This window comes from Oncorhynchus clarkii, chromosome 8, assembly GCF_045791955.1.
Source record: "Oncorhynchus clarkii lewisi isolate Uvic-CL-2024 chromosome 8, UVic_Ocla_1.0, whole genome shotgun sequence".
Taxonomy (NCBI): Eukaryota; Metazoa; Chordata; class Actinopteri; order Salmoniformes; family Salmonidae; genus Oncorhynchus; species Oncorhynchus clarkii.
Genome location: NC_092154.1, coordinates 41,894,399 through 41,966,487, shown reverse-complemented (window position 1 = coordinate 41,966,487; position 72,089 = coordinate 41,894,399). Strand labels below are relative to the sequence as shown.

Below are 72,089 nucleotides of genomic sequence, written 5' to 3'. Positions count from 1 at the left end.
TTGATGATGATGATGTGTGTGTGTGTGTGTGTGTGTGTGTGTGTGTGTGTGTGTGTGTGTGTGTGTGTGTGTGTGTGTGTGTGTGTGTGTGTGTGTGTGTGTGTGTGAAGGTTGAAATACAGAATGTGTGTGCAAATAACTGGAATAATGAGACAACAATTAGCCATATATTATATATTCTGTACTAGCTTGCATGTATTTGTATTCTTACATAAAGTGTTGCTAAACTGAAAGCACGTCCAAACGAAATATGCCTAAAACGCATAGGTTATTTATTATTCGTTTCACCAATGCCTGGTTGGTTGCTATTTAGGCCTTGGAAAATCTCAGGCAGTAGCCTAATCTACAATTATTTACTTTCATATAGCTTTTAATTAGAATAATTTACATCAACATCACAATCATTATTATAGCCTATTGCTTTCCTCCAAGTTCATTGCACACATTGTGGCTGGTCACAAAAACCTTTCGCTCAGTCAGGTTTTGGGACTGATGGTAATCAGTAATGGAATATGCCATATATTTTTAAGCAATTACGGCACACAATGGCAACGACTGGGACCCCCATGGAGAGAAGTTAAGACGTGTTCCCACTCACACCAAAATCAAGCTCATTTTATTTTCCTCCAACAGCATTATATTAATTCTGCCCTTTATTGGTGCGTAGGCCTAATTATAATTGTTCAGTGAGGAAAACATTTGTTATATTGGATTCATTCGTTATATAGGCCTACTTCTATGCCCATAATAGTTTCAGATGCGCAATTAGGCTATTGTCAACTTGTATTAATTGTTTATGGTTATACAGTCATTATTTTTTAACGAATAGTTTGAGTCACTTCGTTTACGCCTATTTTATTTGTTTTTGTAGCCATGGCATCAAATATTTTTTCTAAATAATTTAGATGTATGCTGGATTTTTTTTAGCCTAATACAACCCCATAAGAGACACTTTGTATAGACACTTTGTATAATTGGTGTGTTGAAGTCCCAACTCCTCGCCGAAGTCGATTGTTTTTGCTGCTCTGTCGTTATAGGGTTGTATTCAAATTCCCATGCTACCCTTTATTGATGGGTCACTGGTGAATCAATGAGCAGGTGCCAAAACGTCAGTGTAATTACATAGCCGGCGTATCCCGCCATAAAAATACTCCCTCATATACATACAAATATAATTCTTTCAAATGGATTTGAATACAAATCTTTATAGAAATCAATGTTGTTTCATTTACTCCCGGGTCAATTTACATACACTTCATTTGAGTTGGTGAAACGAGTTGGTGCGCATTATTCTCTGTGCGGTGTCACTCCCTAATCCGCAGGCCTATAGACCTGCGGGATAAAGCAGCTGTCGATTCCCATTATGAGGGGGAGTTGGCAGCTTTTCGAGATCGGGGCAGTCAGACGAGGTTCAATGGGGAAAATCATTAAGTTAACACTTTCCCTAATGTCTCCATTGTGTGCCCCCGGGCATTGTCTTTAGAGACATCAGATATGACGCTTCCCACGAACTCACAAGATACGCGCGCGTGTACATGCCCATGGCCGGGCGACCTATTTAAGGCACGGGACGCTGCCCATTGTCACGTTGTGTATTTTGTTTTGTCGTCCCTCATTAAAAGGGAAGGGGGTGATGAGGTGGAGGGAGTACAGTGCATGAGTTTGAATAAAGAATTTATTCTGATGGGTGCTCTTCCAAGCCTTTGATGACGCGTAAAACACCTTTCTGATTCTTGATTTTGAGGCACAAAGTACATTAACTATCAAAAGTAATAAAGATGAATTAATGAATGTGTATTTATTTTTATCCAGGTCGTATCTTGGATATCCCGTGTAAAGTGTGTGGGGACCGGAGCTCTGGGAAACACTATGGCGTGTATGCGTGTGACGGCTGCTCTGGCTTCTTCAAGAGGAGCATCCGTAGAAACAGAACATACGTCTGTAAATCAGGCTGTCAGGTAGTGGGCAGTGTTTCTGAATTTCATGGTCATCTATTTTCAATTCAGGGGGTCCTAAATGTATGCAAATATGACCTGCAGTTTTGGCGCACACACAGCACATTTTTACGCGTCGTACGTTATTGGTCAGCCTTGAGTCTGCAGGGTTGAATCTCCCCTGAGATGTGTCTCTGAGAGGGCCCAGCGATGCAGGGCACGGCAAAGGCCTAATTGCATCACCTACCAGGGTCATTGACTGGCGTTAAACACAGTCCTGCATTAATTTATCAGGTGTAATCCAATCGAATGTAATGACACTAACCCGAGGATTTAGCCAGCAGTGGGCGGGATAGCCCTACTTATCCTCGGGGATAAGACTGCTGCTGAGCCGAGTCAATAGCTATGATAATAACACATCCTTCACCTGTAGATTTTCGCTTCCCTCAAACGTGTTAATTTTCTTGTGATTTCCTCTCTCCTCTCTCTCTCTCTCTCGCTCCCCCCATCTCGCTCTCTGTCTCTCTCTCTCTCTCTCTCTCGCTTCCTTCCACCATCTCTCTCTCTCTCTCTCTCTCTCTCTCTCTCTCTCTCTCTCTCTCTCTCTCTCTCTCGCTCCCCCCATCTCGATCTCTGTCTCTCTCTCTCTCTCTCTCGCTTCCTTCCCCCCTCTCGCTCTCTGTCTCTCTCTCCCTCTCTCTCTTTTCCATCATAGGGAGGATGCCCCGTGGACAAAACGCACAGAAACCAATGCCGAGCGTGCCGCTTGAAAAAGTGTCTCGAAGTGAACATGAATAAAGATGGTAAACGGGCTTAATTAAATTATTATTCTGGCTATACGCCCGCTATGACATTTCGGTTTAAGGTGGCCAAATCGGATGGAAAAACCGTATTTAACGGAATCAGCTGAGAGCTGGGTAAACAGTGGACGTATTCATAAAGTTATCATGAGAGGCTAAGCCTTTTACCTTACCAATCTTCGAACAAAATAAAAACATTTTTAAATAAGGCATTCACAGACCATTATTTTACTAAAGAGTCTTGTCCCTGCTCTCCATTCCTCAGCCGTTCAGCACGAGAGGGGTCCCAGGACGTCCACCATACGCAAGCAGGTCGCCCTATATTTCCGGGGGCACAAAGAGGTGAACGGTTCATCGACCCACTTCCCGTGCTCGAGCCTACCGGGGCCGCCTTTGTTCACTACGGTCACACAACTGGAGCCACATAACTTGGAGATGAGCACAGTAGCCTGCACGCCGGAGAGGCAGGCCATCGTGGGACTGGCCCAGCCCACCCCGAAGGTAAGCCTCTGTCCTCCGTTCGCACTTCACTCACGGAGCAGCGCTATGTGGGCAATGAGTCAACGAGGCCTGCACGTTGCAAAGTTATTTATTTTCTCCACTTTTAAGCGGTTTAGAAGTTGATATTCCCGTCCTGATTCAACAGCTTCGAGGGACACAATATGTCATTCATGTGTTCACCTAAATCCAACGCAGGCAACATGAGTTTATAGCCTACATCTTAGTTTTTTTATGAGATACACACACAGGCCCATTTGTCACCATGTTATTTATTAGTCCTATAACACAATATTTATGTTTTATTCAAATAGCACCCACAGGCGCCATTTGTTTATTGACCTCTTGCATTGCAGTACCCTCACGAGGTCGGCGGCACACCCATGTATCTATATGAGGTTGCTACTGAGTCGGTGTGTGAGTCAGCCGCGCGCCTGCTGTTCATGAGCATCAAGTGGGCCAAGAGCGTGCCCGCCTTCTCCACGCTCCCCTTACCTGACCAGGTAAGCCACTATATTCAGCATATGGATATTATAGGCTAGATATCAGCCAATTAGCTACTTTATTAAGCTATCCCTTTCCAAAAAGAAAAGTTGCAATTCCATAGGCCTAAATCCATCATTCGAATAATATGACAAATGTGTGCAAAGCATACATCCCTATCTATATTTTCTCAAAAGTATATTAGCCATGCTCATGGGGGCTGACTGAGGTTTGTAATCCGTTTTGCAGCTGATCCTCCTGGAGGAAGCCTGGAGAGAACTGTTTGTTCTGGGCATAGCGCAGTGGGCCATTCCGGTGGACTCCAACACCCTGCTCGCTGTTTCCGGTATGTAACCTATATGATCAACAGGTTAACTCTACTTATTGTACTTAGGCTACTTACTATCGTTAGGTTTCGTTTAGATTATTTTCGTTTCAATTTTCAGAACGAAAGTGGAGACATATTTTGCATTCCTTTTCTGTTTTTCGAAATATTCACATTATCCTCAATTACAATGTAACAAAACTTTGTAAATGTTTCTGTATATGTTTCGTAGCTAATATCGTTATTGCCCCCCCCCCCCTCCCCCCCCACCAATGAAGGTATGAATACAGACAACACAGAGTCCCAGCGGATGAATAAAATAATCTCCGAAATACAAACCCTGCAAGAGGTCGTTACCTGGTTCAGACAGCTGCGCCTGGACGCAACTGAGTTCGCCTGTTTGAAGTGCATCGTCACGTTTAAAGCTGGTGAGTTGAAGAGGGGGTACTCAACATTTATTTTAAATGAAATTATCCTCACTAAAGTAATAAGAAGGCAGCATTGGGGTCAATGTAATTACATTTCAGTAAAATAGTCAGACATTCGTTAGTGGGGGGACAGGAATTCTACACATTTAGCCATGGGGGAAGTACACAAATGTGCAGCTTTACAGCTAATCTCATGCTATTGCACACATTTTGCCATTAGGCTGAGATACATTTTTGCATCTTTAAAGCTAAAATATAGTTGTGTTGACTGTGATAAAGAAACTGGATTATGAACTGTTGTTGTACATAGTCCCACTATTTTATGGGACCAAAAGTATTGGAACAAATTCACATATGTGTTTTAAAGTAGTAAAAAGTTAAGTATTTGGTCCCATATTCATAGCACACAATGACTACATCAAGCTTGTGACTCTACCAATTTGTTGGATGCATTTGCTGTTTGTTTTGGTTGCTTTTCAGATTATTTTGGGCCAATATAAATGAATGGTAAATAATATGTTGTGTCATTTTGGAGTCACATTTATTGTAAATAAGAAAATAATGTTTCTAAACACGTCTACATTAATGTGTGATTACGGATAAACCTGCGTCGTGAATAATGATGATAATAATTATATTTGATGATGTTTGCATGTTTAGGTAAAAAGGTAAATATAATGTCCCGTTTGGAACTCTGGCAAGTAGAGAGCATTTAAAAAACGTGTTTTTATTTTTATTCTGATTCGCTGGGCCTGGCTCCCCACTGGGTTGGCCCGTCCATGCCCACCCGTGCCTACACGACTTTTTGAATTCCAATCAATTCAGGAAGTACACTGAAATTCCAATTCTCTTCAATGCTTTTCAATTATGAACATTTGGAATTGGAATTTGGTGTACATTCTGAATTGATTGGAATTTAAATGGAATTGACCCCAACCCTGCGAGGTCACCAATACTTCAGAAAAAAAGGTGAAAAGGGTAGAATAGTCAAGGACATAAAAGCCAAATAACATGTTTTTTTAACATTACAATTGCACATTTTTGAAGACTTTTTTCGTGTATGAACATGTCCATTGAAAACAATATATTTGTCAGGTGCAGCTTGAACATAATGGCAGTCAGTAACCATGCTGTTTATTCCTTTTCCCTTCAAGCAGTGCCAACGCATGACGGGTCGGAGTTGAGGAGTTTCCGCAACGCCAGTGCCATTGCTGCACTCCAGGATGAGGCACAGCTCACCCTAAACAGTTACATACACACCAGGTGAGACATTTGATAAAAACAAACATTTATTTTTGTCTAAACAGATATGCTCTTGTTTAATTCAGCTATGTGTTCCATTTACCAAAATACTTGGCACACAGGTGGCCAATATAGCCATACTTACTGTATCTACAATAGGCTATTATGCAGCAAGATGGGTTACCCTGTAAACAAAATTAGTCGTTAGGCCATCCCCAGAACGTCACGAAATGGTTGCCTAAAGTAATCTGGACGTTGTGTCATTGTGCTGTGGAGGTTTGTGGATATATATGCTATTTTTGGGGGGGTTGTAAAACCACTATTTGGTCAACAGTAATGTGCATTATTCAAATCTATGCAATGAAAGTATATGCCCTGTCCCTGTTTCGCTGCCAGCTTTCACTTCCTTTCCCACCTGTGCGCACAAAGTAGAGGGAAAGATTAATTCTGATAAACGCAAGCGTACGATGATTGCGCAACATTTCAACGTTGCAATTGTGGGGAAAACACAGTTTGTAAAGCAACTTTGATAAAGAGAGGAGAGCCTAAGCTTTATGTGACTATTATTTCTCAACTCTCAATATTGAACAAATGGCAGCACGTTACATCCCAGTATGTAGGCTAATATGGTTTCGAAATAATGCGCCCGCAGAGAGTAGCTCACCTTTTGCATTGAACACATCAAGTAGCCTAGTACCCCCTGTATACAGTCTTGTTATTGTTATGTAATTTTCTTGTGTAACTTTAAGATATATATATATTTTTTAACTTTAGTTTATTTAGTAAATATTTTCTCAATTCTATTTCTTGAACTGCATTGTTGGTTAAAGGGTTTGTAAGTAAGCATTTCACGGTAAGGGCTACACCTGTTGAATCACGTGACAAACAACATATTCTATTTGATTATAGAGTTCTATATAGAACTTTTAGAGGTTCCTTATGTGAAGAAAGCGATATAACACTTTTTTTAGTGTGTGCAAGATTGCTACCTCTAAATATGATTTTGTTGCTAGATAGCCATCTATGTTTTCGCATATTGGCCTAATCTATAGGCCTATGCGACACCCCCTGAGGATGTGGGACCTCACAACAAATTAGCTAGATTGCTATCTCTAAATATGATATAGTTGCTAAATAGCCATGTAGTTGATGAATCTATCAGTACATTTAATGTCCTACACAATTGTTTAGTCTGTAGCCCTACGGTACAGAGTCAATCTGTGTGGGTACATGTTAGTCGAGGTAATTTGTAAAGTGACCATGCATAGATAATAAACAGCAAGTAGCAGCAGTGTAAAAACAAGGGGGGGTCAATGTAAATACTACGGGTGGCCATTTGAGAACAGTCTATGACGTGGTGACTGGAGTTTGCTATGCAGACATATAATTATTATGACGTAGAAGGACAACTTACATGAAGTTGTTGTCAGCAGCAGCCGGAAGGGAGATCATCTGCCTCTTATAGTTGGGTTACTGCCATACTTTGCAAGTAATAAATATTGTGTTAAAGTCCCAGTGCAGTCAAAAACGTGATTTACCTGTGTTTAATATATATTTCCACACTATGAGGTTGGAATAATACTGTGAAATTGTAAAATGATGATGATGCCCTTTAAGTGTAAGAATGGTTTGAAAAGAACGTCTGAAATTTCAGCCTGTTTTGGTGGAATGGAGTTTAGGCCTGCTTGGCGACATAAATTTAGTTAATAAACCAATAACAGCTAGTATTCAGTTTTCCGCTCCCCAATCAGACCACTCCCAGACAGTCCTAGCAAAGTTATTGCTTGAGTCATTTCTCTTTGCTTCTTTTTAACAATTTTAATTGAAAACAATCCAAGTCAGTACTTAATTGTTACCCAGAAATGATTTGATATTGAGATAGAAACGCCTGCGTTAGACCTTAGGCTTGTGTGAGGCTGCTCGAACATGGGAACCATTTCATGAAGCTCCCGACAAACAGTTATTGTGCTGACGTTGCTACCACAGGCAGTTTGGAACTTAGTAGTGAGTGCTACAAGTGATGACAGATGTTTTTTTTTTACACGTATCACTCAGTGGTCCCGTTCTGTGAGCTTGTGTCCTACCACTTCGCGGCTGAGCCACTGTTGCTCCTAGATGTTTCCATTTCACAATAACAGCACTTACAGTTGACCGGGGCAGCTCTAGCAGGGCAGAAAGGTGGCATCCTATGACAGCACCACATTGAAAGTCACTGACCTCTTCAGTAAAGCCATTCTACTGCCAATGTTTGTCTTTGGAGATTGCATGGCTGTGTGCTCAATTTTTTCTTTTTTACACCTGTCAGCAACAGGTGTAGCTGAAATAGCCAAATCCACTCATTTGTAGGGGTGTCCACATAGTTTGTATACATAATGTGTTACTTTTTGTCCATATCGCCAGCTCTATGAGAACGTCTTAAAAACGTCCTTGATGACATCCCCGGAACGTACTGGGAACTAGATAGAGCCCTCTTGGACCATGACAACGTCCTAACGTGAGAAAACAAGGGCCTGTATAAAACATCCCTTTGTGGTCGTCATAAGGAGAACGTCCTGTCAGAGCCAAAAGGGACATTCCCTAATGGTCATGAAAATACTTTATCGTAACATTCTGTCGGTAGCAAACCAGGACCTGTCTGAAATGTCCCATTGCGGTCATTACATGTCCCGAGCATAACGTAATGTCATAATCTAATAGGAACCTATTTGTAATGGTCGCTAGTGGACATCAAAATACCTTATTATAACGTTATACTGCGACAAAACCGGGACATGTAATGAATATCCTTTTATGGTCCCAGTCATGTCTTAATGTTCCCGAATGATCTAAGAACGTCAGTGGGATAACGTTTCGCCGAAACCCTAAAAGGGAGCTAATGGGAACGTCGCCTAATGTCCTTAGGACGTCCCCTGTTTGCTGGGTACTTGTTCAATTCATATAAACAGTTACAAGCACAAAATGTTGAGGGAGTCACTGTGCAATTACTCAAAAGTCTCAAATGAAATTTAAAGGTGATGAAAGAATTCAGAGTGTCTAATCAAAAAGCATATTTTGTCCAACGGGTAAAATAATGTGTTAATTGTGTAGATAATCTTCTAAGAAAACCCATGGTCCACTTGTAGGAAGGCCAGAATTAGGGTGACTAAATCAATGGCCAGAGAAAAAAAGTTGTAAAAAAACAGGAAAATTGCATCATGTCACCTAGGCTTGATTCTGTGTTCTCGTCATCTTTCTTCTCGAATCCGCAGGACATAAAACAATATAGAGGTAAGACAGATATCGATTTTGAGACATGACATATAGTATTTTAACATTTTAGGATGCACTTTTCATATTTTTTTTCGAAATACCTGTTCTTATTCGAAGATTTCTCAAGGAGCACTATACCAAGCTTTTTATTTTCAAAGCCTTTTACATTTAATTCAGCTCGTGGCATACTAATTTAGCTTTTTGCAACCTGTGGAAACAACTTTGAAGATGACCACCACAAAATATAAATCCTCAAAAGCATTTAGAGAAATCTGCAGCTCTGTCAACAGAGCTTGGTGCTAATTATCAGATGTATTACATTACCAAATCTGACTTTTTGGATATAATGTTAATGTTATGTTAGAGAAAGAACACACTGAACAATTCAGAACAAGAATAATCATAGTTTGATTGCATTTTGAAAAATAGGGATGTGAAATTTTATCACCAAAGCACGTTTTTGGCCACTCTGGGCAGAGTGGGTTGACAACCTAAATCTCTGCATCTTTCTTGTTATTTGCAGATATCCAACTCAGCCCTGCCGCTTTGGGAAGCTGCTCCTACTTTTACCAGCTTTGCGGTCAGTCAGCCCATCCACCATAGAAGAAGTATTTTTCAAGAAGACCATCGGGAACGTGCCCATCACAAGGCTCCTCTCTGACATGTACAAATCAAGCGATATATGAGTTTATTTCCGCCATATCAACATTACGCTCACTAGCCAAGAGTGTCTGTTAAGGCTCATAGACACAAACATTCTAATGAGCACGTGACAAATTGAACTTGAAGAACATAAAAACCTTGATTTTACCAATCTTTGGGTTAGGCTTACGTTTTGAGGATGTATACTGAACAGAAATATAAACAGAACATGTAAAGCATTGGTCCCATGTTTCATGAGCTGAAATAAAAGACCCCAGATTTTTTCCTTACGCTCAAAAAGCTTATTTCTCTCAAATTTGGTGCACAAATTTGTTTACATCCCTGTCTGAGCATTTCTCCTTTGCCAAATTAATCCACCCACATGAATGGTGTGGCATATCAAGAAGCTGATTAAACAGCATGTTCATTACGCAGCTGCACCTTGTGTTGGGGACAACAACAAAAAAACACTCTAAAATGTGCAGTTTTGTCACATAACACAATGCCACAGATGTCTCAAGTTTTGATGGAGCCTGCAATTGGCATGCTGACTGCAGGAATGTCCAGCAGAGCTGTTGCCAGACAATTTAGTGTTCATTTCTCTACCATACCAACGTCGTTTTAGAGAATTTGGCAGTACATCCAAACGGCTTCACAACTCCATATCCGGCTTCATTACCTGCGGGATCGTCTAAGACCAGCCACTCAGACAGCTGATGAAACTGAGGAGTATTTCTGTCTGTAATAAAGCCCTTTTGTGGGGAAAAACTCATTCTGATTGGCTGTGGTCCTGCACAGTCATGTGAAATTGATTTAAAATGACTGATTTCTGTATATGAGCTATAACACATTAACATCATTGAATTATTGCATGTTGCATTTATTTTTTTGTTCAGTATAATAATAGAATTGTCTAGCCAATTTAAGATTGCTACAATTTCGCTAAATACTGCAATCTCTGGTTTACACAAAATGTGCGCAATTGGTGAACCTTTAAAACGTAGAGATGTTTTTGAGTGTCTCTAAGACCAATAAGCTTTACGACCAATGCCCTTTCAATCTTTTATTGCCATGTTCAATCTGATCGACTGGAAGAAACCAAAAAAGATGATTTACAGCATGATCCACGGTCAGATGTGCTATAGGGTCGTTGCCCCCTTGCCCAATACTGAAACCAAAGGGTGTGAAGCGTCACAACTGCCTGCATGAAGTGGAGGGGCCACCTCCTCAAGGTAGGAGAATGCTGTGATTGTCCTCCAGGAGCTCGTGTGATGATCCCATACAAGCGATGAATGACAGGCAGAAGGAATTGAGAAGTAAAACGACTTTTGGTATGTGCAGGTTTCAGTGTTCAAGGCTGAGTGAAATAAATGTTGCCTGTTTGCGTTTGTGTGTCAGTATGTGTGGGGAAGTATTAAGTAGGAAGTTAGACACTAACACTGGAAAAAAATATTCAGCACTTGGATTTGTGGATTTTGTTGTTGGCTGTAAATATTTTTCTCTGTTGTACAAAGTGGGAGTTTTATTCTTGTGAGAGTTGTACTGAAATATATTAGAAGAATAAATGATATTGAAATATGTGTGTCCCAAATTGTAATTTAGTTACCTTATACCACATTGTTTGGGAAATTGATTTACATTTCCTTTTTGACTAAATATGCTATCCAGCTCTCTCAGGTACAGTGCCTTCAGAAAGTATTCATAACCCTAGACTTATTCCACATTTTGTTGTGCTACAAAAAAAATCCCTAGTCCTTTGCTGGTGACAAGCACACCCATGATGCAGCCTCCTCTATGCTGGAAAATATTAAGAGTGGTACTCTGTGATTGAATTTGCCCCAGACATAATGCTATGTATTCAAGAACAAATTTCTTTGCCATATCTTTTGCAGTATTACTTAAGTGCCTTGCTGTAAACAGGATGCATGTTTTGGAATATTTTTTAAAATTATGTACAGGTTTCCTTCTTTTCACTCTGTCATTGAGGTTAGTATTGTGGAGTAACTACAATGTTGATCCATTCTCAGTTTTCTTTTATCACAGCCATTAAATTCTTAACTATTTAAAATCACCATTGGCACATTGTGAAATCCCTGAGTAGTTTCCTTCCTCTCCGGCAACCGAGTTAGGAAGGATGCCTGTATCTTTGTAGTGGCTGGGTGCATTATTACATCATCCAAAACCTAAATAATAACTTCAAAGACAAATTCAGATGCTGATCCATTAATTATGATTATTTTTTGACATATCTACCAATCGGTGTCCTTTTCGAGGCATTGAAAAACCTCTGATCTTTGTGGTTGAATCTGTGCTTGAAATTCAAAACTCGATTGAGGGACCTTACAGATAGTTGTATGTGTGGGGTACAGAGATGGTGTATTAATTTAAAAAAAATCAGGTTAACCACTATTGAACACAGAATGAATCCATGCAACTTATGCTCTTTGTTACACACATTTTTACTCCAGAACTTTAGGCTTGCCATAACAAAATGGTTGAATACTACTCAAGACATTTCAGCTTTTAATTTTGTATTAATTTCTCACATTTTCTACCAACAAAATTTCACTTTGACATTATGGAGTATATTGTGTAGATCAGTGACACAATCTCAATTTAAAATTCATGTCGTCAAAATAACAATGTGGAAAAAGTAGCACTGTACAAGGCAGTTTTGGAATCTAAAATCACTTGAGCGTGACCCAGAGTGAAGGGTACGTTACCCTGAAATTGCAGTGAGAACAAATGCCATGGGTTTTAAAGCTAGGCTGCAGTAAAGTACACATTGAGCCATGGCCAATGCAATACATTTTCACAGGGGTTTCAAGTATTTTCTGATGAATCAACCTTTAATTGCGTTTCATATTTAGTATAATGATTTAAAAAAACTCACGCACAATTAACATTAATGTGGTTGCCATTGACAGGTGGTTCTAACTGCTGTATATCAGAAGCAGCATGGACCAAAGTGTGTGTCTATTCACTGAAATCTTTACTCAGGAAAAACATGACATCACCTCATGCATATGAGTGCGTTTGACCTATTTTATTGGAAAATTTTCAAAATAACACAGCAGTATACACATTTCATAAACACATGGTCAGTTGGTAGAAATGCTGTGGGGTTCCCCTCTCTGGTGCATTTTTTCTCATTATAAAATAATTTACAGGCTAACGAACAGTGGAAGTGCTGGCTGGTAGTACACAGACACACACATGCTTCAGTTCATGGTAGTGATGGACCGTCCACAAAGGGTGATTTTCAGAGTCAGGGACAAAGAGTGCCAAGGACAATCATTCCAATTGGACATTGAGTAAAAACAACACTGTGTAATGTATGGGGTTTTAACATGAGGTTTGCATACATGGAAAGGTATTTTTTATATTTCTTTAAAAATGAATATCCAAGACATACCTCACTGATAAATATAGATAACATACTGTAAAATACACAAGGTAGTGGCATTGAGACAACAAAAACAATGATATATTATTTTCAACCACAGTTTTTACATGTAGACCATTTCCTAGTTTGATCCAATCGAGAGTTGAAAACGAGCACTACATGAGATCACTAATCAACACGGAGATAAAAGACAAAGAAAGAAAGAAAGTGATTGCAAACAAAAGAAGAATGAAGATTATACAAGTGTTTGTGGTCGGAGCAGAGCAGGACCGTTAGCAGAACAGAGAGCTTTGGGTTGTGGAGTGGGGCCTGGCCGAGTATAGACCGGGGCTGGGCCGCGTGGTGGCCCGCTTCTCTTAGGCTTGTCGTATTTTGGAGGGGGTATAGGTCTTGTCCACAGACTCGTCCTGTAGAAACATGTGCAGACAGCGCTCGTTCTGGGCCAAGGGGTGACCAGCCACTCTGAAACAGAAAACAGGGAGAGACAAAGGTTGCAAGTGGTTATGAATATATGTTGTTGTTACAATCTGTCTGACATGGCCACAAAATACATGGTACATATTTTTCTTCCTGGAAAGAAATCTCAAAATATTTTTTTTACAATAACGACACCCTTACTTTGGTTTGATAGGAAGGAAGAGGATTAAGTATTTATAAAGCCCTTATTACATCAGCTGATATCTCAAAGTGCTGTACAGAAACCCAGCCTAAAACCCCAAACAGCAAGCTATGCACAGTGACTAGAAAAAACTCCCTAGAAAGGCCAGAACCTAGGAAGAAACCTAGAGAGGAACCAGGCTAAGAGGGGTGGCCCGTTCTCTTCTGGCTGTGCCGGGTGGAGATTATAACAGAATATGGCCAAGATGTTCAAATGTTCATAAATGACCAGCAGGGTCAAATAATAATCACAGTGGATGTCGAGGGTGCAACAGGTCAGCACCTCAGGAGTAAATGTCAGTTAGCTTTTCATAGCCGATCATTGAGTATCTCTACGGCTCCTGCTGTCTCTAGAGAGTTGAAAACAACAGGTCTGGGACAGGTAGCATGCCCGGTGAACAGGTCAGGGTTCCATAGCTGTAGGCAGAACAGTTGAAACTGGAGCAACCAGCACCGCCAGGCCCGCTATGTGGAACATAAGGCTTCCATGAGAGTGCCACGAGAAAGATTGACCATAATTGGACAGCATTAAAGTACTGTGAATAGTGTTGTCAAAAGTTAGGCAAAATATGCCCACATTTTCATCAGGTTTGTTTTCAATTTTTTCAGTGTCCAAATGATCAGGTCAGATGCAATTTAGAAGACCACTGACCTGTCTTTAAATTCATAAAGTCCCCATGTTACATCTGAAGCAGGAGGCAGAGAATTTGATGAAGAGGAAAGGATTCTGGAAACCTGCTCATAATTACCATCAATGTCAGGGAGAGGGATGGGGAGATTGAAGCAAAAGAGAAGAAAGAAAGAGAAGAGAAAGATGGAGGGGGAAAGAAGAGGAGAAAGAGCAAAAAAGTGAAAGGGCACCTGAGACCAAAAATAATATACTTACTCTTAACAGACCAATTTCCAATGACAGACGTACTCTCATCATCCTATGTACTCAGCTACATTCTTAAAAGGGTAATATTTATGAAGGGCAAGCATGACCAAGGGTTCATGTACAACAGAAACATTGTGGAGGATTTGAGGAGGCTTCCATTTGCCATTAGATGAGCAAGTTGAGCCCCCCTCCTGACACTCCATGACTCAATCAAAACTGACATTTATATTTTTTTATGGAGTTGAATTAAAACCGTAAATAAGCTGGCCCCTGATCGCATCTAACCCTGTACCCACTCCTCCATCCTAACTCCGACTATATTCTCGCCTTTTGTTTTTGAACAATATCGCCTGCAAACTTCCCTTTAAACTTCACTGTGCTGTTCTCTCCTCCTCTGCTGGGTTGTTTAGAAATGATAACCATGTTTACCTCTAGGTAAATGGTTTTCCTCTCCACAATACACTCAATCACAGTTCATAACAGCAGAGCGAACCAACTCCACTCCGCTGTGCAGCTATTAAGTCTGAACAATGCCATGATCAACAGTAGCGTTTAATTTGAGGAAAAAAAATCTTAATTACCAACACATTCTTCGCTCTTTCGAAAAAAACTATTTTTTTCTCTTCTCGCTAGTCTTTAGGCATACTTAATATTCTAACAGGTATAATTTGCACATGAAACAAAGATAATAGCCAAGTCTGCAATCAAAGCAAATAATAACAGGCCCACTGTAACTTTTATTGTTCTCCACGTGGGAGTGCGAACACCTTGGGTAAAAAAATAAGCAGGGGTGCACACACCACCCATCGAGGAACCGTTCGCTGTAACTTGAGACTCAATTATCATAAATTACACATATAGAAAAAAAACAAGTACTAAGGGACGCACTTGCGGCCTCTTTGGCTGTTCTTGTTCCTTTACTAGGCAATTATGAAGGAGAACGAAGGAGTAGACGTCCTGCTGTATGTGTTCAGTCTGTTAACGACACCAAGAAAGACGAGAGAAAATCTGATTTATGTTAAGTGTTTCATAGGCTCTTAAGGTTAAGATTGAGCTAAGAGTGGCTACAAATGAAATGTTTAACAAACACACACGCCTGACATCAAAAAGTAGTAATATCGCAACCAAACACAACATCCTGGCTCTAGGAAGCAGAGGATCTTGTCTGTGTCGACTCACTTGTTGAGGAACTGCTCCAGCCCAGCTCTCCGCTCCTCGATGAAAGAATCGTCAAATATCCCATCGTCCCCTCGGAACGGCAGCTGTCTGGAAAGAGCCTTCCCTGGGAGAGGGGGTACCACCACCTGAGAGGGACACACATGTTAACAAGTTAACATCTAGTTAGTTATATTGTTGTCTTTATCTCTCAGGTTGGATTCAATTATTCTTGTGTAATGTGTATTGAGACTTGTAAAGCCCCAGAGGGCTCACCTTGCTGTCTCTCTCTAGCTCCCCTCTGAGCCACTGAAAGTCGCTGTACCGTCTCCGCACACGAGACTCCTTCAACTTGAAGATGGGCAAGTTGGTCTGAAACAGAGAGAAATCAAACTTAGGGGAACCAGAGCTAACATACTGTATAAGGGTAGTATAAATTGTAGGGTAAAATAAAGACAGAGTTAGAGTATAAAGAACACTTGAACAAAACCATGATCTTATTGAGTGGAAAGTTGCCTACATTGTAGATTGAGTCAAGTATAAGTCAGTGACAAATTATATTGATACTAAACATTTATAAAGCTTTTTCACTAGGTCTCACAGTACACTGTATGGTACCATCTATCAATCCACAACCAATGAGTAGTTCAGTCAGAAAAACACCACGTATTACTTTCAACCATTTATTAGAAAGAAAATGACAATACATTAGGTCTTGGCGGTTGGCTCTGCTGCTTCAGGCTCGCTCACTGCCATAGCAAAGCTCATTACCATAATAACAAACTACAGGCAGTGAGCGCGGTATAGCTATACCAATCGCCCGACTGAAACAAAAGCTGGCAGGTGGAGGCTTGGGGTGGCGGGAGGCGAGCAGAAAACAGACATGCATAGTGAGTAACACGTTACAGCAACAGCATGTCAAAGAAACACAAGCACATAGCTTACACGTGGCAAACAGAGGATGTGTGTGCAGAAACTGGCCAACTAAATACACCGCCATATTAAAGTAGAGTGAGGAATCGAATTGTTGCAATATCAGCTAATTCAATCACTCAGGTTTCCTGTCTGAAATGGCTTTATTAACCTGAGTGAATCACAGCTGCCATTTTGTGCCAGAGACACTCACCATACACTAGCTATGAGAGTGGAGAGTAGATGCAGAGTGAATGACCCATGCTTGCCATTGTGGCGTTTGGGCCTAGCCTTGTGTGAATCCCTCTGTGGAAAATTACTGTTAAGAGCCATACAAATAGAAATTTAATTGGAAATACTGTATTTAAAAAAAAAACACATATATATATACACATATATATATATATACATATATATATATATATATATATATATATATATACACATATATATATATACATATACATATATATATATTTAACCTTTACTTAACTAGGCAAGTCAGTTAAGAACAAATTTACAATGACTGCCTACCAAAAGGCAAAAGACCTGTGGGGACAGGGCTGGGATTTAAAAAAAAACATAAATATAGGACAAAACACACATCACGACAAGCGAGACAACACAATACTACATAAAGAGAGACCTAAGACAACAGCACAGCATGGAAGCAACACAACATGGTAGCAGCACAAAACATGGTACACACATTATTGGGCACAGCACAACAGCAAAGTGCAAGAAGGTGGAGACAACAAAGCAGCCACAACTCAGTAAGAGTGTCCATGAGTGTCTTTGAATGAAGATTGAGATTGAGATAAAACTGTCCAGTTTGAGTGTTTGTTGCAGCTTGTTCCAGTCGCTAGCTGCAGCGAACTGAAAAGACGAGCGACGATGGGATGTGTGTGCTTTGGGGACCTTTAACAGAATGTGACTGGCAGAAGAGGTGTTGTATGTGGAGAATGAGGGCTGCAGTAGATATCTCAGATAGGGGGAGTGAGGCCTAAGAGGGTTTTATAAATAAGCATCAACCAGTGGGTCTTGCGACAGGTATACAGAGATGACCAGTTTTTTAGGGTCAAGTTTCAGGAGCTCCTCAGACTCAGTGACTGCATGTAGGGATAAACTTTGTAGCGGGGCAGGGGAAAAAGAGGGAGAAGCATTGGAGATAGTCACATTAAAAGGGGTGTGAGAGGAGGAAATGTTGGACGGGCATTGCTGAGTCAAATAGGAATCCTGACTTAAGGAAGTGGTGATTAAAGAGCTCAGCCAGGTGCTTCTTGTCAGTAACCACCACATCATCAACTTTAAGGGACATGGGCAGCTGTGAAGGAGGTTTTATTCTTCAGGTCTTTAACCGTTTTCCAGAACTTCTTGGGGTTAGACCCACAGAGAGAGAACTGCTCCTTAAAGTAACTAACTTTGGCCTTCCGGATAGCTCGAGTGTACTTATTTCTCATTTGCCTGAACGAGTATGCGTGTGCCGAGTCATTACAGAAAACACCAGACTGATCCCTATCAGGATTATTTGTGAGGATAACATCAAGAAGAGTAGCCTTTTCTGGGTATTTGGAGTCATACCTTGCGGAATTAGTAATAATCTGGGAAAGATTTAGGGAGTCCCATTGATTTAGGAATTGGGATAGGGGGCAGTATTTTGACATCCGGATGAAAAGCGTGCCCAAAGTAAACTGCCTGTTACTCAGGCGAAGTCCTCCCAGATTGCAGTTCCTAGGGCTTCCACTGGATATTACGTTTTTAGAAAGAGTTTCAGGCTGTTTTTTTTTATTTAAATGAACCAGAAATTGTCGTTTTTCTAGGTGGCTCCCATTTTGGCTGTAGTTTTTCCAAGCGAGTGAATGAGTACATTCTTTGGTATTTTTCTCCGGTAAAGACAATAACGATTCTCCGTCTTAAATTGTATCATTTATTTACATATTAGGGTATCTAAGGTTTGATTATAAACGTTGTTTGACTTGTTTGGAAAAGTGTATTAGTAACGTTTGGGATTCATTTTGTATGCATTTTGATGGAGGGAAACTGGGTGGATTATTGACTGAAGCGCGCCAGGTAAACTGAGTTTTAGGAGGACATTAATCGAACAAAAAGACAATTTGTGATGGCACTCCAAAAGGTCCCAGTTACAACAGAAGAGCAAAGGTAAGGCATTTATTATTTCGCTATTTCTGACTTTCGTGTCGCACCTGCCTGGTTGAAATATGTTTTTCACGCTTTTGTGTTTTTCGCGCTGTACTCCAATAATCTTATGGTGTGCTTTCACCGTAAAGCCTTTTTGAAATCTGACACAGCGGCTGGATTAAGAAGTTAATCTTTATTTTTATGTATTACACTTGTGATTTTATGAAAGTTAAATATTTATAATACTGTAGTTTGAGTTTCGCGCTCTGCAATTTCACCGGATGTTGTCGAGGTGTCCCAAAGAGGTTTTAAGCATGTCCCAATTTAGGTCACCTAGCAGGACAAATTCAGACTTGGTGTAAGGGCCAGGAGAGTGCTTAGGGCAGGTAGGGTACAGGCCGGTAATGATGGAGGATGATAGTATCCAGCAACAATCAACAAAGAGCTATTTGAAAGTTTAATACTTAAAACAAGCAAATCAAATTGTTTGGGGACAGACTTGGTGGAGACAACTGAGCACTGAAGGTGATCCTTGGTAAAGATTGCAACTCCCCCACCTTTTCTTGCCGAAAAAGGTTATAACCAGAAAGGTTAACATCAGCATTCAAAACACTCTTCCTTAACCACGTCTCAGTAATGACCAACACGTCGGGATTGGAGCTCTGAACCCACACTTTCAATTGATCCATTTTAGGTAATAAGCTTCTCGTGCAGAAAACCCAGGCTTTTACGGGAGCAAAAATCAGTGACGCAGATATCAGAGCACAAGTCAGAATTTGGGCTAGCAACAAAAGATGGGCCAGGGTGTACATGAAGATTTCCAGATATCATCAGCAGTAATACAATCAAGGCACGGCATAGTACGGGGAGAGCTCTGAAGTGCTGATTTATGACATCTGAATGTGCATCAGATGGCAACAAGATCATAATGTAGAGAAATTTAATCAGATAACATAAATGCAAAGCCGGCAAGAGGTGTTTAGAATGGAATGGAAGGCCAAAAGTCTGTGTAACCAATAGAGTCAGAGTCCTGAGTGTGGCAACAAACAGTCTGTCCCACGGTTGGGTAAAGAAAGTTCAGACAACAAAGCATGCAGGAGTCATGAGGCAAATAGCAAAATACACAAGACATTTTTAAAATATATAGACGACTTGGGCAATGGGAGTAGGTGTCACTCACTTGGGAGAAGCTTTTATTTCTGGAGCCAGATTTCTTGTAGAAAATGGCAGTGGATAGTCTGAACAGCAGGAGGGGGCTTCAAGGCCTCTGGATCTGGGTGGGGTAGCCTGCCATTTGGCTTCGGCACCTCACAACTTCAATTAGCACTGACGTGCGAATGGAATCTCTTTGTCCTAGCAAAGCTTGGTAGCCTGATCATTCAGTCCTTATTAAGTAAAATATATAAATTGTAATGTATTTTTCTTATTGGCTTTTGAAAGTAAAAAAAAATGCTCCAGACTAAGCATTACTCACTCAGCTCCAGGTTGGAAGGGGTTTTCAGGTCTCTGCTTGTTTGCCAGAGCATTTGATGTACAGTTATGGCCAAAAGTCTGCTGCCTCAGTTTGTATGATGGCAATTTGCATATACTCCAGAATGTTATGAAGAGTGATCAGATGAATTGCAATTAATTGCAAAGTCCCTCTTTGCCATGCAAATGAACTGAATCCAGAAAAAACATTTCTACTGCATTTCAGCCCTGCCACAAAAGGACCAGCTGACATCATGTCAGTGATTCTCTCATTAACACAGGTGTGAGTGTTGACGAGGACAAGGCTGGAGATCATTCTGTCATGCTGATTGAGTTTGAATAACAGACTGGAAGCTTCAAAAGGAGGGTGGTGCTTGGAATCATTGTTATTCCTCTGTCAATCATGGTTACCTGCAGGGAAACATGTGCTGTCATCATTGCTTTGCACAAAAAGGGCTCACAGGCAAGGATATTGCTGCCAGTAAGATTGCACCTAAATCAACCATTAATCGTATCATCAAGAACTTCAAGGAGAGCGGTTCAATTGTTGTGAAGAAGGCTTCAGGGCGCCGAAGAAAGTCCAGCAAGCGCCAGGAACGTCTCCTAAAGTTGATTCAGCTGCGGGATCGGGGCACCACCAGTACAGAGCTTGCTCAGGAATGGCAGCAGGCAGGTAGGAGTGCATCTGCACCCACAGTGAGGCGAAGACTTTTGGAGGATGGCCTGGTGTCAAGAAGGGCAGCAAAGAAGCCACTTCTCTCCAGGAAAAACATCAGGGACAGACTGATATTCTGAAAAAGGTACAGGGACTGGACTGCTGAGGATTGGGGTAAAGTCATTTTCTCTGATGAAGCCCCTTTCCGATTGTTTGAGGCATCTGGAAAAAAGCGTGCCCGGGGAAGACAAGGTGAGCGCTACCATCAGTCCTGTGTCATGCCAACAGTAAAGCACCCTGAGACCATTCATGTGTGGGGTTGCTTCTCAGCCAAGGGAGTGGGCTCACTCACAATATTGCCTAAGAACTCAGCCATGAATAAAGAATAGTACCAACACATCCTCTGAGAGCAACTTATCCCAACCATCCAGTAACAGTTTGGTGACGAACAATGCCTTTTCCAGCATGATGGAGCACCTTGCCATAAGGCAAAAGTGATAACTAAGTGGCTCGGGGAACAAAACATCAATATTTTGGGTCCATGGGAATCAGTGGCTAACTGCAAGCATTGCAAAGCAACCAGTAGCCTGCTATTCAATGGAGTTGCTGTGCCCCCCCCCAAGAGTGTCCACACCATAAATGCCAGACTTTGATGACACAAAGGACCGCCGTGCCACCTTCATGTTTAAGTGAGCACATCACAAGCCAAGGTGAGTCCAAAAATGTATTGTATGCTGCTGCATAAATTATGTAATATGCAAGGGAGATATGTATACTGTAGCTAAGAAAGTAATACTAATTGTATGTTGTGTAGTAAACTGTTAGTAGCCCATGTGCCTCACCCTAATAATTCGGTCCATTTTCACCTCTTAATTTCACCTAAAGTTAATGTTCTGACTCTGTGGTGCTGCACATGTAGCCTATAACCTGTTTTTGAGAAATGTAATCTAAAAGGAAAATACAGTAAGAGCAGGAAAATACAGTAAGAGCAGCCCATGCTCTGCATTCTGTGGCTGTACATTTCAAAAGTGCTGTACACATAGTTATATTGATTACGCCATTGTCTTAATCGAAATGCCTCTTATCCGCTCACTGTACCCTTACGCCATAGTTTGTACATCTCAATTGTCAATAGAAACCACATTTGCTTAAGCAAGTCAGCCACAGAGCTATGTTTTTTTTTAAAGGCAGTAAACTAGGCTGAATTAATTGTTTCGCTGCCAAACAAGGCTCTGCTGATAGCCAGGTGTAGCAGTGGTAAGGATTCACTCCATTGTGCTGGAAAGAAAGCTCTGCTGTTGGTACAGCTTTATGTAGGCCCTAATAGTTTGTGGGCACCGCTTGTCGCCGTTATAGTGCAATTAATGTATTGTTAGTGTTGTAGTTGTGTCTTTGCTGGCATGCATTTTTTTGTTGTTGAGTTTGCCCCACCAAGATTTACATGCTAAAATCAGTGATGCAGTCAATCTTGCCTAAACTTTGAGCCAGGAGAGATTGACATGCACATTACTGACACTTTCCCTCTGTGTACATCTAAGTGCGATACGTGCTGCTTTGTTCTGGACCAATTGCAACTAACCTTTGTTCCTCTTTGCCGCACATGACCACACAGCAGGTGCAACAAAACTAGGGCCTGTTTGTAGGACTTGTCTGGTCAACTGAGCTGTCAAGAAGGCAAAACAACGCCTTATCACGGACAGACCTCTTCCCATTTTAGCAATCATGGAGTCTAAATGTTTTGACCATGACAGCTTGCTATCTAGTTGGATGGATGTGGGGTGACGTGTGTGTGTGTGTGTGTGTGTGAGCAGAGGCAAACTGATTGATGAGCAGGAGAATGAAGGTCCTCATGGTCTCCCTCTCGCTCCTGCCTCTTCAAATTTTCCCTCTCCTATAATAAGTCAGTGTTTTGCCCTTGAGACCCCTCTTGAGTCTTTTCACTGTGAAATACACAGGCCATTCTCTCCTCTTCTGTCCTCTCTCCCCCCATTTTTCCTCCCTCGGTCCTCCCTTCTCTCTTTAAAATTATGGATTATTCTCCTTTACAAGAGGTAGAAGAGAGCAATTTTTTGGAAGGCTTTCATAACAACAAATCAAAGTTATTTGACAATAACAATTGCTATTTTTTTTTAGATGCACTATGCAGAAATCTCTTCGCCATTTCCTGGTTGCAAAAATTATAATAATTTGCCTAATTTCAGTTTGTGTGACAAAACAATGTACAGAATCATTGTACCATCTAAACCGCTGTGAAACACTTTCCAATCAAAAATATTACAGTTTCAGTTGTTTGAAGCTGATGTACAAACCTGAAAGTTAGAGGCAAAATGAAAAGCATAGAAATAGCGCACAGAACAGATCTACCACTTCTTAGACTTGCTTTTAATGAGCACCACCGTGCTAGCCAGTTTCCCTCGGGGGAATCCCCTTTGAAACAGGACGCAGTTTGATTGCCATCTTAAGTGGAGGTCCAATTCACAAAAATTACCTCCTGGGTCCTCTTTATAGCTTGAGGGAGCGAGTGAACAACTTCGATCACTTGTCGGGTTGATCTAGCCCACAATTCAATGCAATCTGTAGTCACGTGTCAAAGTCCGGTAGCCACAAAGTGTGAAATTTACTCAACACGGCTGGGTATATATTTTTTAAATAACATTGACTTTAGCATTGGCAAATCGGAATGACGCAAAGTGGCTCGGACTCAGTGAGGAGACAATAAAAAAAATGTTGGGGGGGGGGGGGGGAGTTCGGAATAAAAGGACCAAACTACAAAATTGCTAGCCAGCTAAAGGTAACAGTAGCTGAAGCTCAACTTCAATATTTCCACCAAAGACGTTGCCACTCCATTCATCATCATCCCTCAATTGGATTTAGGGCCGAAGGCTGTCTACTTTGCATTTGGAACACAACAGTGACTAGGGTCTGGTTTCAATGATAGACTATTTTGGCATAGAGGAACTACGTCACTGCCTACGTCGATAAAATAAAAATAAATTCTGGGGACACTCCCAACAAATCACAAGGCAGACATGCCAGAACGTTGTGAATTAAAACCCAAGTTTGCTGGCAAAACCTTTGCAGTGGTTTGAGTTAGAGATTCTGCAGTACTTTTGTATACTTTTTAGCCAGTAGTTCTGAAAGTAGCACATGCAAGCAAAAGTGGTCCCTGAAAATTGCATACTACACCACATACGTTCATTGCCCTCTCTCGATCTTTTAATGCTGTGTCCATTGAGCCGTTGGGCCTGCCCTGCATCCTCATTGGATATTGCTGGGCATACCTCTTGCTAGCTGTCACTTAAATGTGAGGGGCTGGAGCTCATGGGCTAGAACTTGAATTGCTAGGGGGCTGGCCCATGTGGGGGGGAAAATGTAGGAAAATGGCATAGCACAGCTTCAAGAAAACAGTCGCTTTCAAACAAGGGACTTCGTGGCTAATTGAGGTAAAACAGAAATTCTGCTCATAGATTATGTATGTATGTGTGAGCTACACATTAACACATCCATCCCAAAGTGGGAGGTTTAAAAAATACTTTGTTGCCCAAGTACCAGAGCACGGCTTTCCACCTTAAGTTGCAAATAAATTCATTAAAAATCCTACAATGTGATTTTCTGGATTTTTTTTCTTCTCATTTTGTCTGTCATAGTTGAAGTGTACCTATGATAAATTACAGGCCTCTCTCATCATTTTAGTGGGAGAACTTGCACAATTGGTGGCTGACTAACTGTAGTTCCTCTATGCCAAAAGAGTCTATCATTGAAACCAGACCCTAGTCATGGTTTCCTAGGGTCGGGTTTCCGAGACTACATGCAACTCAGCAGCTAAGCAGAACATGAAATTGCTAGAGTGCCTTTGTGTCACACTTATGTTTGCAAAGTTTGTACAAACATGTTGATCATGTCACTTGTGTACAACATGATAGCTACATGTAGCCTAACACCTATTCTGAAAAAAGAACACGAAATCGCGCTTGGGACATGGAATGCATAGTCTTTAGTGTACTACATGAATTTGACCTTCCATGTCAAGGAAGGGGACGTGGCAGTAAAGGAAGGGGACGCGGAATCTACGTAGACAGCAGAGTGGGCAGCAGCTACATAAAAAAAATGCTGCAAACACACAGAAATCTATCATTAAACACAGCAAGTCGGGTTCCAGAAAATCCAGAACCGCAGCCACTCCATTTTTAATACCACAAAAAATACAATGAAGTCAATTATTAATATCAGAAAATGAATTACAAGTAACCATGTGGCTCAGTTGGTAGAGCATGGCACCTGCAATGCCAGGGTTACACGTGGGACCAGTATAGATTTTTTTTTTAATGGAAATGTATGACCTCACTACTGTAAATTGCTCTGGATAAAAGTGTCTGCTAAATGACTAAAATGTAAATGTAAAATTAAAGAGAAGACAGAAAACTGTGCTTAATGTGGGGGTTCTGACAGTTGATAAGAGGAAAAAAACCTATAAAGAACAAGGTCGAGACAAAAGCTTTTGTCTGACGGGCTCTAGAACAAACTTTTTTCCCCCTGTCTTGCTCCTCCTTTCTTTCCCCTCTCAGTACCCTCTTTCTTGTTATCTCCTTTCTCACCCTTTCTGAAGTAGTAGGCTTCCGCTCTTGTTCGTCTATCCAGCCATTCTCTCTCCTCTTACTCTTTATTTCCTTCCCCATTTCCCTTTCTCACCAGGTGAGGTTGTCAGCCCCACCCCCCCCCCCCTCCTCCCTTCCTCTCAGGTCACAGGAGAAGGGGATTAGCCTAACTTTAGCGCCCGTCAGCTCTTAGCTGCTCTCACCCCTCTCAGTGGGCTGCTCCCCAGTGTTCTGGTACTTCACAGCATGGAGCGCTTCACGGAATGCTGGGAAGTTAATCCCCACGACAACAGATCATGGTTACAGCTAATCTCATCAGGCCCAACACACACACAGGAGCATAACTCTGTATGTGGACACTCAGGCGCTAGAGTTGGACAACACATTTAAAAAGGTTGCACAACAATACACACACGCACTTGACGATTAGACAATTCAGCATTTGAGCCTGTAAATCGAACCCACAAGTGCTGATGCTCCTGATACTCAACTAGTCTAAAGGCCAGTTTTATTGCTGCTTTAAATCAGCACGACAGTTTTCAGCTGTGCTAAGATCATTAGACAACTATTGCAATGATCAATTAGCCTTTTAAAAGGATAAACTTGGATTAGCCAACACAACGTGCCATTGGAACACAGGAGTGCTGGTTGCTGATAATGGGCAACTGTACATGTATGTAGATATTCTATAAAGAAATCTGATGTTTCCAGCTACAACAGTCATTTACAACATTAACAATGTCTACAGTGTATTTCTAATCAATTTGATGTTATTTTAAATGGACAAAAAAATGCTTTTCTTTAATAAACAAGGACATTTCTAAGTGACCACAAACCTTTGAACGGTAGTGTAAATAAAATCAATTTAGTCTCAAATAAATAATGAAACATGTTCAATTTGGTTTAAGTAATGCAAAAAAAACTGTTGGAGAAGCAAGTAAAAGTGCAATATGTGCCAAGTAAAAAAAGCTGACGTTCAGAACATATGAAAGCTGGTGGTAAAGTTTAACATGAGTCTTCAATATTCCCAGTTAAGAAGTTTTAGGTTGTAGAGCAAAAAGCAGAGCTTGTCTGTATGTTCTCCTGTCAGTCTGCTCCTCTGCTTATCATAAATGATCCCCACATCACTGAACACTCTCTCGCTTGGGACAGAGAAACGTCTTTGCCAGTGGAGCGAGTGATTGAAGTCTGTCCTCATTCTGCTTCCACCACTCCAAAGGCAAGTCACTTTCTGTCAATGGCTCTATGAGGTAACACTCCAACTCAATTTCAAAACTGCACTGGACTTCAGCCTTGCCCTCTTGGCTTCCAAGGATTCTAGCGTAGAGGCTGTCCACCAGACTGGGTGGCTGATCTACTGGAACTCTTTGCCAATTTGCACCGGAATCTGCGTCCTCCTCTTCACTAGTCCCTTCTGCTGTGGCTCTGGGATTTGGTTTCCTTAGCATGTCAGATTCCTCCTTCAGCCGCCCTTTTGCTTTCTCTAGTGCTGCACCTGAGCTGAGGCGTAGCTCTTATAACGTGGATCCAGGACAGTTGCCAGCACCAGGCACTTTGTCTCCTCGGCCTTGGAGAACTGCCTTGTCAGACTGTCCAACATGGTCTCCCGTAAAGTTAATGCCTTGAGTAAAAGAACCCTCCTGCTGCAGCATCATCTTCAGCACCGACACACTGGGGATGATGCATGCGGCTGTAGATTTGGAGTGGCTCAACTCCAGTGTCACCTCCTCCATAGGGGCCAGTCTCTCAAATAGGTTAGACAATGTCCCACTGTGCAGCAGACAAACTGCGAGTTTGAACTACTTGGATGATGCTGTGTTTGTGAAGGGCAAGCTCTTCCTGAATGGCCCTCAGCCTCTGTTTGGCCAGTACGGAGTGGTCAAAGTGAGTTGCACAGCTCTTCAACATGGCAATAATGTCTAGCGCAGCTCTCTGACTGGATAGTCTATCATTGATTACAAGCTGTAGGGTGTGTGCACGGCAGCTGAAGTCTGGAAGCTCCGCCAGTCTTATACCTTTCACCATGTTTGCCCCACTGTCCCTGAGGACCAGCACTACACGTTCTGTGTGGATTTCCCAATATTCCAACATGGTCAAAAACATCTCTCTGATGTAGTTTCCTGTGTGTGATCCAGTTATAGTCTTGACATTTGGCACAACCTGCTTTCTTGTCCAGTAAGGCAGTTTACCCACTGTTCCTAGGCTGTCATTGTAAATAAGAATTTGTTCTTAACTGACTTTGCCTAGTTAAATAAAGGTTAAATAAAAACATTTAAATCAGGGACTCTAGTGCCTGACCAGCAGTCAGTTGTGATTGCCATGTGTGGAGCATTCACCGGTGCCACCAGATTCTTCACAACTCTTTCATATGTTTTATCTAGTATTTCTGTGCAGTAATTTTTAATCTTTGATCCTGTACCGGGATTCAGCAAGAGTAATCAGCCGCTGAAAACCAACATGTCAGTGACAATCATCTCAATAATTGCTTCATCCATCTTCTTGGCCCTTGGGTCTTTGTCCTGCCATTTTACTTGTTTATTAAAAAAGTTGTAAGATTGCAGGTTACAATGTCTGTGACGTGTCTGTATAACTTCTTCCTTCTGAAGAATTTGCGTTGAAGGTCAGTCAATCGGGAAAATTTCAAGAACTTTGAATGCTTCTTCAAGTGCAGTCACAAAAACCATCAAGCGTTATGATGAAACTGGCTCTCATGAGAACTACCACAGGAATGGAAGACCCAGAGTTACCTCTGATGCAGAGGATAAATTCAATGGAGTTAGCAGCCTCAGAAATTGCAGCTCAAATAAATGCTTCACAGGGTTCAAGTAACAGACACATCTCAACATCAACTGTTCAGAGGAGACTGTGTGAATCAGGCCTTCATGGTCGAATTGCTGCAAAGAAACCCCTACTAAATGACACCGATAAGAAGAAGAGACTTGCTTGGGCCAAGACACACAAACAATGGACATTAGAAAAGGTGGAAATCTGTCCTTTGGTCTGATGAGTCCAAAAGGACCATCTGGTTTGTGCTTAGTGGGACTATCATTTGTTTTTCAACAGGACAATGACCCAACACAACTCCAGGCGGTGTAAGGGCTATTTGACCAAGAAGGAGAGTGATGGAGTGCTGCATCAGATGACCTGGCCTCAACAATCCCCCGACCTCAACCAAATTGAGATGGTTCGGGATGAGTTGGACCGCAGAGTGAAGGAAAAGCAGACAAGTGCTCAGCATATGTGGGAACTCCTTCAAGACTGTTGGAAAATCATTCCAGGTAAAACTGGTTGAGAGAATGCCAAGTGTGCGCAAAGCTGTCATCAAGTCAAAGGGTGGCTAATTGAAGAATCTCAAATAAACATATTTTGGATGGTTTAACACTTTGTTACAAAATGATGCCGTATGTGTTATTTCATAGTTTTTACGTCTTCCCTATTATTCTACAATGTAGAAAACAGTAAAAAAAATAAAAAAAAATATTAATGAGTAGATGTCCAAACTTTTGACTAGTACTGTACATACAGTTTAAGTCGGAAGTTTACATACACCTTAGCCAAATACATTTCAATTCAGTTTTTCACAAATTCTAGTAAAAATTCCCAGTCTTTGGTCAGTTAGGATCACAAATTTACTTTAGGAATGTGTAATGTCAGAATAATAGTAGAGAATTATTTATTTCAGCTTTTATTTTTTAATCACATTCCCAGTGGGTCAGAAGTTTACATACACTCAATTAGTATTTGGGTGCATTGCCTTTAAATTGTTTAACTTGGGTCAAACGGTAGCCTTCCACAAGCTTCCCACAATAAGTTGGGTGAATTTTGGCCCATTCCTCCTGACAGAGCTGGTGTAACTGAGTCAGGTTTGTATGCCTCCTTGCTCGCACACACTTTTTCAGTTCTGCCCACAAATTTTCTATAGGTTGAGGTCAGGGCTTTGTGATGGCCACTAATACCTTGACTTTGTTGTCCTTAAAACCTCTTACTTCTACCCCCTCCTTTTTCGAAAATTCTGTTAAAAATCGCGCAACTTTTCAGCATCCTGCTACTCATGCCAGGAATATAGTATATGCATATGATTAGTATGTGTGGATAGAAAACACTCTGAAGTTTATAAAACTGGTTAAATCACGGCTGTGACTATAACAGATCGTGTGTTTCATTGAAAAACGCAAGAAAAACTGCTCTCTGAAAGCTAAAAATAATTTCCATAAGTCACTTCCACGAGTTGTTAAAAGAGAACAGAATTTAATATCGAACTGCCTGCAATTCATACAAATTCCGCACGATGGCGCCATTGTCCTCATTTTCAATTGAATTAATTGTTGGAAAATCCATCTATCTGACCTCCATTTTCCCAGTCTTCACCCGGATGTAGTTGATGAAGACATTAGAAGCCATTGTTTTGCAAGTGAAGACCTATTGAAAAGACATCGCCCTGTAATCATTTTGATAGATTATTAACGTTTACTAATACCTAAAGTTGGATTACAAAAGGATTTCGAAGTGTTTTGTGAAAGTTTATCGTCGACTTTTTTAATTTTAAAAAATTACGCAGCGTTTAAAAACGATGGTTTTTTCTGAATGACACAGCTTCCATACAAAGCTATTTTGGGTATATATGGACCGATTTAAACGAAAAAAAGACCCAATAGTGATGTTTATGGGGCATATAGGAGTGCCAAGAAAGAAGCTCGTCAAAGGTAATGAATGTTTTATATTTTATTTCTGCGTTTTGGGTAGCGCCGGCTACCGCAAAATCTGTTGTTTACGTGTCGTGCTGGCATTTTGGGGGGTGCATGCTATCAGATAATAGCTTCTCATGCTTTCGCCGAAAAGCATTTAAAAAATCTGACTTGCTGGCTAGGTTCACAACGAGTGTAGCTTTAATTCAATACCCTGCTTGTGAATTTTGATCAAAGATTGAGTTGTAACGAGTACATTTAGCATTTAGCGTAGCGCATTTGCATTTCCAGGGGCATACTTGAGACGTCTGCGTCTCAAGTATGGTCAAGAAGTTAAGCTATTTTGCCATAACTTTGGAAGTATGCTTGGGATCATTGGCCATTTGGATGACCCATTTGCGACCAAGATTTAACTTCCTGACTGATATCTTGAGATGTTGCTTCAATATATCCACATCATTTTACTTCCTCAGGATGCCATCTATTTTGTGAAGTGCACCAGTTCCTCCTATAGCAAACCACCCCCACAACATGATGCTGCCATTCCCGTGCTTCACAGTTGGGATGGTGTTCTTCGGCTTGCAAGCCTCCCCCTTTTTCCTCCAAACATTGATGGTCATCATGGCTAAACAGTTCTATTTTTGTTTCATCAGACCAGAGGACATTTCTCCCAAAAGTACGTTCTTTGTCCCCATGTGCAGTTGCAACCGTAGTCTGGCTTTTTATGGCGGTTTTGGAGCAATGGCTTCTTCCTTGCTGAGTGGCCTTTCAGGTTATGTTGATATAGGACTCGTTTTACTGTGGATATAGATACCTTTGTACCCGTTTCCTCTAGCATCTTCACAAGGTCCTTTGCTGTTGTTCTGGGATTATTTTTCACTTTTCTCACCAAAGTACATTGATTTCTAGGACACAGAACGCGTCTCCTTCTTGAGTGGTATGACGGCTGCGTGGTCCCATGGTGTTATACTTGCGTACTATTGTTTGTACAGATGAACGTGGTACCTTCAGGCGTTTAGAAATTGCTCCCAAGGATGAACCAGACTTGTGGAGGTCTACAATTTTTTTTCTGAGGTCTTGGCTGATTTCTTTTGATTTTCCCATGATGTCAAGCAAAGAGTCACTGAGTTTGACAGTAGGCCTTGAAATACATCCACAGGTACACCTCAAATTGACTCAAATGATGTCAATTAGGCTATCAGAAGCTTCTAAAGAAAGCCATGACATTTTCTGGAATTTTCCAAGCTGTTTAAGGCAGTCAATTTAGTATATGTAAACTTCTGATCCACTGGAATTATGATACAGTGAATTATAAGTGAAATAATCTATCTGTAAACAATTGTTGGAAAAATTACTTGTCTCATGAACAAAATAATGTCCTAACCGACTTGCCAAAACTATAGTTTGTTGACAAGAAATTTGTGGAGTGGTTGAAAAACGAGTTAATGACTCCAACATAAGTGTATGTAAACTTCCGACTTCAACTGTATATTCCAGACTCTGACATTGCTCGTTCTGATATTTCTTAATTTCTTGTATTTTTACTTTTTGGATTTTGTATGTATTGTTATTGAATTGCTACCTGTATATATTTCTGCACTGTTGGAAGATTTCTCTGCACCTGCGATAACATCTCCAAATCTGTGTACGAGACCAATAAACTCTGATTTGATACACCCAGACAAACAACCCCACCCCGCATCCTCATTTAAAGAGGGGAGTGGGAGCTCTACAAGTCAAAGTTCACATTTCTCTGTCCTCTTCACACCTGGCTGAAGGCTGGGGCTGGGGAGGGGGGAGGGGGGAGGGGGGGGGGGGGGTGGTTCAGGCTGGGGCTTTTAGTTCAAGGAAGGCATATCTTTATTTCCTAAATTATTCAAAAAGTACACTTTGCTTCTCTAACTTTCAGAGATCAATGAGGTCAAGGAATGGGAGGGGTAATTAGCCTTTTATAACCAACAAAGTAGATAGATGCAACCATACTACAAGGCAGGACATTTCTCTGCATCCAAGTTGATGCACTCGTGCATGCGACACAAGCGGTGTGGTCAGCATGTCAGAGTAGTAATTTTTATCTAGGATCAGATCCCCCTTGTCAATGTAATTGTACTCCGTTTGAAGGCAAAACTGATCCTAAATCAGCACTCCTACTCTGAGATGCTTTGTGAATACGGCACTGGTCTGTCAGCAGCACGCCTCTCTACTGAAATGCAACAACAACATGAATAAGAATTAGCCTAGTCAGTCAGTAACTTATCTAACTAACAAAACATTCAGGTAAATATGCACAAGCCTAATCAGCCAAATTATTTCAAAACAGCCTATTTGCAGTGAAATCGGGAGAGGCATTTATATTGGAAACCTTTTTCAGTCAAAAATGCATCAATAAATAGGCAGGGGGATAAAGTAGTTTGACAAAAAGTGTTCAATAGTCAGTAACCAGTCTTTAAAATATAGCTGGCAATTATATAGCTAGTTTAAAAAATGTTTTTTTATTAAATCCAGCTAGCTAAGGTGAACTCACCTCAGACTGATGGTTGGTGTTAACATTAGCATATGTTAGCTAGCTTTCCCCCAGCAGTTTCAATCTAGCAAACTAGTTAATGGCATTTTCTCAACTTGATCAGATGGACAGCGGTTTCCCTCCCATCTAAAGCTGACTGATACAGCTTGCCAGTTGATTGTAAAGCAGGATGAATGATACAGCTAGCTAGCTAGCTGCAGCAATGCCAATGGCTAGCCAGGAGTTTGTCTGAAATATTGACTTACTTGTGAACAACAGTGTGCACTTCACTGTGAGTCTTATCAACAGCTTGATGAAATAGCTTTTGCCATAGCCAGTTGGCAATAATGCTAAAACTTTCTCTTGCCAGTCAACAATTTAACGCAGAACTGTTGCAGTGGCTTAAACAGGATGGAATGGACACTGCTAAGATTCAAAATAGTTGTATTTACTGCTTCGTTTTGGCTGCTTCACACGTGAACACATGGATCATAAAAATGGGTGAAATTTGCGGGAGGGATTTGACAGTTTCTTTTTGCGTGGGAGGAGACTTTGCTTCCTTCCTTCACACAACACAAATCACAATTTTTTAAGATTGACTGCCCTTAACCTTTTGCGACGAGAAAACCCGTATCCGGGAGCGTAATCATAGCTTCAAATGCATTAGCATAACGCAACGGACATAAATACCCCTATAAACTTTTCCTATTCATGAAAATCACAAATTAAATGAAATAAATATATTCAAACAAGCTTAGCCTTTTGTTAACAACACTGTCATCTCAGATTTTCAAAATATGCGTTACACAAATGCTTGTCTAGCGTTGGCTGTAAGTTTATCATGATATAATGCTATGCTAGGTTCTGCTGGCAGCAGGAAACATTTTCAAAAAAATAAGAAAAGCAACCAAATTAAATAATTTACCTTTGAAGAACTTCGGATGCTTTCACTCAGGAGACTCCCAGTTAGATAGCAAATGTTCCTTTTTTCCCAAAATATTATTTTTGTAGGCGAAAAAGCTCCCGTTTCTTCACCCTGCTTGGCTGAGAACCGAAAAATGCTACAACTATAACGCCAAACTTAAAATTAGCTACATAAGATCGACAGAAACACGGCAAACGTTGTTTAGGATCCATCCTCAAGGTGTTTTTAACAAATATATTCGATAATATATCCGTCGAGGCAGTTGGTTTCTCATAAGAAGCGATTGGAAAAATGGCTACCTCAGTATTTTACGCAAGGTTTTCTGCGGGAGACACCATGTGACCACATGCCATATATGGTCCCTTACAGCCATTCCTCAAGGGAAATGCCTAAAAAGACATCACAATGCTGTAGACACCTTGGGGAAAACGTGGAAAGCGTAAGCTCATTCGTAGCTCATTCACAGTCATTGGCATGAGGCGGTTTCAAAAAATGCGGCACTTCCTGGTTGGATTTTTATCTGGGTTTCGCCTGTAACATCAGTTCTGTGGCACTCACAGACAATATCTTTGCAGTTTTGAAACGTCAGAGTGTCTTCTTTCCAAAGCTGTCAATTATATGCATAGTTGAGCATCTTTTCGTGACAAAATATCTTGTTTAAAACGGGAACGTTTTTCATCCAAAAATTAAAATAGCGCCCCCTAAATCCAACTGGTTAAAAAGCAATAATCCCCTTGAAAACAGCCTATGGCATCTGTGTCAAAATCAACTACAAAGTGTAAATAGGATCATTTTGATTATAAAGTCAGAATCGCCTAAAACAGAGTTTTGGAACCTTAGTGTGCCACAACGAGTAAATTAAGATTGGGTTTGGATTACAATTATGTCAACAAATCTTGCCCACTTTCGCCAAGCTCCACTTGCAAAACACCCCTCCACCCAATTTGCTTCCCTTCATTGAATGGGGCTCTGTTGTTTCATTGACCCCAAGAGAAAAAAACTACTCCGCATACTAGGGTCCTTTAGCAGGGCATGCAAACAATTTAACCAGCAGAATCTCTCTAATGTCAATATGACTTGTCTACTGCGGTCTTTGCTAGTTCTTATTGTTTCACTTCACTTTAGAGCCCTCAGTCCCGCTTAAAATGCCTTAGATAGCTCTTTTGTCTCAACCCACACACATGCGGAGACCTCACCTGGCTTAACTGGTGCCTCAGGAGACGAAACCTCTCATCGTCACTCAACGCCTAGGTGTACCCCGCTGTACTCACATCCTACCGTACCATTGTCTGTACATTATGCCCTGAATCTATTCTACAATGCCCAGAAACCAGCTCCTTTAATTATCTGTCCCCAACGCACTAGACGACCAGTTCTTATAGCCTTTAGCCGTACCCTTATCCTACTCCTCCTCTGTTTCTCTGGTGATGTAGAGGTTAACCCAGGCCCTGCAGCCCCCAGATCCACTCCTATTCCCCAGGCGCTATCAATTGCGAACTTCTGTAGCCATAAAAGCCTTGTTTTCATGCACGTTAACATTAGAAGCCTCCTCCCTAAATTTGATGTATTCACTGCTTTAGCACGCTCGCCAACCCTGAAGTCCTAGCCGTGTCTGAATCCTGGCTTAGGAAGGCCACCAAAAATTGTGAAATGTCCATCTCAACTACAACATTTTCTGCCAAGATAGAACTGCCAAAGGGGGTGGAGTTGCAATCTACTGCAGAGATAGCCTGCAGAGTTCTCTCATGCTATCCAGGTCTGTGCCCAAACAGTTCGAGCATCTACTTTTAAAAATACACCTTTCAAGAAATAAGTCTCTCACTGTTGCCACTTGTTATAGACCCCCCTCGGCCCCCAGATGTGCCCTGGACACCATGTGTGAATTAATTGCCCCCCATTTAGCTTCAGAGATTGTACTGTTAGGTGACCCAAACTGGGATATGCTTAACACCCCAGCCGTCCTACAATCTAAGCTAGATGCCCTCAATCTCACACAAATGATCTAACAACCTACCAGGTACAACCCTAAATCCGTAAACACGGGCACCCTCATAGATATCATCCTGAACAACCTGCCTTCTAAATACACCTCTGCTGTCTTCAACCAGGATCTCAGCGATCACTGCCTCCTTGCATGCGTCCGTAAATGTGTCCACGGTCAAACGATCACCCCTCATCACTGTCAAACAATCCCTAAAACACTTCAGCGAGCAGGCCTTTCTAATCGACTTGGCCCGGTTTCCTGGAAGGATATTGACCTCATCCCATCAGTAGAGGATGCCTGGTTATTCTTTAAAAAGTGCTTTCCTCACCATCTTAAATAAGCAAGGCCCATTCAAAAAATGTAGAACTAAGAACAGATATAGCCCTTGGTTCCCCCCAGACATGACTGCCCTTGACCAGCACAAAAACATCCTGTGGCGTACTGCATTAGCGTCGAATAGCGCCTGCGATATGCAACTTTTCATGGAAGTTAGGAACCAATATACACAGGCAGTTAGGAAAGTTAAGGCTAGCTTTTGCAAACAGAAATTTGCTGCCTGTAGCCCAAACTCCAAAAAGTTCTGGGACACTAAAGTCCATGGATAATAAGAGCACCTCCTCCCAGCTGCCCACTGCACTGAGGCTAGGAAACACTGTCACCACCGATACATTTATGATGATCGAGAATTTCAATGAGCATTTTTCTACGGCTGGCCATGCTTTACACCTGGCTACCCCTACCTCGGTCAACAGCTCTACAGCAACTTGCCGAAGACTCCCCAATTTCTCCATCACCCAAATCCAAAATCTGGACCCCGACAAACCAGCCGGGCTAGATAATCTGGACCCTCTCTTTCTAAAATTATCCACCGCAATTGTTGCATCCCCTATTACTAGCCCATTCAACCTCTTTTGTATCTTCTGAGATCCCTAAAGATTGGAAAGCTGCCGCGGTCATCCCCCTCTTCAAAGGGGGAGACAAATTGTCTCCCAAACTGTTACAGACCTATATCTATCCTACCCTGTCTTTCTAAGGTCTTTGAAAGCCAAGTTAACAAACAGATCACAGACCATTTCAAATCCCACCGTACCTTCTCCGCTATTCAATCTGGTGTCTGAGCTGGTCATGGGTGCACCTCAGCCACTTTCAAGGTCCTAAACGATTTAATAACCGCCATCGATAAAAGACAATACTCTGCAGCAGTCTTCATCGACCTCAACTACTTCTCAGATAGAGTTCAGGGTGTCAAATCGGAGGGCCTGTTGTCTAGACCTCTGGCAGTCTATGGGGGTGCCACAGGGTTACATTCTCAGGCTGACTCTTTTCTCTGTATACATCAATGATGTCACCCTTGCTGCTGGTGATTCTTTGATCCAGCTCTACGCAGACAACACCATTCTGTATACTTCTGGCCCTTCTTTGGACACTGTGTTAACAAACCTCCAGACGAGTGTCAATGCCATACAAGACTCTTTCCATGGCCTCCAACTACTCTTAAATGCAAGTAAAACTAAATGCATGCTCTTCAACCGATCACTGCCCGTACCCGCCCGCCTGTCCAGCATCACTACTCCGGACGGTTCTGACTTAGAATATGTGGATAACTACAAATACCAAGGTGTCTGGTTAGACTGTATACTCTCCTTCCAGACTCACATTAAGCATCTCCAATCCAAAATGTAATCTAGAATCGGCTTCCTATTTCACAACAAAACATCCTTCACTCATGCTGCAAAACATTCCCTTGTAAAACTGACCATCCTACCGATCCTCGACTTCTGCGATGTCATTAACAAAATAGCCTCCAACACTCTAAGCAACAAATTGGATGCAGTCTATCCCAGTGCCATCCGTTTGGTCACCAAAGCCCCATATACTACCCACCACTGCGACCTGTATGCTCTCGATGGCTGGCCATCGCTTCATATTCGTCGCCAAACCCACTAGCTCCAGGTCATCTACAAGTCTTTGCTAGGTAAAGCCCCGCCTTACCTCAGCTCACTGGTAACCATAGCAGCACCCACCTGTTGCACGCGCTCCAGAAGGTATATTTCACTGGTCATCCCCAAAGCCAACTCCTGCTTTGGCCACCTTTCCTTCCAGTCCTCTGCTGCCAATGACTGGAACGAATTGCAAAAATCACTGAAGCTGGAGACTCATATCTCCCTCACTAAACTTTAAGCATCAGCTGTCAGAGCAGCTCACAGATCATTGCACTTGTACACAGCCCATCTATAAATAGCCCACTCAACTACCTCATCCCCATATTGTTATTATTTTCTTTGCTCCTTTGCACCCCAGTATCTCTACTTGCACATTAATCTTCTGCACGTCTATCACGGCAGTGTTTATTGCTAAATTGTAATTATTTTGCCACTATGGCCTATTTATTTCCTTCCCTCCCTAATCTTACTACATTTGCACACACTGTATATAGATTTTTCTATTGTGTTATTGACTGTACATTTGTTTATCCCATGTGTAACTGTGTTGTTTGTGTCGTACTGCTTTGCTTCATCTTGGCCAGGTCGCAGTTGTAAATGAGAACTTGTTCTCAACTGGCCTACCTGGTTAAATAAATAACAAATGTTTGAGTTTGACTAATACAGTGAACTAGGAGCAACAAATGGTAACGACGTCACCGGCCTGAATCTAATCCAATCTGGAGCAATACCTTCAGTAACAGAGGTAAATGTATTTTTATACTCGGTTCTCTCTTGTCAATGACCCAAGCATGTCATGACCATGAAGATTAGGGGTGTGCCGAGTAGTCTAACAAAACGAATAGTGTAACAAATATGGGACATTTTCTGGCTACGATTATGATCCAAGTATTTTTTGTAATTGTCTGTGATCAAAAATAAAGTACTTTTTGGGTGCCACAAAGTTCTATGTGGTCTAAATAACTTAACTGGCTAGTTAGCCTGTCTGTAAAGAGAAAGGCGGTCTGTGTGTTGACCCTGCTGCTCGGATTGGATTGAATGAAGCTGTATTTCTCTGTCCACTCACTTCATAATAAAACAATCACTTTTCCTCACATGTTTTCGGGCTGCTGCCTGCTACTATGACAAATCACATGGTGAGGATGTTTGCTATCAAGCTATCAATGTGCATAATATCTAACAAGCGGGGCAAGATTAGGGGAAAAAAGATGAAATGCTGATGTGCAATGTGATTGAGTGACAGAAAGCTTGGCTGCCTGCTGCAAATTGAGGACACACTGCTAATTTGCAGCAAGAATGTGCAGGTAAGGTATTTTCAGAAAGTGTATTAATACACTTGTTTTTTTTTCCTTCAGATTCATGAGTATCACGATAAAAGACAGTACTGTGCAGCTGTCTTCATCGACCTGGCCAAGGCTTTCGACTCTGTCAATCACCATATTCTTATCGGCAGACTCAGTAGCCTCGGTTTTTCTAATGACTGCCTTGCCTGGTTCACCAACTACTTTGCAGACAGAGTTCAGTGTGTCAAATCGGAGGGCATGTTGTCCGGTCCTCTGGCAGTCTCTATGGGGGTGTCACAGGGTTCAATTCTCGGGCCGACTCTTTTCTCTGTATATATCAATGATGTTGCTCTTGCTGCGGGCGATTCCCTGATCCACCTCTACGCAGACGACACCATTCTGTATACATCTGGCCCTTCCTCAGACACTGTGCTATCTAACCTCCAAACGAGCTTCAATGCCATACAACACTCCTTCCGTGGCCCCCAACTGCTCTTAAACGCTATTAAAACCAAATGCATGCTTTTCAACCATTCGCTGCTTGCACCCGCACGCCCGACTAGCATCGCCACCCTGGATGGTTCCGACCTAGAATATGTGGACATCTATAAGTACCTAGGTGTCTGGCTAGTCTGTAAACTCTCCTTTCAGACTCATATCAAACATCTCCAATCTAAAATCAAATCTAGAGTCGGCTTTCTATTCCGCAACAAAGCCTCCTTCACTCACGCCGCCAAACTTACCCTAGTAAAACTGACTATCCTACCGATCCTCGACTTCGGCGATGTCATCTACAAAATAGCTTCCAATACTCTACTCAGCAAACTGGTTGCAGTTTATCACAGTGCCATCCGTTTTGTTACTAAAGCACCTTATATCACCCACCACTGCGACCTGTATGCTCTAGTCGGCTGGCCCTCGCTACATATTTGTCGCCAGTCCCACTGGCTCCAGGTCATCTACAAGTCCATGCTAGGTAAAGCTCTGCCTTATCTCAGTTCACTGGTCACGATGGCAACACCCACCCGTAGCACGCGCTCCAGCAGGTGTATCTCACTGATCATCCCTAAAGCCAACACCTCATTTGGCCGCCTTTCCTTCCAGTTCTCTGCTGCCTGTGACTGGAACGAATTGCAAAAATCTCCATCGGTAAATAGCCCACCCAATTTACCTACCTCATCCCCATACTATTTATTTACTTTTCTGCTCTTTTGCACACCAGTATCTCTCCCTGCACATGACCATCTGATCATTTATCACTCCAGTGTTAATCTATAAATCTATAATCTATAAAATTGTAATTTTTCGCCTACCTCCTCATGCCTTTTGCACACAATGTATACAGACTCTTTTTTTCCTTTTTTTTCTCTACTATGTTATTGACTTGATTATTGTTTACTCCATGTGTAACTCTGTGTTGTCTGTTCACACTGCTATGTTTTATCTTGGCCAGGTCGCAGTTGTAAATGAGAACGTTCTCAACTAGCCTACCTGGTTAAATAAAGGTGAAATAAAAAAAATCATCCGATCCGACTATCAATTGTCAATTTACGGATACGATTACGGCCATGTTGGAATAACCTCTAATGAAGATGGTATATTCTGAATCAGTGGAGGATAGAGACAAATAGAAATATGTAATAAAAATCAATAATGTGTATCTTCCAGCTTTCAATCTTCAATAGCTACACAAAGTGTGCCATGACTACAGAACAAGCCCAAAAACATACTTTGATTTATTGATTATATTGATATAACGGAAATCTTAAAAATAAGTTTGTCTTGCCTAATTAATGGAATTACAAGTAATTGAACCGACATCACTCAATTAGTTGTTTAATAAAATCGCGGGGGAAAAAGTTGTGGGTAATCGCTCAGCACGAATAGCAGCTCATCTCTGTAATGCACCGTCCCTAGTACACTCACCTCTCAAGCAAAATAATGGTGGCGTTCACTCTCGCAAAAATGATAAAAAAATGATGGTTCAGCCTGTTTCCATGTTAAGGTCAAATATAATCTTACACAGAGTTATCCTCATAGGCCAGTAGTGACATCTTCTCCCATTGTTTGCATGGAGAGTTGCATGTCCAGGCTGTCTTACAGGTGTGATATCACGCATTGATACTGACCCAAATAGGTTTGATTTTAGAGACTGGAGTATGTTTTAGATAACAATTTAGAATTAATTGATAGATATTTTTAATTATTTTCATTTAAATTATATAAGCTATTCAAGAATGAAAGCAAAAAAAAAAACCTGGACATTTCAACAACAAAACAAAAAGCTGTGAACTTTTGTCCATCCTCCCCTAACTCAGAATATATCATTTTCATAGTCGGTACCGTTTAAGATTAGGGAGGACTAATGTATATATTTTTTAAATGGGCCTTACTTCTATTACAGCATATTCAATTACTGTCACTCATATTCCATTTAACCAGCTCAATGTACAGCACATTCGGAAAGTATTCAGACCCCTTGACCTTTTCCACATTTTGTTACGTTACAAGCTTATTCTAAAATTGATTAAATAATTTTTCCCTCATCAATATACACACACAATACCTCAATGACAGTGCATTTTTGCAAATGTATTTAAAAAAAACACAGAAATACCTTAATTACATAAGTATTCAGTACCTTTGCTATGAGACACAAAATTGAGCTCAGGTGTATCCTGTTTCCCTTGATCATCCTTTCTACAACTTGGAGTCCACCTGTGTTAAATTCAATTGACTGGACTTGATTTGGAAAGGCAACACCTGTCTATATAAAAGGTCCACAGTTGACAGTGCATGTCAGAGCAAAAACTAAGCCAATGAATTGCCCGTAGAGCTCCGAGACAGAATTGTGTCGAGGCACAGATCTGGGGAAGGGTACCAAAAAATATATGCAGAATTGCAGGTCCCCAAGAACACAGCGGCCTCCATCATTCTTAAATGGAAGAAGTTTGGAACCACCAAGAATCTTCCTGGTGCTGGCCGCCTGGCCAAACTGAGAAAATCGGGAGAGAAGGGCCTTGGTCAAGGAGGTGACCAAGAACCTGATGGTCACTGAGAATTATTTTTTTTTTTTGAATACAATTTAGAAAAATTCAAGGGGGTCGGAATACACTATACAAACAGCATAATCACTTTGCTTGTTGTATAATTCCTTCTCGCATCTAAGCACGCTCCTCACCTTTTCAGTGCACAACACAACAGCTGTCTGATCAGGCAAAAAAAAAAAAAAAACTTTCCCGGCCAAACCATAACCGCTAACCACTACATACAGCCTACATCATTGTCAATGTCACCATATTAGCTAAAGTCATAGTGAACATAGCTATGAGAACTAACAAATGTTAGTAAACCCGCTACAATAACGAGGTAGTGTACAGAAAGTAGTTTAGCAGTTACACCGGCAGGCCCCGGTGATAATGCATTAATAAAACCGAAAGCTTACCTTGACTTGGAAGAGTTCCAGTGCCTTAGCCAGCTAGCCAACATAAATAGCATTCATCAGTTTGAACTGGGTGTTTGAGTATGCTAAATTAGCTAGCTGTGTAAGTGAAAAAACACCAATGTAGCAATTACATGATTAGTAACATTCCTGGCATTTGAAAATAGTATGCATTTTGTTTCACCCAAATTCAGAACCCGCTTCAAATCATGCAGATTATGTTGTATGGAGTTAAATGCTCTTTGGGCATTTGAAAAGCTAAGAAACTGCTACCACGTGAATAAAGAGCGGTATCATCTGCATAAAAATGAACATCCGCTGTTTCAATACGATTCCCAATGTTGTTGATCTACAAAACAAACAACATTGGGCCCAAAATAGCAATTGCGGAACACCTGAGCACAACTCTATGGAGTACTCTACTCTCTATCAGATTTACAACTATCCGCCATTACACATTGTGTACGAGTTGATAGGTAATTCATAAACCAATGTAGAGGATGACCAGTAATTTCACAACATTTTAATCTTTGCACCAACACAGTATGGTCCACCGTGTCAAATGCAGCTGACAAAACAATACAGACATACACACAATGTAACTTCTTGTCAAGAACACAGTGTATGTCAATTATAACCTTCAATTTTTCTGAAACGGTGCTGTGGCCAAACCAAACTTGACTGCATTCCATTTAAGATGTTGTTTTCTTGGATGTAGGCCTTCAGCTGCCTACTAACTTAAGACTAAAGTACCTTAGACAGTACAGACAATTTTGATGTGGGTTGATAGTTGTCAGGTAGCGAAAGATTACCACCTTTCAGGAGAGGCAGCACAATAGCAGATTTCCATAACCTTGGGATTATCATCAAGCGTGAGTTTAAAAAGACATGTTAAGGGGGAGCAATGATGTCTGCAGCTAGGTGTAAGGGGCGGGGGTCTAGATCTTCAGGGCCAGGGTATTTCTTTCTATCAATTTCCTTTTGTTTGGGAAGCTGTATATCTTTTTTGCTCTCCAAGCCTTTCACTAGTTGCAAAAATGTAGAAGGATTATTTAAATTATCTGAAGTAGATTTAAGGTAGTAGTCTGCTTTCAGTTTTCGGGTCATAGCCACACCCAGACTTTTAAAAGCCATCCTATCGCCCACCGAACCAGAGCCTCTTGCTATAACCCACATAGCATTTAGATCCCTTATGATTTTAGCAAGTTCATCAGTAAACCAAGGGTTCTCTACATTTAATCCTGTATTTTTTTGAAAGGGACATGCCTATTGCATACCTCCTGGAATGCGTTGTGGAAGTAAGAAAATGCTAATTCAAAATCAGGGATTAATTCAATTCTATTCAATGCTAAATACAGTTGAAGTCGGAAGTTTACATACACTTAGGTTGGAGCCATTAAAACTAGTTTTTCAACCACTCCACAAATTGTTTACAGACAGATTATTTCACTTATTCACAATTCCAGTGGGTCAGCAGTGGGGCAGAAGTACACTAAGTTGACTGTGCCTTAAACTGCTTGGAAAATTCCAGAAAATGATGTCATGGGTTTATTAGCTTCTGATAGGCTAATTGACATCATTTGAGTCAATTGAAGGTGTACCTGTGGACGTATTTCAAGGCCTACCTTCAAACTCAGTGTCTCTTTGCTTGACATCATGGGATTTTTTTTTTTTTAATTAGCCAAGGCCTCAGGAAAAAAAATGGTAGACCTCCACGCCTGAAGGTACCACATGTATCTGTACAAACAATAGTACGCAAGTATAAACACCAAGGGACCATGCAGCTGTCATATTGCTCAGGAAGTAGACGCATTCTGTCTCCTAGAGATGAAAGTACTTTGGAGAGAAAAGTGCAAATCAATCCCAGAACAACAACAAAGGACCTTGTGAAGATGCTGGATAGAACTGTTTGGCCATAATGACCATTGTTATGTTTGGAGGAAAGAGGGGGAGGCGTGCAAGCCAAAGAACACCATCCCAACCGTGAATCACGGGGGTGGCAGCTTCATGTTGTGGGGGTGCCCCTGCTGCAGGAGGAACTGGTGCACTTCACAAAATAAATGGCATCATGAGGAAGTACAATTGTGGATATATTGAAGAAAAATCTCAAGTTAAAGCTTGGTCGCAAATTGGTCTTCCAAATGGACAATGACCTCAAGCATACTTCCAAAGGTGTGGCAAAATGGCTTAAGGACAACAAAGTCAAGGTAATGGAGTGGCCATCACAAAGCCTTGACTTCAAATCCTACAGAAAATGTGTGAGCAGAACTGAAAAAGCGTGTGCGAGCAAGGAGGAAATGGGCCAAAATTCATCCAACTTATTGTGGGAAGCTTGTGGAAGGCTACTCAAAACGTTTGACCCAAGTTAAACAATGTAAAAGGCAACGCTGCCAAGTACTAATTGAGTGTATGTAAACTTCTGACCCACTGGGAATGTGCTGAAAGAAATAAAAGCTATCATTCTCTACTATTATTCTGACATTTCACATTCTTAAAATAAAGTGGTGATCCTAACTGACCTAAGACAGGGATTTTTACTAGGACTAAATGTCAGGAATTGTGAAAAACTGAGTTTAAATGTAGGTGGTATGTAAACTTCCAACTTCAACTGTACATCATGTAAAAAACCTTGAATATCAAACTGCTTCCAGTTTCTTTTCGTAATGACATGTGGAGATCACTTAGGAATTTGACCATCTCTCACACAGGCAAGAGCACACTGATCACTTAAGTAATTTGAAACAACTAAAAAAAACGATGAGTATTGGTTAAGATCAATCAAAGAGGATTTCAGAGGATACATTATATTCAACCTAGTTACACTGTTGACAATCTGAGTGAGATTAGTTATTGCATATTTTTTTTTAGTTCATCAGAGCTAATGATAACCAGACTTGATTCAGATCACACATCAACACAAACTCAGAGTTGAAATGCTGTGATAATTCGAAAACACAATCCAGAGAGCCAGCAGTAGCAGATGGGAGGTCTATAACACCAAGATACAACAATATTTCAAGATGAGCTGAGGTTTAGGTTCAAAGACAGATTCAAATTGCTTAGGTTAATTAACATTAGTATTTTACGTACACAGTACAGCAACATCACCACCCTTAGATTTACGATCTGCACGAAAAACACTAACCATTTACGCCAATATTTTTGTCTAATAGATTTTCTGAACCAGGTTTCAGAAAGCATAAATACAGTAGTATTGGCAGGACCTGGGTTAGATTGCACATTTCCAGACAGTAAAAGCAGCAAGATAATGGCACGTCTAGATCGGGGGTTACAACATTTGGATTTACAGACAGCACTTGAATGACAATCCAGTCTCCGGTCTTTAACACCACATATTTCAGGAGATGTGTAAAGTCCAGAGACATGGTTAAGTACCAAGAGAACAGTCCTGACATGTAAGCGGAAGAGTCCGATTTACCCATTGTTGTTTGGGAGAAATGTGCAAAGTTCACGCGTGCATTTATAGAGCAAGCGTGTGATTTCTCCCAAGGCATGAGGGAGAAAGTCATATTTCCCCATTCACAGAGCAAAGGGCTATAAAAAGTATCGGCAACATTGTAAAATCCAAGGGTAGACTTCATATGAAAGCGTTCCTAAATAATAATAGCAAGAATCCCTAATCAACTATTCCAACAGCAGGTCAGTAAAAAGTATGCGGTGTATGATCCCTCCCCCTCTCTCCCTCCCGGGGGCACCTGTACCAGACTGGAGGAGACAGACCAGGGCAGGCGGGGAGCAATGTCATGACGGTGATACAATCGCTAACCAAAACAGTAATAAAATCAATAAAATCCAGACCAAAACCAGTCAGTACCTGGTGGGACCACCATTTGCCTCATGCGACATCTCCTCTGGATTGAGTTGATCAGGCTATTGATTGTGGCCTGTTGTCCTACTTCTCTTTAATGGCTGTGCGAAGTTGCTAGATACTGGCGGGAACTGGAGCATGCGGTCATACACGTCAATCTAGAGCATCCCAAACGTGCTCAACGGATGACATGTCAGGTGAGTATGCAGGCCATTGAAGAACTGGGACATTATCAGCTTCAGTCAGGTCAAGACCCTGGTGAGGACAACGAGCACGCAGATAATCTTCACTGAAACAGTTTTTGAAAGTTTGTGCAGAAATTCTTTGGTTGTGCAAACCCAGTTTCATCAGCTGTCCGAGTGGCTGGCATCGGACGATCCCGCAGGTAAAGAAGCCGGATGTGGAGGTCCTGGGTTGGCATGGTTACACGTGGTCTGCGGTTGTGAGGCCGGTTGGACATACTTCCAAATTCTCTAAAACGACATTATGGTAGAGAAATTAACATTCAATTATCTGGCAACAGCTCTAGAGGACATTCCTGCAGTCAGCATGCCAATTCCATGCTCCCTCAAAACGACATGCCTGAAGTTAAACAGAAAGGTGAATGCAGCGATCAGGTTGGTTCCACCATGCTAATCAAAGACCTTACCTCCACCCACCTCTTGCCTGCTCACCAACAGTCATTGATGGGGAGACCAGAATTAGGTAGGTTTAGTATGACCGGTTCAAACTTCATCATAATACATGTTTATTTGTCAGATATCACATATCCTAACTGGCATTGGTAATAGAACAGTGACTGTGGATGCATCTATGGAGCCAGCACTTGGGGACTTGCAAGTTGATGTGATGAAGTCCTGACCAACAGACAGGCTTGATACTGTCTCTGAATGGAGAGAGACCTGGCACTCAACACATCCACAATGTGGGACTGAATGTGATTACTAATAATATAGTATAGAAGAAATGTCCAGTATTTGCAACACCCTTTTCATTCTATCAGTCACTGATGAACTCTGCCTCAACTCAGCCTATTTCTACAGTTGGAGAGGACTGTAGAAGCTTTTTCCAGATGCCAGCCTCTGTCATTTGATGGGGAGACCATAATTGGGTAGGTTGTATCAAACTTAAATATAATACCCGTTTGTGTGTCAGATATGACCATTGTAACTGCCGTTGAGAATAGAACAATGACTGTGTGTGTGTGTTCACAGAAACATGTATCAGCCAGCACATGGAGACTTGCAAGATGATGTGATGTCCACTCCAGACTGACAGATGGGTTGGTACTGATATCTCTAAATGGAGAAAAACCTGGCACTCAGCATAACATTTTTACTAGACAACTTTTACTTATATTGTCTTTTTTAATTATTGAATTGAATGGAATCAGTCAATATGGGGAGGTGTATTCTGCACCAGGATTAGGGAACTTTGGTTGTATATGGGATACCACACAGGAAGATATGACCACTGACATATTTGCCAAGGTAGCCAGCCCTATTACCACCAGACAAAATGCCGATAGTCACAGTATCTGTATCGGCTGGGAATGACGGGGCACATTACAATAGAAGCAGTGTCCTGCTAATATAACATTATGTAAAGGGTTGTTTCTTCTACATGGATCAGTAACTACATTTGAAAGTTATCAAAACATTTAGTTTAGAATATCTAAATAAAGTCAGCAATTTCTCATATAAGTCTGTAGGCTATTGACACATTCAAAGCTTCCTCCAGCATCAAACCATACATCTGCCTGTTGTTATTGAATTCAATCTGCACAAGGTTTGTTCGTTGTGATTGAGTGGGGGGAAACAGCAGGCAAGGTTCTGACAGATGGGTGTATCTTGGTGGTGGCAAGGACACAACCAAGATACCCTACATCAAACCACACCCAAATCAAAGTGTATTGGTCACGTACACAGATGTTATTGCAAGTGCTGTGAAATGCTTGTGTTTCTAGCTCCAACAGTGCAGTAATGCCAGAATATAAATACATAATGTATATAATATACAGTGCCTTCAAAAAGTATTCAGACCCCTGGACTTTTTCACACACTTGGATTGAAATGTTTTATTGGATTTAAATAATGTTGTTTTTTACCTCAATCTACAAACAATACTACCCCATAATGACAAAGGAAAAACTGGTTTTTACACATTTTTGCTAAATTATAAAAACGTAAATATTGCATAAGTATTCAGACCCTTTACTCCGTACTTTTATGAAGCATCTTTGACAGCAATTACAGCCTCGAGTCTTCTTGGTTATGACACCACAAGATTGGCACACCTTTATTTGGGGAGTTTCTCCTATTCTTCTCTCAAGCTCTGTCAGGTTGGATGGGGAGCATTGCTGCACAACTATTTTCAGGTCTCTCTGAAGATGTTCGATCAGGTTCAAGTCCGGGCTCTGGCTAGGCCACTCAAGGACATTCAGAGACTTTACCCTAAGGACACAACGCAAGAGTGGCTTCGGGACATTATCCTGTTGGAAGGTGAATATTCACCCCAGTCCGAGGTCCTGAGCATTCTGGAGCAGGTTTTAATGAAGGATCTATGTACTTTGCTCCGTTCATCTTTGCCTCGATCCTGGCTAGTCTCCCAGTCCCTGCATTCGGGCCAAAGAGTGCAATCTTGGTTTCAACAGACCAGAGAATCTTGTTTCTCATGGTCTGAAAGTCTTTAGGTACCTTTTGGAAACCTCCAAGTGGGCTGTCATGTGCCTTTTACTGAGGAGGGGGCTTCAGTCTGGACACTCTACCATAAAGGCCTGATTTGTGGGGTGCTGCAGAAATGTCGACAACAGCCACCCTCGAAGCAGCGTTACCCATGCAGAGCAAGGGGAGCAACTACTCCAAGTCTCAGAGCGAGTGACGTTTGAAACGCTATTAGCGCGCACCCCGCTAACTAGCTAGCCATTTCACATCGGTTACACCAGCCTAATCTCAGGAGTTGATAGGCTTGAAGTCATAAACAGCGCAATGCTTGAAGCACAGCGAAGAGCTGCTGGCAAAGTGCACTAAATTGATTTTTTAACCTCTTGAACCTCTGGGGGCAGTATTTCATTTTTGGATGAAAAACATTCCCGTTTTAAGCGCAATATTTTGTCACGAAAAGATGCTCGACTATGCATATAAATGACAGCTTTGGAAAGAAAACACTGACGTTTCCAAATCAGCAAAGATATTGTCTGTGAGTGCCCCAGAACTGACGCTACAGGCGAAACCAAGATTAAACTTCAAACAGGAAATGAGCAAAATTTCTGAGGCGCTGTTTTCCATTGTCTCCTTATATGGCTGTGAATGCGACAGGAATGAGCTTACACTTTCTGCCGTTTCCCCAAGGTGTCGGCAGCATTGTGACGTATTTGTAGGCATATCATTGGAAGATTGACCATAAGAGACTACATTTACCAGGCCTGGTGTCCTGCGTCAAAATTGGTGCGCAAACGCCAGGTGCAACTATTTTTCCATTTGATAGAGAGGAGAAACCAGACTTCCACGAACGTTATATCATCTAAGAGATATGTGAAAAACACCTTGAGGATTGATTCTAAACAACGTTTGCCATGTTTCAGTCGATATTATGGAGTTAATTTGGAAAAAAGTTTGCCGTTTTGATGACTGAATTTTCAGGTTTCTTTGGTAGCCAAACGTGATGTACAAAACAGAGCGATTTCTAATACACAAAGAATCTTTTTGGAAAAAGTGAACATTTGCTATCTAACTGAGAGTCTCCTCATTGAAAACATCTGAAGTTCTTCAAAGGTAAATGATTTTACTTGAATGCTTTTCTTGTTTTTGTGAAAATGTTGCCCGCTAAATGCTACGCTAGCTATCAATACTGTTACACAAATGCTTGTTTTGCTATGGATGAAAAGCATATTTTGAAAATCTGAGATGACAGTGTTGTTAACAAAAGGCTAAGCTTCAGAGCTAGCATATTTATTTCATTTCATTTGCAATTTTCATGAATAGTTAACGTTGCGTTATGCTAATGAGCTTGCTGGGATAATTACACTCCTGGATACAGGTTTTTTTGGTAGCCAAACGTGATGTACAAAATGGAGCGATTTCTAATACACAAAGAATGTTTTTGGAAAAACTGAACATTTGCTATCTAACTGAGAGTGTCCTCATTGAAAACAGCTTAAGTTCTTCAAAGGTAAATGATTTTATTTGAATGCTTTTCTTGTTTTTGTGAAAATGTTGCACGCTGAATGCTACGCTAAATGCTACGCTAGGTATCAATACTCTTACACAAATGCTTGTTTTGCTATGGTTGAAAAAAAAATCTGAGATGACAGTGTTGTTAACAAAAGCCTAAGCTTGAGAGCTAGCATATTTATTTCATTTCATTTGCGATTTTCATGAATAGTTAACGTTGCGTTATGGTAATGAGCTTGAGGCTATAAATAGGATCCCGGATTCGGGTTTGCTCGTCGCAACTGGTTAATGAATGCTTACGAGCCTGCTGGTGCCTACCATTGCTCAGTCAGACTGCTCTATCAAATCATAGACTTAATTATTACATAATAGCACACAAAAATACGAGCAATAGGTCATTAATATGGTCAAATCCGGAAACTATCATCTCGAAAACAAAATGTTTAATCTCTCAGTGAAATACGGAACCGTTCCATATTTTATCTAACGGGTGGCATCCCTAAGTCTAAATATTCCTGTTATGTCGCACAACCTTCAATGTTATGTCATAATTACGTAAAGTTCTGGCAAATTAGTTCGCAACGAGCCAGGCGGCCCGAACTGTTGCATATACCCTGACTCTGCGTGCAATGAATGCAAGAGAAGTGACAATTTCACCTGGTTAATATTGCCTGCTAATCTGGATTTCTTTTAGCTAAATATGCAGGTTTAAAAATATATACTTTTGTGTACTGATTTTAAGAAAGGCATTGATGTTTATAGTTAGGTACACGTTGGAGCAACGACAGTCCTTTTTCGCAAATGCGCACCGCATCGATTATATGCAACGCAGAACACGCAAGATAAACTAGTAATGTCATCAACCATGTGTAGTTAGTTATAACTAGTGATTATGATAGATTGATTGTTTTTTATAAGATAAGTTTAATGCTAACTAGCAACTTACCTTGGCTTCTTACTGCATTCGCGTAACAGGCAGGCTCCTCGTGAGGCAGGTGGTTAGAGCGTTGGACTAGTTAACCGTAAGATTGTATGATTGAATCCCTGAGCTGACAAGGTAAAAATGTGTCGTTCTGCCCCTGAACAAGGCAGTTAACCCACCGTTCCTAGGCCGTCATTGAAAATAAGATTGTGTTCTTAACTGACTTGCCTAGTTAAATAAAGGTGTTAAATTTTTTTATAAAATTGACAAAATCGGCATCCAAAAATACCGATTTTCGATTGTTATGAAAACTTGAAATCGGCCCTAATTAAAATCGGCAATTCCGATTAATCAGTCGACCTCTACCGCCTACTATCTAGGACCTGGATGGCAAGAAGCTTGGCCCCAGTGATGTACTGTGCCGTACGCACTACCCTCTAGCGCTTTACGGTCAGATGCCGAGCAGTTGCCATACCAGGAGGTGATGCAACCGGTCAGGATGCTCTCGACAGTGCAGCTGTAGAACTTTTTGAGGATCTGTATATACATATAAAGTGGGTAAAACAGTACGTAAACATTATTAAAGTGACCACAAGCAATCTCATGTTTGACTTCTGTCGTGGCAGCCAGCATTTCTTGAGGAGCAAGCCAAAACGTAAGGCCAAATCAGCGGGTACAGTTCCCCTTTAAACATTGTTCCCTCCAAAAGGTGAAGTGACAACCTTCACAAGAATTTTACTAATGGGAAACAAACTTTACTTTGAATGCAAAAAGAAAGTCATTAAATTAAAAGAATTCCACACACACACACTCAGATGTTTCCCTTTAAATGGATGTCAAACAAAAAGCAATTATTGCAAAGTTAAACAAGCCATACAACTCTATGCACAAGGACTACTTTTGACAATTTCTACAGAAAATGTTACATATTTCACTCTATTAATGTGGAATTGCCCTAGTGTGGTTAAATTAAGGTTACTAAGTAATTAGCAGTAATGGGCTTTTATTAATAGTTTTATTTTGTGTTACAGCATTAAACCAACATTATGCATTTATTGTAAAAAAAATACATTATATAGACACATTTTTTGGGCCCAATTAAAAATGTCCTTGATTTTTAAGGAAAAGCTCATTTTTTGCCTCTTCACGGTTGACGTTGAGACTGGTGTTTTGCGGGTACTATTTGATGAAGCTGCCTTTTAATCAATAAGCCTTTTTAAAACTTGGATTAGCTAACACAACATGCCATTGGAACACAGGAGTGATGGTTGCTGATAATGTGCCTCTGTATGCCTATGTAGATATTCCATGAAAAATCTGCCGTTTCCAGCTACAATAGTCATTTACAACATTAATGTCTACACTGTATCACTAATCAATTGTATGTTATTTTAATGGACAATTTTGTATTTTCTTTCAAAAACAAGGACATTTCTAAGTGACAATACCATAGGTAATTATAAACTGGGGGGGGGGGGGGGGGGCAGAGAGAGAGGTCCCCCCTCTCATGTGAGAATGGTTGAAGGCCGCCTACGCATTAGATTTTAGTAGGATGGATTAAGTAAACTTCGAGAGTGCCACATCTCCCCCCATACCCTTCTTGCCTAGCTGTCCCTTTAAAAAATCCAAAGTATGAAAAATGGCAGAACAATACCATCTCATCATATCTTATTCCAAAGGGGGAAAGAGAGGGGGGAAACAATGGTGTTGGGTCCGTCGGTCTCACTATCGTTTTCTCTGTGCACTCTCACTTACTCTCTCTCGCCCCTACAGCTCGACAGCCTTCCCTCTCTCCTCCCCGACTGGCCTAGCTGGCAGAAAGCTGCTTTGTTGCCATAGTATCAACTCCCACTTTTGATACTGTCATTTCAAGTCGGCCATGGTAGCCTTGATACAATATGTTCCCCATTTCCATTCAAATAGTTGTCAGATATGATCCTGTAGATTTTGGATTACACTTGACTGTGCCTGACAAGACACCCACACCCCTCCCTATTTTATTAATGGCCAAAAAGTCCCCCCCCCAAATAGAAAGATAGATAGAAAGATAGAAAGATAAAAAGAAAGAGGGGGGGGATATGGGAGTGGAGAGGATATGAGAGAGCTGTAGTAAGAGGCCTTTTTGTATGCTCCCGTCTGTCCATAAATAAAGTGAGATCCCAAAGTCCATTCTCTCTAGTGTGTGCTGCTCTCTGACGGGGGAGATGGAGGCTACCAAAGGCAAGGTCTAATGTTGGTGGCGAAGCTTCCACCCCCCTCCCCTGTTTGTTGAGATAAAAATCAAATACACTACTCTGCTGAGAGAGAGAGAGAGAGAGAAAAGTCCTTTCACCCAACTGAAAACCATTTGAGAGACATCAGGATTATGTAGCATCCCCTCAGCATTCAAGACATGAAAAAAATTAAAATAATAAAACAACTAAATCCTGAGGATGAACTAACTGGAAAGCAAACTAAAATTAGGCTATCCAACATGTTGTCCACAAAATGTAGGCCTATAAGCAATAGCCTTCTATTATCAGGGGGATTATTTAAACTACATATGATAGGCAGAAGGCACACTTCAAATATAACAAATGACAAACGTAAAGACCAAAGATTAAATTCCATTGTTTTTTGCAAGACCATATTTCTCAGGTTTACGAGTCTGGACATGCGAATTGTAGGTTAACTTGAGAAACTGGCCTAAACGATAGGTCTAAACGACCACTAACTGACCACACACACTCTCACCGTGACTTTGTCACATGACCATAATAAGTCACCTATCATCATGAAATGCACCACGCGAGTGACCATAAAATGACCACTGCACATCAGTGAAAACCATAATGACAAAAAATGTATACTACCAAACAAAGACATTGAATGATTGTTACTTAGGCTAGAGTAGGCCTACTACTTGTCTAAAAGAGTTGTGCAACAGTTACCACAGATACTGAAGTTGGGACAGAGACCTAGAATGAGTAGTATGAACCAAAGAAACATGAACTCAAAGTATAGAATCTAGCCTATAGGCATTGCAGTGAAGAGGTGGCCTGCCAGACCCCTGACTCTGCTGGTGCAGGTACAGCACACATTTCACCTGTCATACAGGACTTTAAAGAGTCATCGTGAGCCAAGGTCGTGAGCCAATTCTCTCCACTAGGAAGGGTGGGCGAGGGACGTTGGAGATGGAGGGATATGGTAGATGAAGAGCGAGGGAGTGCCTATGTGGCCTCCCAGGGGGGGGCCTTCCCCTACCCACCGGCCTGATCCATTCTTCTCCCCTCTCAATGAGGGGATTAAGAAGGCTCTCTCAGTATGGCCATATTGGGGGGGGGGGGGGGGGGGGGTTGTACTGGGAGAGTGGAGACAGGGGGGAGGCATCCAAATAATATTATAGCTAAGTGGTGAGGGAACCTGAAACACTAACTCTGCAAATCATTCCAGGCTCACCAAGGCACCAGACAGGCCTTTCGCTATAGCTGAAACACCTTTAGAATGGGGAGTAAAGTTTCTAAAGAAAGGGAAAAGAAAGGAATGAGGAGGGAAGCGAAGAAAAGTTGAGACCACGTTTGTTGAGAAGTGAGGGATGCTCCTCTTATTCCAGCCTCTTATGCAAAGCAGGGTCAAGGAGGGCTACGAAGCACACAATTAATGCTGATTACACGCATATGCTAATTATTACACCCTAATCAAGTACAGTAGCCTTATATTCAGACCTAATGCCTACAGACAGGCTTCTCTCGCTCTGGCTTCTTTAGGTAGGAAAGCTATAAATACTACAGGACTGCTAGGGGCTAAACCACTACACCTCTAATAACCATGGGGGCCGTCAGTCAAGGCTTCAGACAGACACAGAGGCAAACAACAACAGAGAGACAGCCCAGACAATCAGACATGCATAACTCTTGATGTACTGCCTCAAATGCAACAAATCTGGTCATTTGACATTTGTTTTCTATTCTGCACATTGTGTAGGTGGCAGAAAGAGTGGTGTGAAACATATAGGATAAAATCAGAGGATGAAAAACAGAGTATATTCTATTAAAAAAAAGTATTGTTGCGTTGGTAACCGTATTCAGTTGGTTTGCTTAGGTTTTCATAAAAACATGAGAACAAGCACCAGACATGTTCAAAAATATATTTGTTTAAAATTGTGTTATACCCCATGCATTGTCTGTCCTCATCTTAACTGTCATGATGATACTTTGAGTAACTTTGTTTTATTTACAAGCACTCAAGAGCACCTTCAGCCTATTTGAGGGTTCAACAGTTGTTGAAGAGTGACTTTAATAGTGCAGTTTATAAAACATGGATCAAACCAAAGGTGAATGTCAAAAATCATTATTTGATTCCAATCTAACTGTCCTCTCCCCACCAGTGGGAAGCAGGAAGAGAATTGGAGGACCTGAGGTCTAGCTTTGTGACAACAAACATTTTGTCCTGTTTACTCAGCAGAGCAGGAAGGAAATGCGTGGGGTGAATGAGTGGTCCGTGGGGCTTGCTGATGCTGAGCCTGCTCAACATCATGTCTTCATTCCAGAGAAGCTGACCAGTACAATTTCAACACACTGAACTTTACACAGAGACCCTTCACTGGAATAGTATTACTCTGACTAACAGAGGGGAAGGGAAAACACTGGGGTAATCTGTATTGCCCAATATCTGAGTAGGGGCATAAGAGAAGAGACATTTCTTCACCGAGTGAAGGAGCTGGACTCTGAGCTCTAGCTCTGTTTCTAGGTAGAGACTTGCAATTAACGTCTCGTTGACTGTTTAAATACGCCCTTGTCAAGCTCTTTACTTCTGTGTGTGACAAATACCATTATCTACCCTTAACACCCGATGACAGGGGTGTGGCTGGCGCACAACAAAGATTTGTTAACGGTTCGTTACTTTAGTAAATATAGCCTAGCTTAGCCTAGATATATATATATATATAAATATAAATATAGCCTAGATCATACAAATTCGCTTCTGTAGCTAACTACATGGCTCCCTGACGGTTTGACATGGAGCTCTTGCAAACAAGACACAAACAAGTCCCCCACCTTCAACAACATATTTCTAACTTGCCATTGGCGTCACATTCCTTAAGATAACATCTAGCTAGCTAGCTAACAATTAGCAAGAAAGTTGGCTAGGCTGTCGACAATAACTGGAGGCCCATGCAATGATACAATGTATCCATACTTTGACAACCTCACCAGAATGGGTTGAATTGTTTTAATATACAGCTGCATTGGTAAAATGTCACTATAACTACGCGTTAGTTTAATTAAACCACCTGGTAGTTGGCTAACTATTATGCTAACGTTAGCTAGTTACCCAGTGTTTAAAAGCTGGTTGGCTAACTAACGTCAGCTACTGTAACTGATTTGACAGTGTCTGACTGGTACAAATCCCTTAGTGTGAGCTAAACTCAATCCCCTTTATAAAGATGACCAGGTTCATTGCCCTAAAGAGCAAGATAATGGTATGCTCACCTTTAGTCTGATTTCATACGTGGTAAACCTGGTCCTGCCGACACCGACCGTCTCCGGGTTGCTCACGTCTATCTCTAGAAAGTTACTAGGTGGTCCATACGCGTCATTCAAGTTCTGAGGCTTGGAGAATAGCCTCCTTGTATCAGCTATGGTATCAGCCATTTCTCCCTCACTCGCTAGCTAAATTAGCCTCAATGGTTTGGGGTTGCGCGCTCCACTTCCGATCAGCTGAGGTGCAGCTGACGCTTGGCACCTTACTTGTGTTTTGTTTACTACCTCTGTTTCAGCGCATTTGCATTTTCTTGGCTGATAAGTGCACTATCTGAAATATTGACCAATCAGAGTTAAATGCGCTGTGTAAAGTATTGCATTTGATTCCCAACAAACTAAACAAAATCGCCACATACGTATACCAAAATACACTTTACGGAACACATATTACATGTAAAACCTTTTTATTGGCTTAATAACTCGCCCATAACCTAGTTAATTACAAAGGAAATCACGTTGGTTATTTCTTCTTCTTTGGTATAATGGCGTTCGCAACATTTATATGTGCATTCCCGCCACCTACTGTACGGGTGGATAATAAGGATCCTAAAAGGAAAACAAATACATGTACAAAAATGTCATACAAATTACGAAATGTTAATTAAACTAAATCAGCCTGCTTTTCTGTTTTGATCAGGTCCCTACCCAGGCTCAGAAGTATCCTGCGATGGCAGGACATTTCCAGGCGACAGTAGTCCTTGCAGTGCTTCTTCCATTAAGTATTGGAGGCCCAAAAACTTCTCAGCTGCAGATATAATGATGTCCATCTTCTTGGACTTTTTGGGCACTTGTTAATAACTGTGGCTATAAATACTACAACACCCACCTTTTTCACAATAAGTGTATCCAGATCACTTGATTGATGTATAACCTTTGCAACTGGTTGCGGTGCTTCTATAGAACTGTGGCCTCTTACCCCTTCAACACTCTTCACCGCCTCCACATAGGAGATTTGCTGTACAACCCTGATCCTTGACACCTCAACCTCTTTCATCCTAACAGGGCACTCGGGGAATTCAGAAATATGATCCCCACCACAGTTGCAACATTTTACATTCAAAGACTCTTCAATAACATATTCCTTCTGTCTGCAAACACAACACATGGCCAAACTTTTTACACTTCTTGCATTGCATTGGGTTTTGCACGAACGCTCTTATATATGTTACAGTGCCTTGCGAAAGTATTCGGTCCCCTTGAACTTTGCGACCTTTTGCCACATTTCAGGCTTCAAACATAAAGATATAAAACTGTATTTTTTTGTGAAGAATCAACAACAAGTGGGACACAATCATGAAGTGGAACGACATTTATTGGATATTTCAAACTTTTTTAACAAATCAAAAACTGAAAAATTGGGCGTGCAAAATTATTCAGCCCCCTTAATTTAATACTTTGTAGCGCCACCTTTTGCTGCGATTACAGCTGTAAGTCGCTTGGGGTATGTCTCTATCAGTTTTGCACATCGAGAGACTGACATTTTTTCCCATTCCTCCTTGCAAAACAGCTCGAGCTCAGTGAGGTTAGATGAAGAGCATTTGTGAACAGCAGTTTTCAGTTCTTTCCACAGATTCTCGATTGGATTCAGGTCTGGACTTTGACTTGGCCATTCTAACACCTGGATATGTTTATTTTTAATCCATTCCATTGTAGATTTTGCTTTATGTTTTGGATCAATGTCTTGTTGGAAGACAAATCTCCGTCCCAGTCTCAGGTCTTTTGCAGACTCCATCAGGTTTTCTTCCAGAATGGTCCTGTATTTGGCTCCATCCATCTTCCCATCAATTTTAACCATCTTCCCTGTCCCTGCGGAAGAAAAGCAGGCCCAAACCATGATGCTTCCACCACCATATTTGACAGTGGGCATGGTGTGTTCAGGGTGATGAGCTGTGTTGCTTTTACGCCAAACATAACGTTTTGCATTGTTGCAAAGTTCAATTTTGGTTTCATCTGAACAGAGCACCTTCTTCCACATGTTTGGTGTGTCTCCCAGGTGGCTTGTGGCAAACTTTAAACAACACTTTTTATGGATATCTTTAAGAAATGGCTTTCTTCTTGCCACTCTTCCATAAAGGCCAGATTTGTGCAATATACGACTGATTGTTGTCATATGGACAGAGTCTCCCACCTCAGCTGTAGATCTCTGCAGTTCATCCAGAGTGATCATGGGACTCTTGGCTGCATCTCTGATCAGTCTTCTCCTTGTATGAGCTGAAAGTTTAGAGGGACGGCCAGGTCTTGGTAGATTTGCAGTGGTCTGATACTCCTTCCATTTCAATATTATCGCTTGCACAGTGCTCCTTGGGATGTTTAAAGCTTGGGAAATCTTGTTGTATCCAAATCCGGCTTTAAACTTCTTCACAACAGTATCTCGGACCTGCCTGGTGTGTTCCTTGTTCTTCATGATGCTCTCTGCGCTTTTAACGGACCTCTGAGACTATCACAGTGCAGGTGCATTTATACGGAGACTTGATTACACACAGGTGGATTGTATTTATCATCATTAGTCATTTAGGTCAACATTGGATCATTCAGAGATCCTCACTGAACTTCTGGAGAGAGTTTGCTGCACTGAAAGTAAAGGGGCTGAATAATTTTGCACGCCCAATTTTTCAGTTTTTGATTTGTTAAAAAAGTTTGAGATATCCAATAAATGTCGTTCCACTTCATGATTGTGTCCCACTTGTTGTTGATTCTTCACAAAAAAATACAGTTTTATATCTTTATGTTTGAAGCCTGAAATGTGGCAAAAGGTCGCAAAGTTCAAGGGGGCAGAATACTTTCGCAAGGCACTGTATATATCCCAACATAATACAGATACACTTTGCTCCTTTTTCCCATTCTCCATGCGGGTCATGCGACATGCATTAACTACTCCTGGAATTTTTTGCCTAAGATATCGATTATCAATGTCCAACCGGACGCCAGAAATAACACCTTTTACTGGTGCCCTGCTCCGAAAATCAAAGCTGTTCACTTCATGTGTCGATATTTTCGCAAGCCACAATGCACGCTCCTTTTGCTATTTAGATACACACGATATCAATATCATACCATTCCTGGTTACTTTGATTGCATCCACTTTTCCCAATGCCTTCTTCACCATCCTCGTGACTTCAAAAGGGTTTCCCAAATAAACATCTTTATCCAAAAAATGTACTCCAACAAGGAATGATTCATCAGACTCATTTACCACAATAATTTGTCCACTCATCTTGCCACGCCCTGACCTTAGTTATCTCTGTTTTCTTGATATTTTGGTGAGGTCAGGGTGTGACTAGGGTGGGTACGCTAGTTTTTGTACTGTCTAGGGTTGTTGTAGGTCTAGGGGTTTTTGTATTTCTATGTTGGCCTGATATGGTTCTCAATCAGAGACAGCTGTTTATCGTTGTCTCTGATTGGGGATCATATTTAGGTAGCCATTTCCCTTTTGTGTTTTGAGGGATCTTGTCTATGTGTAGTTGCCTGGCAACACTTATTTGTATAGCGTCACGTGTTGTTTTTTTTGGTTAGTTTGGTCAGTGTTCATTCTTATAATAATAATAATGTACGTATACCACACTGCACGTTGGTCCGATTCATACGGCGAACGTGACACCTTTCTCGCTAACAGTACTCAACGCGCTTTCAGCTTCAAAAACTTCTGATTTCCCCATCTCACGGTCCTAAGGTGCAAGGTAACTCCTAGATAAACAATCCCCCACTTCTCTCTGTGCACTTCAAGAACTTGTCCGGGTTAACTTGTGTCATTGCTGTTCAGGTTCCAAAAACTATTAGGGCCAAATGAACATTTAAAAAAATACCAGCCATGGGTTGTGGTACTTGGAAACATTTTTTTTTGCAAGTGGCAATATTTAGAGAATAAAATCAAAATAACATTTCTTGAATAAAGATAAAAACGTTTGAGATTTTCTGTACATTAGGCGACCATTTTTCACAGCCATAATCACATGCGACTGCTGGTCATACTGTCGTTACACCACCACTGGCATCCCAGCCAGCTAGTACACAGGAGAGTTGTAAATCTAGTTTGTTCATTAGTGCTTGGAAAATTACATTTTAAAAGGAGGCAAATAATTAGTAGGAAAACCATTGTCATCAATTTTATGTCGCCAGACTGACTTTAGATGCAGTATAATGTTAGCTAGCTAGATTGAGGGGAGACCGGTGGATTTTAGATAGCTAGCTAACGTTAGCATTTATAACTATTTTTAATGAACGTTGCTCACTAATGACAACATCGTCACGTCTAAAGTAAATTAGACGACCTGAAAAAGATGGCAAAGTTGTATCCAACTTAATATTTGCCTACTTTAGCAATGGCATCATATTTCTAGGTCTAGTGTATTTTAGACTAAACAGTCTCCATTCAAAATGACTGGGTTCATCACGACTATTTACACAGGACATCTAGCAGTCCAGTTTGTAGCTAACGGTCCAGCTTCTTGAAGATGTCAATCATCAATATGTCGGATTTCCTGCGCGAACGCGGGGTCACAGAAGAGGTCCTCTCAAAGTTGGAGGAGCAAAAGGGGGGTTGTGTAGGTGGTGCAGTGGGTTAATAGAAGTGCCATTCATAGGGGTAGGAGAATCGCGCAGAGATCTGCTCGTTGTTTGCATGAAGAATGTTCTTCCTGACTTGATGCATGCTCACACCGATGGTAACCAAATTTGTTATCCAGATTACAGGTTCATAATTTATCAACAGATCATGGATCAGGTAAAAGTGGAAGTAGGCTAACACTTCCGCCCTACATGTCCGTGGTTAGGTGCTACATTGGTGTAGTATTTTTGCATGGACATGGAGTACTCTCTCAACAATAATTCCAGCAAATTGGTTATTAGAGTATGCATGCAGTTGTTCTTCACCACCACTAGCATATACTCCCGGTGCTATTTACCATGAGCATTTATGCTATTCTATGCTTCAAATGTAACCCATATTTATTCAAATTTTACATTGGAATATTTAGTTGGTCTTTGTAAGTTAAACAGTCAGACACTGCCATCACTGCTTCTCAAACATGATCTTTCATATTTGAAGGGACATTATCTTCAGTTGTGAACAAAATAATCTTGTTCGGGCCTCCCGGGTGGCGCTGTGGTCTAGAGCACTGCACTGCAGCGCTAGCTGTGCCACCAGAGACTCTGGATTTGCGCTCAAGCTCTGTCGCAGCCATTCGCGACCAGGAGGTCCGTGGGGCGACGCACAATTGGCCTAGCGTCGTCCGGGTTAGGGAGGGTTTGGCCGGTAAGGATATCCTTGTCTCATCGCACACCAGCGACTCCTGTGGCGGGCCGGGTGCAGTGCACACTAACCAAGGTTGACAGGTGCACGGTGTTTCCTCCGACACATTGGTGCGGCTAGCTTCCGGGTTGGATGTGCGCTGTGTTAAGAAGCAGTGCGGCTTGGTTGGGTTGTGTTTCGGAGAACACATGACTTTCGACCATCGTCTCTCCCGAGCCCGTACGGGAGTTGTAGCGATGAGACAAGATAGTAACTACTAACAATTGGGGAGAACAAAAGGGGCTAAAATAAAATACAAATAATAATAATAATAATCTTGTACGCACAACATGTGTCTGCTAAATAGGCACCACTGATTCGGCTGGACAAGCACTGATATACATGAAATCATCCAAGTGTGCTTGTGTAAGGGTTGAAATTGACTACGTAAATACAGTACTAGTCAAAGGTTTGGACACACTTACTCATTGCAGAGTTTCTTTATTTGTACTATTTTCTACATTGTAGAACAATAGTGAAGACATCAAAACTATGAAATAACACACATAATGTAATAACCAAAAGTGTGTTAAACAAATCAAAATATATTTGAGATTCTTCACAGTAGCCACCCTTGAAAAGTAGCCAAGCACTCCGTAGCCGATGTAAGACCTTTTAAACAGGTCAACATTCACAAGGCCGCAGGGCCAGACGGATTACCAGGACGTGTACTCTGAGCATGTGCTGACCAGCTGACAAGTGTCTTCACTGACATTTTCAACCTGTCCGTAATAGCAACATGGTCTCAAGCAGACCACCATAGTCGCATTGACCAAGAACACTAAGGTAACCTGCCTAAATGACTACCGACCCGTAGCACTCATGTCTGTAGCCCTGAAATGCTTTGAAAGGCTGGTCATGGCTCACATCAACACCCTTATCCCAGAAACCCTAGACCCACTCCAATTTGCATACCGCACCAACAGATCCACAGATGACGCATCTCTATTGCACTCCACACTGCCCAATCCCACCTGGACAAAAGGAACACCTACGTGAGAATGCTATTCATTGACTACAGCTCAGCGTTAAACACCATAGTGCCCTCAAAACTAATTACTAAGCCAAGGACCCTGGGATTAAACACCTCCCTCTGCAACTGGATCCTGGACTTCCTGACGGGCCGCCCCCAGCTGGTGAAAGTAGGTAACAACATATCTGCCACGCTGATCCTCAACATGGGGGCCCCTCAGGGGTGCATGCTATGTCCTCTCCTGTACTCCCTGTTCACCCATGACTGCATGGCCAGACTCCAACACCGTCATTAAGTTTGCCGATGACACAACAGTGTCACCGACAACAATGGGAGGAGGTCAGAGTCCTGGCCGTGTGGTGCCAGGATAACAACCTCTCCCTCAAAGTGATCAAGACAAAGGAGATGATTGTGGACTACAGGAAAAGGAGGATCGACCACGCCCCCATTCTCATCGACAGGGCTGTGGTGGAGCAGGTTGAGAGCTTCAAGTTCCTTGGTGTCCACATCACCAACAAACTATCATGATCCAAACACACCAAGACAGTCGTGAAGAGGGCACGAAAAAACATATTCCCCCTCAGGAGACTGAAGAGATATGGCTTGGGTCCTCAGATCCTCAAAAAGTTATTCAGCTGCACCATCGGGAGCACTGGTTACATCACTGTCTGGTATGGCAACTGCTTGGTCTCCGACCGCAAGGCATTACAGAGGGTAGTGCATACAGTAAATATATATATTTGTGTGTTTATACAACGGGTGTATAATTTTATTTTATTTGCATTTCACCTTTATTTCACCAGGTAGGCTAGTTGAGAACAAGTTCTCATTGACAATTGCGACCTGGCCATCATAAAGCAAAGCAGTTCGACAGATACAATGACACAGAGTTACACATGGAGTAAAACAAACATACAGTCAATAATACAGTATAAACAAGTCTATATACGATGTGAGCAAATGAGGTGAGAAGGGAGGTAAAGGCAAAAAAAGGCCATGGTGGCAAAGTAAATACAATATAGCAAGTAAAACACTGGAATGGTAGATTTGCAATGGAAGAATGTGCAAAGTAGAAATAAAAAATAATGGGGTGCAAAGGAGCAAAATAAATAAATAAATTAAATACAGTAGGGAAAGAGGTAGTTGTTTGGGCTAAATTATAGGTGGGCTATGTACAGGTGCAGTAATCTGTGAGCTGCTCTGACAGTTGGTGCTTAAAGCTAGTGAGGGAGATAAGTGTTTCCAGTTTCAGAGATTTTTGTAGTTCGTTCCAGTCATTGGCAGCAGAGAACTGGAAGGAGAGGCGGCCAAAGAAAGAATTGGTCTTGGGGGTAACTAGAGAGATATACCTGCTGGAGCGTGTGCTACAGGTGGGAGATGCTATGGTGAACAGCGAGCTGAGATAAGGGGGGACTTTACCTAGCAGGGTCTTGTAGATGACATGGAGCCAGTGGGTTTGGCGACGAGTATGAAGCGAGGGCCAGCCAACGAGAGCGTACAGGTCGCAATGGTGGGTAGTATATGGGGCTTTGGTGACAAAACGGATGGCACTGTGATAGACTGTCTCCAATTTGTTGAGTAGGGTATTGGAGGCTATTTTGTAAATGACATCGCCAAAGTCGAGGATTGGTAGGATGGTCAGTTTTACAAGGGTATGTTTGGCAGCATGAGTGAAGGATGCTTTGTTGCGAAATAGGAAGCCAATTCTAGATTTAACTTTGGATTGGAGATGTTTGATATGGGTCTGGAAGGAGAGTTTACAGTCTAACCAGACACCTAAGTATTTGTAGTTGTCCACGTATTCTAAGTCAGAGCCGTCTAGAGTACTGTCACCACTGATAAATCCACTATAATTGAGAATTTCTATAAGCATTTTTCTTTGGCTGGCCATGCTTTCCACCTGGCTACCCCTACCCCGGTCACCAGCACTGCACCCCCCACAGCAACTTGCCCAAGCCTTCCCCATTTCTCCTTCTCCCAAATCCAGTCAGCTGATGTTCTGAAAGAGCTGCAAAATCTGGAACCCTACAAATCAGCCGGGCTAGACAATCTGGATCCTGTCCAGGTAAATCTCATAATGAGGCGGAGGTGCGTGTTATGATGGTTGTCAGGGCCAGTGATTAGTAAACCAGCGACGTCGAGGGGGAGTAGTAGAAGACATGACAGGGTTGGTCTAATCCGGAATGCTTATTTGTTACTTTTATTTCTTATTCTTATTTTTTTTAGGTATTTTTTTAAACTGCTTTGTTGGCTAGAGCTTGTAAGTAAGCAATTCACCGTAAGGTATTATATTTCGGCGCATATGACAAATCAAATTTGATGTATTGGTTAGAACCGCATTCCAGCCAATGTCTATTCCATAAGTTACCACCGGCTAAATCTATGACATTAAAATGCTTATTTACTCTGTTCCATCTGACTGCGCAATCCACTGTCTCAACAGCCCAGCCAAGTAATTTCTAAACTTCATCTCCACTATAAAAATAATAAAAATATTATCTCACATTTTTTTTAGACTAACATTTATTTTACAACAGCGGAGATTTGAGTAAACCTTGCAGTTTGTCTCCGACATTTGGATTCAAAATCGATCTCCAGCTGTCCTATAGTAATGAATGTGTCGAAACAAACCACCGCATTTAACCATGGCAAGGTGACTGGGAATATGGCTGAATACAAACAGTGCAGTTATTCCCACAGTAAGGCAGTCAAACAGGCAAAACGTCAGTACAGAGACAAAGTGGAGTCGCAATTCACGGCTCAGACACGTGATGTATGTGGCAGGGTCTACCGACAATCACGGGTTACAAAGGGAAAACCAGCCATGTCGTGGACACCGATGTCTTGCTCCCGGACAAGATAAACAGCTTCTTCGCCCGCATTGAGGATAACACAGTGTCTCCGGCGCATCCCGCACCCAAGGACTGTGGGCTCTCGTTCTCCGTGGCAAACGTGAGTAAGACATTTAAACGTCTTAAACATCGCAAGGTTGCCGGGCCAGACGGCATCCCGGGCCGAGTCCTCAGAGCATGCTGTGACCAGCTGGCTGGAGTGTTTACGGACATATTCAATCTCTCCCTATCCCAGTCTGCTGTACCCACTTGCTTCAAATGTCCACCATTGTTCCTGTACCCAGGAAGCAAAGGAAACTGAACTAAATGATTATTTCCCCGTAGCACTCACTTCTGTCATCATGAAGTGCTTTCAGAGGCTAGTTGAGGATCATATCACCTCTACCTTACCTGATACCCTAGACCCACTTCAATTTGCATACCGCCCCAATAGATCCACAGACGATGCAATCGCCTTCGCACTGTACTGTATACTGTCCTATCCCATCTGGACGAGAGGAAAACCTATGTAAGAATGCTGTTCATTGACTATAGCTCAGCCTTCAACACTATAATACCCTCCAAGCTCATCATTAAGCTTGAGGCCCTCCGTCTGAACCCCACCCTGTGCAACCTGGACTTCCTGACGGGCCGTTCCCAGTTGGTGAAGTTAGGAAACAACATCTCCACTTCGTTTATCCACAACACACCAATATATCCTAACAACATACAAATATATCCTCCAAACACCAGCTTCTCTGACTTTATCACTTTATCGCTTTTTTCTCTGAAATGTTGTGCACAAATGTGTGTAACACCCCTCTTAGTAAGCATTTCTCATTTGCTAAGATTATCCATCCACCTGACAGGTGTGGCATATCAAGAAGCTGATTAAACAGCATGATCATTACACAGGTGCACCTTGCACTGGGGACAATAGAAGGCCACTCTAAAATGTGCAGTTTTGTCACTCAACACAATGCCACCAATGTCTCAGGTTTTGAGGAGCGTGCAATTGGCATGCTGCCTGCAGGAATGTCCACCAGAGCTGTTGCCAGATAATTTAATGTTAATTTCTCTACCATAAGCTGCCTCCAACGTGATGTCAGCCATTGAGCATGTTTGGAATGCTCTGGATTGACGTGTACGACAGCATGTTACAGTTCCCATCAATATCCAGCAACTTCTCACAGCTATTGAAAAGGAATGGGACAACATTCCACAGACCACAATCAACAGCCTGAATAATTCTATGCGAAGATGTGTCACGCACCATGAGGCAAATAGTGGTCACACCCCTACTTTTTTTAAAGGTATCTGTGACCAACAGTTGGATATCTGTATTCCCAGTCATGTGAAATCCATAGAATAGGGCCTAAGGAATTTATTTCAATTTACTGATTTCCTTATATGAACTGCAGCTCAGTAAAATCTTTGAAATTGTTGTATGTTGCGTTAAAAGTTTTGTTCAGTGTACACACACACACACACACACACACACACACACACACACACACACACACACACACACACACACACTGGTGGAAAAAGTACACAATTGTCATACTTCAGAAAAAGTAAAGATACCTTCATTAATATAAAATGACTAAAGTAGAAGTCACCCTGTAAAATACTACTTGAGTAAAATTATGTTTTTAAATGTACTTAAAGGAAAGGTTCACCCATTTGAATGTTATATTGTTTTTGTGCATCTCCGAGTGAAGTTCTATCGATTCCTAGTGTCATTACATGTTTTCATGTGTAGCTGAGTTATTGGTGTTCAGGGTCTAGCACATTTCTCTTATTTGTCTGCCTCTTTAGTCCAGGGTGCACTGCATGGTGCTGTTGCCAGAGATATTATTGAAAGGAGATAGAAATACAGTGAATGAAAGAAAGTACAATGCCAAACCCAGCAGACTGTAGTCCAATTGTGTTCATGTTGTCAAGCTGCGTCACGGTGGAGTGATGCAGAGATGGTTGTCCTTCTGGAAGGTTCTCCCATCTCCACAAAGGAACTATTGCATGTAGCAACGTTTGGTTTATTTCTTACTAGCTATTTAGTCAGCCAGCCTATAGAGAGATCATTGCATTGTGGATTTTGCAGTTAACCTGAGCTGCAACAGATTTCCACAACAATTGCCACCAACCTTATTATAATTTTTCCTTTAAGTACAGTGGTGGAAGAAGTGGTGGTGGAAGAAGTACTCAATTGTGACAGAATACCAGCACACTCCAACAATTATGAATGCAGTATTTGTGTTTAGTGAGTCAGAGGCAGTAGGGATGACAACGCATTACATTGATATGTGGTGTGAATTAGACCATAATTCTGTCCTGCCTGAGCATTCTAAATGTAACAAGTACTTTTTGGTGTGAGGGAAAATGTATGGGAGTAAAAAGTACACTACATATGTAGTGGAGTAAAAGTAAAAGTTGTCAAAAAAAGAAATAGTAAAATACAGGTCCGCCAAAATAACTACTTATTTAGTACTTTAAAGTATTTGTATTTTAGTACTTTACACCACTGTATAAAGTACCACCGTATAAAGTACTTGAATTTCATTATAATTAAGCACCTTGTTTATGTACAGCTATGTATAATTATGAAGCCATCTATTGGAATGTTCTTGCCACTTGTTCTTTCTGCATTTTCTTTAACTTAAAAAAAAACATTTTTACCTTTAACTTAAGATAACCACCATTGCACATTTTAAACAATTTGGGGGGATATAGTTGCTCTAAGGGTTCTTAATTATGAGTTAATGTTATGGTAAAAACTGTATTGTCACCGCCTGCTGCATGATAATAATGCAACACAGTCAGTTTTGGTTCGTTGTTCTTGTCTGCTGAAATGACCTATGCCATTGATTTACTGTGTTGTCAGTATTCAAAGCAAATTTTACTTTCAGAAGTTGTTTTCTATGCAGTTATCCACATCAGGGCAGTGTAATGAGGATAAAATAATGAAATAAAAATGTACACTATTTTCAATGCTTAGAATTTTATATCATATTTTCTTTCTCCACAGATTTACAAAGATGTTGTCCTGCTCATGAAAGATTCAGATATGGCCATCTACACTTGGAGACAGGATTGCTCGTCAATTTCTGCCGAAGTCAAAAACCAGTCTCAAAACAACAATTTTGGCTTTTTGAAAAAGCTGAAACTAAGAAAGCAATGTGGAAGAGGATCCCCAACCCTCTCAACTCAAAGGAAGCAGACCAGAGTAAGATCAAGCACTCACAGTATTGAAGTAGGGTGGATTCACATTGATAACAAGGAGACCAAACAAGTCAGAGCAATGCAAGAAGGAGGCACCAGAAAGGTTATTACGGACTATAGAGCAGGAGTTACCGAGACAGTGAAAGTGGAAAGGGTTATTTTCTTCCCCAACGGACAATGCAGCAAAGGCCTTGAGACTGACTTTGTGTTTGAGGTGTGGGACTTCAAGCAAAACACAATTCCAGCTGATGTTTCCATTGGCACAATCTGAGACAGTCAAGCTACCCAAGTTTCGTTTCTATATTGCAATTAAGCCATTCAAGAGTTTGAAGACATTTAAATATCTGAGCCTTTGAGTGATGGGTCTCACAATGAGGATGATGATGATAATGATGACAGCACTGAGTTCCTTGTCTCGGATGAATACCAAACATCAGAGGTCAGTCAACATGGGCCAAGCATCTCTGATTACCCAGTCAGCATATATATCCCCATAATCTTCAACCACCCAGTGCAGTAGCAGAGAGAACAGTCTATGACTAGGGGGGCTGGAGTCTTTGACAATTTTTAGGCCTTCCTCTGACACCGCCTGGTATAGAGGTCCTGGATGGCAGGAAGTACTGGGCCGTTTGCACTACATTATGGCCTTCCTCTTGCATTTAAAAGATGATGGTTGTTTTTTTCTTTGTATTATCTTTTACCAGGTCTATTGTGTTATATTCTCTTACATTCCTTTCACATTTCCACAAACTTCAATGTGTCTCCTTTCCAATGGTACCAGGAATATGCATGTCCTTGTTTCAGGACCTGAGCTACAGGCAGTTAGATTTGGGTAGGTAGGTCATTATAGGTATTTTTTTTTTGTTGAAATGGGGCGGAACCATAAGAGGTTTTAAATGTTTCCTAAAGTCTGAGTGCAGACAAGATGATGTTAGGATGCTGCTTTATTGAACAAAGTTCACTTCAGTCTCAACGTCAACAGTGAAGAGGTGACTCAGGGATGCTGGCCTTCTAGGCAGAGTTCCTCTCTCCAATGTCTGTGTTGTTTTGCCCATCTTAATCTTTTATTTTTATTGGCCAGTCTGAGATATGTATGTTTCTTTGCAACTCTGCCTAGAAGGCCAGCATCCCAGAGTCGCCTCTTCACTGTTGACGTTGAGACGGGTGTACTTGTCCTCTTGCTCAGTTGGGCACCGGGGCCTCCCACTCCTCTTTCTATTCTGGTTAGAGACAGTTTGCACATTGTTCTTTGAAGGGAGTTTGACACAGCGTTGTTCGAGATATTCAGTTTCTTGGAAATTTCTCGTATGGAATAGTCTTCATTTTTCAGAACAAGAATAGACTGACGAGTTTCAGAAGAAAGTTCTTTGTTTCTGGCCATTTTGAGCCTGTAATCGAACCCACAAATGCTGATGCTTTAGATACTCAATTAGTCTAAAGAAGGACAGTTTTATTGCTTCTTTAATCAGACCAACAGTTTTCAGTTGTGCTAACATTGTTGCAAAAAGGGCTTTCTAATGATCAATTAGCCTTTTAAAATGATACATTTGGATTAGCTAACACAACGTGCTATTGGAACACAAGAGTGATGGTTGCTGATAATAGGCCTCTGTAAGCCTGTGTAGATATTTCATAATCTGCAGTTTCCAGCTACAATAGTCATTTACAACATTAACAATGTCTACACTGCATTTCTGATTATTTTTTTCTTATTTTAATGGACAAAAAATTAGCTTTTCTTTCAAAAACAAGGACATTTCTAAGTGACCCCAAACTTTTGAATGGTAGTGTATATTATTTTATTCTTGTAATATTGACACTTTATTCTCATCATATTGACACTTTTTTTCTTGTAATATTGCCACTTTATTCACAAAATATTGCCACATTATTCTCAACATTTTCCACTGGATTCTCTAAATATTGCCACTTTATTCACAACATACAATTTAGGATTTATTCTTGAAATATTGCCACTTTTGTCACAAAACATTGACACTTTATTGACAAAATATTTCAACTTTTTTCAAGAAATATTGCCATTTTATTTTCAAAAAATTGGCACTTTATAAGTACCACCACCTCTCACAGTTTTTTTTCTCTCTTGAATTGGCCCTAACACTTTTCTGTATTCAGGTGATTCTAGCTGATTATAAATAGGTATCACTCAATTTGCAACCAGATGTTTGTTTAGATATTCACTGAAAGACATCTCTAAACAACACGAGCAGAATTGCAAAATGCGAGAGCTTCCACATTTTGACCAAATGTTTCATTTCGTGAACATTCAAAGGAATGACATTGTTCTGCAAGCTTACCTGCTAGTTAAATAGCTTGCCTTAGCTAGTATGTAGTTAGTCTGTTAGCCCATTCATGTACTGTACAGTCTTAGCCTTTGATACGCTCCCCTTAACATTACAAAAACAGTGTTCTATGCCTATGATAAGATTTACTGGCATGATGATCTTCTAAGTTATTCCAAACATAAGCATACAATACTCTGGTTGTGAGTTGATAATATGCTGCTGTTTTATTGTATGCCGTCTAACGTAAGTGTTGATGGTCTTGTACATTGTATCATTGTCTTCTATGATATGTTCAACCTGTCACTTTCCCATTCTGTAGTCCCCACCTGCTTTAAGGAAACCACCAACTCAGATACCTCCTGCACCTCGACCTCTTGCTTTGGCCTGTGTTTTCCGAAGTTGTATTTTTTATTTTGTTCATAAGTGCTTGTGTCAATACCTAGCTAGCTAGCTAGGTTGCAACGGAGCCTGCTTTGCCTGGAATAGCTAACAAACATTTCCAGCGCTGTAGAAGCTATGTTTATTACACTCTTGTCCGGGACAATATTGACAGTCCGGAGTTACAATGCGGCAATTATTTGCTAGAGGAGGATTACAGGAATGAAGTGCTTATTCTTAGCAAGCAAATCTTATTTCTGCTCAAACTCAACTCTTATGGCTGGATGCCGCTCAGGCCTGATGGATGTTTCCTTGCCTTGTCATCTGTCCCTATCCGAATGGCCTGTGCTACCTGGAACTTGCCTGCCAAGGAAGTCATCTCCATCTGCTTCCTCTTCTCCATCCTGAAGTGAAG

The 72,089-nt window shown here is 41.3% G+C and overlaps 2 protein-coding genes across 4 annotated transcripts in view; one reads left to right on the top strand and one right to left on the bottom strand.

Moving 5' to 3' along the window:
* The window catches only part of LOC139415673 (nuclear receptor subfamily 2 group E member 1-like), a 10,711-nt gene extending 815 nt beyond the window's left edge, over positions 1–9,896 (top strand). Inside the window, exons 2-9 of the mRNA XM_071163792.1 lie at positions 1,813–1,958; positions 2,650–2,737; positions 3,000–3,235; positions 3,589–3,735; positions 3,965–4,061; positions 4,319–4,468; positions 5,623–5,731; positions 9,483–9,896. Coding sequence (XP_071019893.1) covers positions 1,813–1,958; positions 2,650–2,737; positions 3,000–3,235; positions 3,589–3,735; positions 3,965–4,061; positions 4,319–4,468; positions 5,623–5,731; positions 9,483–9,645 — 1,136 coding nt within the window. The 3' untranslated portion in view covers positions 9,646–9,896. The remainder of the gene's footprint in view (positions 1–1,812; positions 1,959–2,649; positions 2,738–2,999; positions 3,236–3,588; positions 3,736–3,964; positions 4,062–4,318; positions 4,469–5,622; positions 5,732–9,482) is intronic.
* Positions 9,897–12,632: 2,736 nt separating this feature from the next.
* Positions 12,633–57,130, bottom strand: LOC139415394 (sorting nexin-3-like). 3 transcript variants are annotated; one of them, XM_071163511.1, is made up of 5 exons: positions 56,627–57,105; positions 15,973–16,068; positions 15,721–15,845; positions 14,317–14,399; positions 12,633–13,469 (listed from the first exon to the last, which is right to left on the bottom strand). In XM_071163511.1, exons 1-4 carry the CDS (start codon positions 56,786–56,788, stop codon positions 14,345–14,347), a joined length of 438 nt encoding a protein of 145 aa, XP_071019612.1. In that variant the 5' UTR covers positions 56,789–57,105; the 3' UTR covers positions 12,633–13,469; positions 14,317–14,344. The 3 variants fall into 3 exon arrangements, with proteins under 3 accessions (XP_071019612.1, XP_071019610.1, XP_071019611.1); XM_071163509.1 differs by having other exon boundaries at positions 14,317–14,391; positions 56,627–56,904; XM_071163510.1 differs by lacking the exon at positions 14,317–14,399 and having other exon boundaries at positions 56,627–57,130.
* Between the last annotated feature and the right edge of the window lie 14,959 nt (positions 57,131–72,089).

What these genes read in the sequence shown, in the direction of transcription:
- LOC139415394 (XM_071163509.1), bottom strand. Translation starts at nt 56,788, where the DNA reads ATGGCTGATACCATAGCTGATACAAGGAGGCTATTCTCCAAGCCTCAG. An exon ending in AGCTAGAGAGAGACAGCAAG is followed by an intron (nt 15,846 to 15,972) that starts GTGAGCCCTCTG and finishes TGTCCCTCTCAG; the next exon opens with GTGGTGGTACCCCCTCTCCC. An exon ending in CTTTATGAATTTAAAGACAG is followed by an intron (nt 13,470 to 14,316) that starts GTCAGTGGTCTT and finishes TTTCTGTTTCAG; the next exon opens with AGTGGCTGGTCACCCCTTGG.